Genomic DNA, 56,938 nt, shown 5'->3' on the forward strand with positions numbered 1-56,938 from the left:
TGAGATCGACATTCACTTCGTTCGTGATCAAGTCCTCAGTGGTTAGCTTAATGTTCTTTATGTACCATCCTCTAACCAAATCACTAACTGCTTCACCAAGACCTTAACACACTCACAGTTCTTCCACCTTCGATCCAAACTCGGTGTAGTAGAACTACCCTCTCATTTGAGGGGGGATGTTAAGGATGTCAATACAGCCAGCCACGTCACCAAAGGAAAATCCACTCAGTAGCTCCATCAGTAGTGCAAGACTTCATAAATTACAGTCTTACCTCTTTACCAAAAGAATAGGATGGTTACAATAAGTGTCTAACCATTTTTTGTTGTTGAATTATTCTTGCATTCCCAAATTAGGGATTCCATGTTGTATAAATATAACACCTATGTACATTTTAAAACACAAGGAAATATAAAGGAAAGGTTGGTGTGCCACTATTATGTACTTTTAGTATTATCATCTACCTGGTTAAAATTGTCGTTTACCTTTTTTGATACTATCGTCTACCTCTTAACGTTATCGTCTATACGCTATCGTCTATCTCTTGACGCTATCGCCTACCTCCTTTAAACGTTATCGTTTACCTCCTCTAAATGCTATCGTCTATCTCTTGATGTTATCGTCTACCTCCTTTAAATGCTACCGTCTGCCTCTTGACACTATCGTCTACTTTTTCAGTACTATCATTTACCATCCCATCGTATACCTCTTCAAACGACAACGCGCGCTTCGACTTCCCGCATGAGTCTGCTGTCTCCTTCAACTTCACACTTTAACTTGGCCTGGATGACATCTGTTTGGAGTTTCTGAGCCATTGTTGTAGCCAAAGAGTGGTCTTTCTTTTAAATGGATGTCAAGAATGCTTCCTTAATGGAGCTTTATCTGGGGAAGTCTATATGCAACCACCCCCAGGTATTTCTCCGCCATCTCAGAAGGTGTGCCTTCTTCGTCGAGCGTTGTATGGGTTGAAACAAGTCCCACGGGCCTGATTTGCAACTTTCAGTTCCACCATGATTAGGGATGGAGAAGAATTTACTATTTAAAAATAAGGTATATCGACGTTGAACATATGAAAAAAAAAATGCAAGCATCAATTCATCCCACTACCAATATTCGTTTTCTTGTCGAACATAGTTTAGTAGATAAGACACCTATTAACATTTTAAAGAACTATGATTCGATTCTTTAACTCCACAGTTATTAAACTACATATATATATATATATATATATATTCCCTTTGAAATCATGTGCTAAAGGCATAAGTAAAAGCCAAAACTACTATGCAGGGAATCTTTAAATATGAGGCTGGAAGGGAAGTTTAGTGACAAAAAAAAAAAAAAACAAACTGGATAAATAAAAATTAGTTCATAAAACTAAAGTCTCATTTGATAATAATTTTGTTTATTTATTTTAAAAATTTAAATTCATGCTTGTTACCTCTCAATTTTTCAATTGTGGTTTTTACATTTCTTTAAGAAACACTTTAAATCTAGCTAAATACTAAAAACAAAAACAAGTTTTCAAAAACTGTTTTTTTATTGCCCTGTTTGATAATCATTTAATTTTTAAAAATTATGTTTGTTTCCCTCAAATTTTTTACCATGATTTTATGTTTCTAAAGTAATCAAATTCCAAATTTCAAAAATAGCATTAAAATTTTTTTTTTTTTAATAGTTTTCAAAACTTGTTTAGTTTTTTAAAACATGAGTAGAGAAACTAGAAAAGTATATAACAAAAGAAAGAAACCTAGAAGTGGAAGGAATTTTTGTGTTTAGTTTTTAAAACTGGAATTGAATTTTGAAAATATTAATAAAAAAAAAAAAAAAAAAAAAACTTATGGATTGAACTAGTATTTATAAGTTTCAACTTTTAAAAGCAATTGGTTATGGTCCCATTCAACAAATGACTTCAAGTAGTAAAAATATAGCCATCTCGTTAGTGTTGCATGTATTTTTTTACTCTCTAACTTTTTTATTCTCCAAATAGTGAATGTTTCTTTTTAGTTCTCTGGTGTGCCTGACAGTTCTGTGCCTTTCTTTCCAATTCATCAATGGGGACAAATATCTGGGAAATCCCATGATTTTTGTTTTCTTTCTCTTCTTATTATATTGTTACTAATTACATCGATCCGTTTTATCTTTATCATACCAATAATACCACTCTTATTTTTGTCTTTGACTTCCTCACTGAGACAAATTATATCTCTTGGAGTCGACCGATGATCATTACCATAACTGTCAAGAACAAAATTGGGTTCGTTGATGGTTCAATTTCGAAGCCCTCAGTTGTTATTGCTTGGATCTTGAACTCCATCTCCAAAGACATCTATACTAGCATTTTTTATTTTGATAATGCTCGTGATATCTGAAAAAAGTTACAAGAACGTCATTAGAGGAAGAATTGACCTTGAATTTTTCAGTTGGATCGTGATCTCTAAAATTTGTCACAAGAACAACAATCCATTACCACTTATTTCACTTGTCTAAAGTATCAGTTTGCTCCTCAAAATAAATAAACGGTGAGATCACACTATTTGCACATTTGGCAACATTCAATTAGCAATTAGCAATGAGCAATGCCAGTCTTTTGGCACTTTTGCAGATTCATCTCAACAAGCCTAAATCATCAAAGTTACCTTCTTCTCCTCGTGAGGCACGTATTGGTCAAATTGTCTTTGATTGTGACTTTATTTCTGATAAGTGGATTCTTTATTTCGGTGCTTTGATCAACTAAATGTATGAGCGGTAAGAATATAGGTAGATGAGGTCCATGTACAAGTATACATTATCGGTAGAATAATAATCTTGGAGTATTCCAAGTACTGAATCCCATAAGAATAGATTGACTCTTAATTAATTATGAATATGGATCAATGAGACCAAGGTAACCAATGAAAAGTTTATATTAAAGTAGATGAGAAACTAACTTAAAAACAGTAAGCAATGGTGGATGAACAGGGTCAAACAATGATTCATTCTTTCCGATGCTATATATGCCTTAAGTGATGTGGCCACATCATATCAGAGTAGTGAGTTACGTGTGAACAAAAAACTACCTCTATTTGGTCTTGTGTCAAGTTCCTTTAGGAGGTCTAAGTAGCTAATGCCTAATGTTTCCATGGTTAGCCAGATCGTATATTAATTTAAGTTCAGTTTCTTTATCTTTTGATGCCCTTTATTTCTAAGTGACTTGATAGTCCTATTTCTAAGCTCGTAGTCCCATATCCCTTTGTGATATCTATTTACACCCTAACCTTCTCAGCATTAGAGCTCCACTAGATTGTTAAATTAGATGACCAATTTAACTTACCAATTCTATCTTTAAAATCAACATAGAGAATGCATAAAATAAGTGATATGAAGTGCAACATTGCTTAAGCCATAACAACCCTAGGACATCCACATGATTGAACCCTTAGGAGGATTTAGCTAATGACTAATGATGAAATAATGAATTTTATTGCATCATAAATCATAACTACAATATAGTGTACGATGATGAAAAGAGATAAAAAGAAACTACAAAAATAAATGAAAGAATAATGCTAGAAATAAAACTCTAAGATGCCTTGAAGTAAGTCCTCAAATCCCTAGTCTTTTTAGGCCGATTCTCCTTTTCCAAGGATGAGCTTTTCCTCACCACACGCTTTTACAAGATGAGATGACCTAGAGTGATCACACCTTAGAGAAACTTTCGTTCTTGAGGCTGATGATTTTAGAAGTTGAGAAAACGCACAAGGAGACTGACTAGAATGGCATAAACTATTGAGAAGATCATGATGGAGTCATGGATGGAGAGTTGTTCATCAAAATGAAGAGCCTCTCCTCCTTTTATAGGCCCCAAATCGGTTAAGGAGGTCTAAAGTCCAAGCTCCGAGGGTTTACCATGTGAAATCAGGGCTGAAGACCTACTTGGAACGAGAAAATAGCAACCACCATTGACAGAGTTGAATTTTGGAAAAGTATGGCTCAGTGATACGAAAATAGTGAACTCTAATGATGCGAGTGTAGTGAACAAAAATCTCCAATCTGGTCAAAATCATATACCAAAATTCACAAAATCACCTCAAAATAAACAAATAACATCTTTTTAAGATAACTAAGAACCTCATAAGCTCATTTTAACTAATTAATACTAAATTTAGGGGACAAACACATGTACATGTCCATTTTTCTAAGTAAAAGTATGAAAATAAAAGCTTAAAAACATGCATTTCATGACATGTGTCATACTTTCTTCCGTATATATGTCATTTTCGGGATTATTTTGGTGATTTGCACTCTGTTTCGAGTGTGTCTATTTCCTAGCTGAATTCTTCTTGTATTAATGTGGAGTTTGTTGGAGATATTTTTATGACTGAGCACGTCACTTTGCATAAATTGCTATACATTCCAACCTTTTCTTTCAATCTCATATCCATTAATGCTTTAAACCAGTCATTTGCCCATTTTTATTCACTTTGATGATCATTTCTATGATTTCAATACAAGTCCTCTTCGAGAATAATTGGCAAGGCTAGCATGTGACATGGTTTATATGTTTTAAATGATGTTCCTTCTCTGGAAGCTGCTTCTACCTCTCTTAAACATATTTCTTGTATTATTGTTTCTGTTGATACTTGGCATATTCGACTTGGTCATCCTTTTATTAAATATTTTCTTGCAATCAATGACATTCATTTAAGTTCTAAAAAGATAGATTATTCATTTAAGCTCTTTTTTCTTTGTTAAAATACAAACAGTACAACTAGATGTATAATCTGTAAAAGAAAAAAAATTATGGTGCTGCTTATATTTTTTATCTAATACATTGTGACATTTGGGGGTCATATCAGTTTCCATCACATATGTTGGCTGATGGCTGAGATTTGTCGAGTGTCTCAACAGCCAAATAAATTTATAACTCCAAGTCTTTCCAATGTCATAGTGTTAGTAGGACGTGTCAATCCATAGGGAGTCCTCTTTGATTTCCTCTAATTAAGTTTCAAATTTCTTAGGTAACTAGGGGTTTGTTTTGAGATTTGCAATGGTGAACATAAAATGCCCAAAATATAAATTGTATGTAACGTAAAGATACGAGAAGTGAAATGGAGGTTAACAAGTCTTAAAAGCATGTCCTGGTAGTACAAATCTACCTAATTGATGATTCGTTGGATATTAAAAGCCACTAGCCATTCATACTAGTGTTTAGCCAATTTGTCCGAAAATGCTGAGACAAGCACCCTAATTAATTACGAAATTTAATCAAATAAACTAAGTGCTTGATGGATTGGGTACTATAGCGCTCCATAAATATCTCACACTTGCATTACTATTAAGGAAAAAGCTAAGAGGATTACCTACTAAGAAATGTGATTATATATACTAACTGATTTCATTCTTGAAATAATTCGTTCATGCTTGATTGTAAACTAAACCACTAATTCGCTTAGGGATGCTTTCAATTTGTTCTACATAATGATTAACATAAACTAATTGTCACCGATTGTGAGATAATCTCTAGCAAAGAAATGAAAATATGCAAGGATGATTAATTCAAACCTAAACTTAGAACATAAAAGTCAAATATAATAAAAAAAAAATTACAAGCAATCAAGAGTAAAACCAGAAATCACAATTCTTCACTAATACTATGATTTTGGTAAGACTCACAATTATACATTCATTTGGTTGTTGAGATCCTCGACAACTCTCAACCATCTAATTGGTGTCGTTGTTGGGGAGCCAATTGTTTTTCCTCTAGTTTATTTCAAATTTCTCTTAAATAACGTAAAATAAATAAATTATATATTGTTTCTTATTTTTTGTATGACTTGTTTCTCTTAGGAGTATTTTCGCTCACCAAGATGAATTGGGTTGAGTTGGTAAAAATTACCAACTCAATGTTTGGTCGGCCGACTTTAAATATTGATGGAGTTTGAAATATAGGTAATCGACCAAACAAGATAACTATGTCACACATGATGTATCAACACTTGCAAGAACAACAGATAGAAAAGAGATAACCAAACATAACCAAACATAAAATTTGGTAACCTAGTTCGATGAAATACCACCTATGTATGGGGAGTAGTGTACTCGTGGAAAGATACTTTTAATAATAAGTAATTATGTAATTACAATGTTGTACTTATTCGTAGATATACTAATAATTACAGTGACATACAAATAACTTAACTCAATGACGAATACTTAAGCTCCCCTACATGTGAGCTCTTCTTTCAAGGAAACTTAGTCTCCCCAAAAGTATGAGAATATTAGTAAATAATCACTTAGGCTCCCTCTAAGCGTAAGACGTCCTCTCTATCGTAATCTTTTCACCTTCTTGTGAAAAAATCTTTCACTTGATTAATTTAGGCCCCCTTAGTTAGATAATCTCTTATCCGATAATGATGAAATCTTAGGCTCTTTCTAAGACCAAAGTAACCTTCTCGCAAAGCTCACTCCAACAATGGTCACAAGAGTAACTTCAAGATTAACAATGATCTTGTAACACAATTTTGACAATCGGCCCTCACGGAAACAAGATTCTTCACGAAACAATGATCAAGAGCGGAAACCATAGCAAGACCACACCTTGCACTTAAAAAGGCACAATAGAAAAGAAAATTAGACCCATTCAATCAGCAAAGCATGATAAGGAAATAATCCCTTGGCAAATAAGATGGGAAAAAAAAAAACAGATAAGGAAAGTAAATATCTGCAGACTCAGCAATGCATGAGATATTCTGTAAGATATTTTCTAACACAACCAACAACCCAACAAGCAATAATAATCTTTAACAAATGTAGTCAATTCTAAGCGCTAATAGAGCTGAGTTGGTTAATGTTACCGACTCACCCCAACTCTTTCTCCCTCCCTCCAATATTTTCAATGCCTTCACCTGTCTAACTAGCTTGACTACCTTAATGAATAATATTTTTTTTATGCATGAATAATATATTTTTTATGGCAACCCTATCTTTTCTGCATATTCAACTCATACGATTCATGATTGTTAAAGTATGTTGTAGGGTTGTTGATAACAATAATAGTATTTCGTCTGCATTAAATGCAATAGTTACTATAACATTCCAAGTTCCGGATAAATTGGGGTTAATTATCTTAAATTGTTGGGATTTAATTTCCTTCAACTTTTGGATTTTGGAACCAACTTAAAACAATTGAGAAGATAATTAATTTTATGTGATTTTAAATTGATTTAAATATTTGAAAGAATTTAATTTGTATCAAATTGATGATTTTATGCCCTTTGATTTTGGTTTTTGGAGTGTAAATTAAGGTAATTTGAGAAGCTAATTGATTTATTAATTTCCTAGAATCTTTGAAGATCTTGGAGATATTGTGATAAAATATTGGATTTGTCTTTTCAAAATTTGAAGAAAATGAAATAATTGGGATATTTGAAATTAAAGGAGAGTGAAAAGAGGCAGAAAATTGGAGAGAAAGACAGCAGTTTGGTTTTTTAACAACACCGTCTACAAAAAATTTTATTGGTGGAGTTTAACCATTGGATTGTGCTAAAATTTAGTCAGTCTGTTTGGGAAATATAGGATCTTGTTTTGAACAGTTGGATTGTTGTTTGGAGCTTTGGTTTGTCCGTAATCATTGCTGAATAGAATCTGTAAAACTGAAAAACCCCTCTTCTTTCTCTTACCCTCCTCATGCAAGACTCTCACTACCAACTACCATCCTATAAAATTTTCCCGTCTGACAGCAACGTTCACCACACGTATATGGTTGCCACTGCCACCAAAATTGATATTTTGGGTAAGTTATTTGGTATTTTATAGGTTTTCTTGAAAGATCGAATACCCATCAAATTTTGGTTTGAGTTTTGGCTTACTCATACTGTTTTGATGTTGAAATTGGGTTTTATAGATGCTCAAGGTGCTTTCCGACAAGATTAAAATTGTTCGGCATCATTTTTTGTAAGGTTTAGGGTCTTTATTGAGAATTTTTGGATATCCCTTAAGTGTTGGCTTAACTTTTGTTTAAATCATGATTTTTAGAAGTTGGATTAGAAGGTCTGAAACTACTGTCCATTAGAGTTAAAGATTGGTTTTGGTGATATAGTTGTTAGAACATATTGATTTTGAAACTTTGAAGTGATTTTGGATCAAACAACGAGTTAGGTAAGTAATTTAGAGACGTTCGAGTCAAGTTGTGATTGAAATTATGCCCTAAATGTTGGATTTAATTTTGGTTTATATTTTTGGATTTATTCAGGATTCAAGGTTTTGCGAAGTTAAATTGCTAGCTATTTGGACTTAATTCCATGGTAAGTGGTTTATTACTAGTTTGTCTTCGAATAAGGTACCCTAACTAAGTTGATGTTAATATTGTGTATACACGTGAATACATGATATTATTGTGATGGAATAATTTGCTATGATTTGCCAATGGATGGACTATTGAAGGTGTTCCGAAAACCTATGAATTATGCTACTAAGATCATGATAACATATTTATGGTTTGATACGAAATTTGAATGTTGTATATTGCATGTTGGACTGATGGTGACTGTTAGCACTCCTATCGGACAATGTACATCCGAATAATTTGCTATGATTTGCCTCGGGTTCACCATTTATGACTGATTTGGTGTCCCTAAGGGATCACCATTATTGCTATGATTTGTATTCCTTCGCGTTTACTAGACTGTGCGTTCCTTCGCATTCACTAGGTTGCCATGATATGTGTTCTTTTGAGTTCACTAGATTGTCATGATATGTGTTCCTTCGAGTTCACTAGACTGTCGTGATTTGTGTTCCTACAGGATCACTAGACTGTCATGATTTGTGTTCCTTCGGGACCACTAGACTGCCATAATTTGTGTTCCTATGGGATCACCATGACTGTCATGTTATAACATGTATACCGATGCCCAGATAGGAAGGCTAACAAATTCACTAGTGGGCCTAGTAGTGGGTCACCTACTGAGTATTCCATAGTCACCCTTTCTTATGATATGTTTTTTAGGTAAGGGCAAGGATGGACTGGTGAATGACAAGAAAAATATGTAACCGTGCCCTTGGGACTAGACAGAAGTTTCCGCTCATGTTTTCATATTTTTTATGTTTGAAACGAGTCTTGGTATTTGAAATTCTAGAACTTTTTATGTTAAAATTTTAAGTTCTTCAATGTTTTCTAGTTTTAAATTTATGTTTTTCGGAGACCTCAAACAAATGTTTTGAATTGTCTTAGTGGAATTTTTTTAATTTTATTTGACATATGAGATCATTTTATTTTTATTTGAGCAAATGGCTAAAATTTTTACCTAAGGTCTGCACGTATGTGGTAATGCTCTGTTAGTAAATGTTGAAAAGTCGGGTCGTTACAGTTACATGTAGAAAATCGTAAAATATATTTATTTATTGAGTTCACATCTCAAATAAGCATTAAGATTTTAGGAAAGTATATGTGTAGTTGAATGGTAGAACAAAAAGTTAAACAGAAAAACAATAACAAAAAAAAAAGCATAAAAATGCATGTTTTTTAGGTTTTAAAAAACTGTATCAAATATCCATAATTTAACCATGCACCACAAGCATAGACTTCCTACACCAACTCAACTCAACTTTGCACCCCAAACACACGAACAATTATTATCAACTCAACTCATCCCAACTCTACGCCAAATACACCCTCAGAGGTTGTGGCCTACAGTTTTTTCTTTTTGTTTGTTTGTTTTTTTCTTTAGATACTAACCTTGAGGAACATTGACTTAGAAGGGAGGCTCGAGAAGCAGAAGGCCAAGCTAATCTAGTTAATATCCAAGCCCTTAAAGAGATGATGACAACTGAAAGAACATTGAGAGAGCTTGCAAAGCTCGACATGGCTCAATAGCCCATTTGCATCACTTACGTCGAGATTACAAGTAGCCTTGAATTAAAGCTTGGGCTTATACATTTATTGCTTTTTTGTGGAAGTGCAGGTGAAGATCCCCATGAACACTTAAACGAGTTCCATATTGTATGTGACGAGATGAAGCCTCACGGAGTGACACAGGAGCAGTTGAACATGAGGGTATTGCCCTAGAGAAATTCTTACACTTTGGCTCAATCATGTCATAGAATGATCTCAAGAAAAAGTTCCTAGAGAAATTCTTCCCCATTTCAAGGGTGATGGGCATAAGGAAAGATATTTACGGGATAATTCAGATAGCTAGCGAGACTTTGAGTGAATATTGGGAGCATTTCAAGCGCATTTGTGCCAGTTTTCTGCACCAGTAAATCTCATATGAGCTTCTTATTCAATATTTCTAAGGACGAATACCAAATGGTAGAAGCATGATAGATGCGACAAATAGAGGAGTTTTGATAAATAAGACCCATGCAGAGGCAAAATAACTTATCTCCATGATGGCCAGAACTCACAGTAGTTTGGGAGACGAGCTTGACGTCTTCACAAAAGGTAAGTGAGCTTCACTCTTAATTATCTAACTTCACTGGATAAGATTTTTCTCCAACTTTTGTTTTGGTTATAACTTCTTCATTGAGCTATGATTTAAATTATTGAAATTACATTGGAATCTTTATTCCAAACCCTACGCAATAGATCCTTCAAAATATTCAATTTATTAGTAAATTAATTCAGAATTATTATCATCAAAATAGTAATTAATTAATTTAAGATTAAGAGCGAAAAAGCCAATAAAGGTGAGGACCTAGACTGTTAACTCACTGAGGTAGCTTGTTTGGTTGGTCATATGGTTGTAGGAAGACCGCAGCAAGCAAACGTGTCCAACAATTGCTCGTTTGTGGGGTATTATATGCCAGCATCCTCGAGATTGTAGTGGGGTCCAGATACAAGTGGTTACAGCAAAGAGGGGTATTCTAGTCATTTAGATTTTGAGTCGTATTATCTTTGATCAAAGGAGTCCTTTGACTGTGAATACCAAGGGTGGTAGAAAGGCTCATACGCTCAAGACTACACTACATCTGAGAGTCGATGCAAGATCAACCTTCTGAATCGAGTAAGTCATTAGAAGAGTTGGTTAGAGAGGTTACTGATAGTGCTTTTGAATTTCAATAGGAAAACCTGCAAATGTGGTAAAAATCCAATTGACGGTCAAGATCGATTTGCTCACAATGTCTCTATTGTACTCATCCTAATTTATACTAGGCAGACCAAAGAATTTGTTAATAGTGGAGGAATTAAATGACAATTGACCGACCACGAACAAAGAATGTCATAGAACCGTCCATAATATTTATATAAAATTTCCTTACGAGGGGTGCCACGACGATAACCAAATGATGGACGAAATCACCCCCGACATTTATGCTCGATCTCGACAAGGAGGTGAGGAAAGAATTCTGCGTCTGGAGCCCTATCCCTTTCAGAAACTACTGTATTGACCACCATGGATCATGATAATAGAGTCGTCCTTGTCCTGAAAACTACTAGCATTGACACCTTACCCCTTTTTGGTCTTTTGGTATTCATGGTATAAATCTTGGTTAAGCTCACTGTTGGGTTTTATGTCCTAAAACTCGCAGTTTGTAAAATGATAAACATTTTCTATAATCAATATACTTATTATCGATTTCATAAATTATATGAAAGTCTAAATCCAATAAACTAAGACTCATGACTATTGTATGAGTACTTGAACTTTATGTAGAGACATAAAAGTGGATCAGGTTTGAGTAAATAGTCAAAATGATCTATGGTACATGAATAAGGTTGGGTACCTTATTCTCGTAACACCATTGGATGCAGCCTACTCTGTAGTTATTACAAAAAGTTGTAAAGTGCTACATGAGGAGTGGGGGTGTCCTATGCAATGAGTTTGCATAAGATCAGGACCAAGAAATAAGTCATTCTTACTTTATAACGTTGTTTACTGTATAAGACTGATTATTTCACCTAGATGACCTAGGTAACTCGATCTTAATTCTGAGCTAACTATGAACTTCTGTTTATTCGGGATTGCCTTTAGATTTGCATAGGTGAGGGTTGGCTTAACAGTGCCAACTCAATAAGACTCCCAGTTTAGGAGTAAGACCGGATAGATAGTTGGGGACATAGGGTGCAAGATGGAGTTCACACCTACCCAATTTAGGGATAGGAGAAAGGTTGTTGTCTCAAGCATTGAATCTAGGTCTTGAACAAGGGGTCCCACCCTCTCACTAGGCTGAGAGAATTTGGTTTAGTAATTGGATCACAAACCAGTTGTTCATTAGAGGATCAGTAGGAACTTGAGAAATAAGACGTAATCTTAGGGGTAAAACAGATATTTAACCCAGTCGTTATTACGAACAGCCGATTATGGTTAAATCATGTGGATATAATATATCTACAGTGAGGGGAGTGAAACTATGGGCTTTAGTGGAGTGACCCATTAGTTAATGAATGGGTATTAATCTGGTCTAATGAGTTTAGTCAATTAATGTGGGATCGTTGGAGCCCATGATCTTTAGTTCCGTGAGGTCCCCCTACTAGCACGTAATAGACTAGCTCTAGAATAGTGTGATAAGTTAATTTGAATTGTTCAAATTAAAATTAAGGGAATTAGTAATTATACGAGATATAAATACATGTTTAATTTGAAAATTAAACGGAATAGGAGAATTTATATATTTAAGTGTGATTTAAATATATAAAGTTGGATATGTGTTAAAATTAATTTAATATTTGATATTAAATTAATTAAGTTTTATTAAATTAATTATTTTTTTTAGTTTAAAATCAAAATAGATTTTATAAAATCATTGTTGATTTTATGATAAAATTGGAAATTTAGAAAAGCAAAACACAAAATGGAAAATGTAGATTTTCCATTATCCATCTTTCAAGTAGCTCACACAAATAGCATCTTCTTGGCCTTGGCTTCTCCAAGCATGAGTTGCAACTCATGCAACTCTCTTCTTTGCAGTTGATCTGCAATATAATGAAAAGATTGGAGTGAAAATCAGGCATGCAATCTATAGAGAATTTTAGAAAAAATTCGAGTTAAAGAAAGGGTTCTTCACCAAGATTGCTGTTGTGAGCTTTTCTTCTTCATCCCTTGATTCAAGCTTTTTTTGAGTCAACTCAATTTAGAGTACCAAGAAAATAGTGGAGAAGATCTTGAGGTGGTCTGCAATCAGATTCGGAGAAGATAGCAGCTGGTAGGGGTGTACATAGTCCGGGTTAGACCGGATTGGGAGAATTTTGTGGACCAACCCAAAAATTCGGGTTGGCTAATAATGAACCTTATTAATTCATTTTTGAAGGGTCACCCAACCCAAAATTTCTGGGTTGGGCCGAGTTGGGTCACCGATTCTTTTACACGATCGCTTACCAATTGAAAAATGTTACACGATCGCCTACCAATGTTATACGATCGTCTACTAAATGCTGTACGATCGCTTACCAATTGGAAAATGTTGCACGATCACCTACCAATGCTATACAATCGTCCACTAAATGCTATACAAATCGCTTACCAAATGCTATACGATTATTGAGCTCAGCTATACGATCACTGAGCTCTGCTACACGATCGCTGAGTAACAAAATGTTATATGATCGCCTACCCAATGCTATATGATCACCTACTCAATGCTATACGATCGCTTACCAAATGCAACACGATCATTTACCAAATGTTACATGATCGCTGAGTAACAAAATTCTATATGATCACCTACCTAATGCTATACGATCACTTACCAAATGTTATACGATCACTTATCAAATGTTACACGATCTCCTATCCAATGCTATACGATCGCCTACCCAATACTATATAATCGTTTACCAAATGCTTCACATCGTTGAGTAATGCTATACGATCTGCCAGTTTTATGTTTGGGTCTGGTCTACCCGACCATGAAATGGGGTAACCCGAGACCCAATCCGAATTTAATATTTTTAAAAAATTTTAACCCAAACCAGACACCCCTAGCAGTTGGAGAAAGAGCTTTGAAGAAGTTCTACAAGAGGTATGTCTTGAAACTCACTTGTTTTTTACAAGAGCATGCTTTATATTTTGCCAAACTTAGTGAATTAAAGTGCTTAGATGATCCTTATGCTTCCGCTGTTGCTGATACAATCCTACACCCACAACTCCAAACGAAAAGAAACCTAGAACAAAAATGACACTTCTAGGCCAAAAAAAAACCCACGATTTTAGGTCTTTTTCACCCCAAATTAGTGATAAACCCACAAAAAAGTGACATGGTATGTTGAATTGACAAATTTTAAATGAAGTGGCATGTTGAGTTGAATTTTCTTTTAATTAGATGACCATTTTTACTAATTTTTTTATTATTTTTCTGTATTGAGTGAATGGCTAAAGCCCTATTGGGATTTGTACCCTAAAGCATCATAATTAATTAATTAATTTAGTTATTAAATATGCAATATTAATTTATCCATTAACTAGAAAAATTCAAGGTTATTACATGTAGTCTTGGACAATATATAGTTGATATACAGGTGGATTATGTTCAAGAAATAACTTAAAGGTCTATAGTATATGGACAAGGTTGGGTGTCTTATCCTGGTGACACTATGGATACGACCCACTTTGTAATTATTACAAATAGTTTGATCCAAACCGTTCATGTGGAGACATGTAGGTGGGTGTATCTTATACAAAGGGTTGGTATAAGATTGGACCACGAAATATTTAATCTCTCTTTGTAAATCTGTAAATTGATTAGATTGATATTTCATAGGATCACCTTCTCGATGGACTTTTGACGATTAGATATCATGACCAATTCTGAAATTTCACTGATCGCAGCTTTCAAGTATGCCATAGACCAAGTCCAAGATGAATCATTCTCACCATCGACAATGTCAAACACAATAAGGCATATATTGTTATTACCATCAATGCACCTCGGTATTAACAACATACCCTTATACTTCTTATGAAGGTGAATGTCATCTACAACAACCACAAGACAGATACAGATACACGGCCCGAATTGCTGGTGGTTTATGTCCTAAATCTTGTTGTTTGTAATGTATAAACAAAATTCATTTATTTAATATAATAAGGAGTTGTTTTATTTTACAATTAGACCTGCGTAAGTCAATTAAATGAACTAAGATATAAAGTTATTTAATATAACATGAATAGTTGTGGTTGACATACGGATAGATCATATTCAAGTAATAACCTAAAAGGTCTATAGTGTACGGATAAGGTTGGGTGCCTTATCATAGTGAGACTGTGGATATGACCCACTTTGTAAACATTACAAACGATTTGATCCAATTCGTTCATGTATAGACGTGTAGTGAGGGTATCATATACAAAGAGTTTGTATAAGACTGGACCACAAATAATTAATCTTTCTTTGTAACATCGTTGACTGAAGTGATTAATATTTCATAGGATGATCATGTGTAACTCGATCTTCATTTTGAGTGAGTTATGGACTCCTGTCTATGAGGGTTTGTTCTTTGATTTGTATTAATGAGAGTGACCCGAGTCGCTGATTCAATAAGTCTATCATTTTGGGAACAAGACTGAGTGGGAAGTTAGGAACATAGCTACACTAGATGAAATTCACTCCTTTCTGACTTGAGAATAAGTAGATAAATTTTTCCCTTAAGTGCTGACTCCAGATTTTAAACAATGGGGCCCTCTCTCTCATTGGCCCGAGAAGGATTCTGTTTATAGTTGAACTATAAACAAGTTGTTTATTAAAGGATCAATGGGACTTATGGAGCAAAAGGTAATTATAGGGGTAAAACGATAATTTGACCCAATTGTAATTATGAACAAATTGTGAAAAATTCACTACTTGTAATGGTTATATCCATAGACAGAAAAATATTCTATAGTGCGAAAAGTGCAACTATGGGTTTTTAGAAGCACAACCTATAATTAATGAATGCTAATTAATTTAATTAAAGAGTTTAATTAATTAATCTTGAATCATTGGAACTTCTAATTTAGAGGTTCATTAGGTCCCCTGCTAACTCACTAAGGGTAAACCAATGATTATTTAGTTTTGGAAGAGTTTGAATTATTCAATTATAAGGGAATATATTTTAATTGTATGTGATACAATTAATATAATGTATATACATTATATTATAAAGTTAATTTTGAATAAGATTCAAATTTAATCTATATAAATTTGAGAGAATAATGTATTTAAATAAGATTCAAATATTAAATAATATAAATGAGATTCATATTAAAACTATCGGTTAAATTTAATGTGAATGAGATACACATTAAAACTATAGGTTATGAGATAAAAATACATTTGAATATGATTCAAATTCAATATTTAATTCAATATATTATATTTAATTAAAATTAATGAATTAGACTAATTAATAAATTATTTAATTTGATCTCATTTGATTTTTTTATTAAATTAAATAATAACTCTAGTGCAGTTACAAAGGAGTTGAAGATAATGGTGAAGGGATTTAACTCCCCTCTCTCATTATGCAGGGAGTTCTCTGCATTTGGAGAAAGAAGTTTCTCTATACAACTCTCTATAAAGTTTCAAAGAACACAGAGAAAAAGATTTCTTTGCAAAAAAATAAATAAATAAATCTTCCCAACAGCTTCAAAGAATTTGGTTCCCGCAAACCCAAATCCTTGCCGAAGAATAGCAGAGAAGACTTGTAGCAGTGTCTTGTTCGAGATCCAAGAAGAGTTGTTTAGATCATGTTATTTGAAGAATTGGAGAATATTGAATATTTAGTCTTTAAAGGTAATATATTTTTCCTCGAGATTCTTCACAGTAAAAGCATGTTTAGTTTAAATGTTTAATCTTCTCTGAATTTTCTGTTTTTCGAAACAATAACTAAAAGTATAGGCGATCAATCGCTTCCACACAGGATTCGATCCCTTCATGAATGTCATGAAGACATACTTAAAATATTATTCGTCTTCAATTTCAACCTAAAACACAATATATGGATTTGCAAACTTAAATGCTTCACCATATGCAATAACAATGGTGTAAGATCCTTTTGGCAACCTCATGCGTATACTAATGCCTACTCTCTCACACGATAGGCCCATTCATAGCTTATAATAATTACTCCATAGTCTTGCCGAATGTCCCTTGGATGGTATGACCGATCGACTTGTTCATACTTGGACTTAATTAAGTGTCCAATAACCCAACTCTTAACTTGTCGATTATCGAAGTTCCTAACTTCAAGTGCACATGTATGTTCGCTTAGGTACTTCGTCACCTTGAAACAATCACTTCCTTCCAATCTCTTTGCACGAGTTCTCCAATTATGTCTCTTATCTACACGTTGGATAGTTAACAAGGTATTCTTTGACTTCTTTACCTAGTAATCAAAATTCTTTCTTATTGCAAGCATTGACAATTTAACCAACAAATCATATTTGCAAAAGAAAATTTAACCGACCTGTAAGTCAATGTCATTCAAACAATAATGACGTACTTTGATAATGTCATCATAAGTCAGTCCATCATGGTCTAGGTACATCAACAAATTGTTGGGTTGGAACATTCGAATGTGTTGGAGCAGAGAGCATTGCCACTGATGAGATGAGAGCAGGTGGGGTTGGAACATGGACAGATGGTGTTGGGACTGCCTGTGGTGTACATCTCGATTGAACAAATGATGTTGGGACAGGTTATGGTGCACATCTCGATCGGATATTGAACTTAACATCATTGTATCCACCTCATGGATCATTTCTGTGATCGCCAAATTACACAACTCGATGTTCTCATCGAGTGCATACATGTTTGGAATATCATGTGTCGGATGTGGTTGGAAAATAAAAGTTCTAATTCGTTGGAATGGTTGGAATAGTAGGATTGTCATGTGAATCCGTATTATCAATGTCGACTCCATGATTATCATTCGGTATCACAGATACAAACAACAACATCTAGGATGCATCACTTCCTTCCCAAAAAACAAAAACAAAACAAAAACAAAAAAATCTAAGGTAGACATCCGTTATATCAATTGAAGGAGCTGGGACCAATAGATTGTAACATATCCTTATTGATATTAAGTCGTTGATGCAGAAGACCCAAGTTCACTACAAGTTATATCACTTCTAATCTTTAATCGTTCCATGGAACCTCCAACATAATTACTATCGGTCTAGTTCTACTCCCCACCATAATGCACAAATGTGCGAAGTAACATCATTGTCCCTTTAAAGGCCAAGTATAGACAATCAAGTTTGAATTGCACTTGAATCTAAAATAAAATCTAACCAATTACTAAGAAAATAGTACGCAATTGCTGAGCTCAGGTATGTTATGACGGAGTATTGGATCAACGATCGCTTACGTTTGGATACACGATTGCTTACCATTTGATTATGATTGCTTACTTTTTAATAAACGATTGCGTACTATTCCATCAGCGATCATTTACATTTGGATAAACGATCATTTACCTCCACAAAATGATCGCTACTCACTAGTATGCGATCGATCACCTATCATTAGCAATCGCTATGAAAATCCTAAATTGAATTATTGATACACCCTGGATATGATGAATGATCCTCTTCTACTAGTATATGTTTTTTGCTTACTCTAGACCCACAAAAAAAATGAAAGAAGTTGAAAGCGGTCGACCGTGTGGAAGTGGTTGCTCGTAAAGCAACCACAACATTGATAATCGTTCCTTGTCTTGGTGTCAATTTAACTTTTAAAACCATTTCTTTTAGTAATTACACTGCCTTGTCTGTCCATCTAACAGCTGTTACTGCACTAATTAAGGTGCCATAACTCTCCAAGTCAGGAAAACACCCTGCCCCTCCTATACTTTTCAATACTTGAAAAGCCTCTGCTAATTCATCAGTGGCACAAAGAAAGGATATAATATAATTACATATGTTACTGTCAGGCTTGTACCCAATTGACCGCATATCCATCAAGATATTAGCAACAGATTTAGACTGGCTACGTTGTTTTAGCCAGGCAGAAGAGATGAGAAGATGGGTCTGCGGGGCAAGGACATAACCAGAGTGGAGAATCCTCTAGAGGACTGGAAGAGAGAGGGGAAAGGGTGAAGAGCTTTAAAGAGTGTAGAAAAAAAAAGAAACATGGACAAATTGGGATCTTGAGCGAGGTTTAATAGATATTAAAGATTGCAATATCTCATCCACAATTTGTGTTCTTACGTTAACAGGAAAAGTAGAGAGAAACAAGAAAAGATTGGGGTTATGGAAAGCTTCTCGCAAAGAAGGAAACAAATCTGGAAGTTTCTTATATGACTTTGATTCAACTGCAGCTTTAATGCTCTCTTGAAGGGCTTGTGATGGAGATATTGAGTGGATCGAAGAATATTGTCGCAAAAATTGATGGAAACCGAGTAGAAATGCAGAAGTCTTTGTTCTTCCCATATTCATGCTAGAATGAAAAGGAGAATTCTTATGTTGTAGCACATAATTGTTTATCAAAACATTCTGCAAATGGTTCACAGGAAACCCATAGATCATGAAACAGATTTAACATTATGTACGATCCTAATTAAGAGACGATAAAACACTCATCACAAAAAATGGTAGCATATAAATCAAGGAACAACCCCTGTTTCAAATCCCAGAAGGTTGATTCCAAAGCAATGGCAAATAAAAATAAAAATTAAAACCTTGAGAACCTGAAAAATGAGCGATGGCAGCACGATCTCACCAACGGCAGGGGTTAGGGGCTGAATCACAGAGTCTATGAGGAAAAATGTTCAAAGACAAGTAACTCTGATTGTTCGTGGAGGTGAGGTGTGATAGAGAGGGAGCGGCGGTCACTGCAGCGTGCATCGGCTGCCACTTTTTATTTCTTATATTTCTCATTTCTCATTTTTTGTTTACTTATTTTCGAGAAAAAAATGATTATTCATTTCTCACCTTTTTTGAAATGAGATTTTATAACTTTACCTAAAAGAACACTTGCATTATTATGTAGTACACCCAAACCATTTTCTACGATGGAAGTGCAGCACCAATTGATCTATTTTCTTCTTGTGGCCATCTATCTAAAGCAGAACTATATGTTTCCCCTTTTCTTGTCGTGCTGGAAAGATGAAACAACAGACCAGCCCTTAATGAAACTTCAAGGTGTGAAATACATGAATCCAAGAATTTCTCATGCATCAAAACTTCATCCGCTTGCAGTTAAGAATGGATCAATATATAACTAGACGTCAATGTGGAGAACGGAAACAGACTTTTGATTCGCAATTAAAAAAAAAAGAGCCATGGAAGCATATAGAATGATTTGGAATGTGGGTTTGATGTCTCTAATTCTCTGGGTTATCTGGACACCCACAATGGAATTTATGGCAATGGACAACCCCCCAGGATCTAGTTCTGGTGACTTACAAGGCAGGTACCAGAAATGGATGAGTAAATACGGTCGACAATACAAGAGTAGAGAAGAGTGGGAGCGGAGATTCACAATTTATCAGTTGAATGTTCAGTACATTGACAACTTCAATTCTCTGGATCATTCATATACTCTAGCTGAAAATAACTTAGTAGATCTCACAAATGATGAGTTTAAGGAGACTTACTTGGGGTACAAAACTGATTGGCTTCCTGATACATGCTTTAGATATGGAAATATGGTAAATTTGCCTACTAATGTTAACTGGAGAAAGGAAGGTGCAGTTACTCCAATAAAAAATCAAGGCCAATGTGGTACGAACTCATAATACACTCGTTCATCTAACTAATCAGTAATCAGTATGAAAATGTTCTCTTTTCGTCTGATTTTGAGTTTTTTTTCCCTAACTACCCTACCCTCCTCTATCCATTGTAAGTCATCCCTTCGTATTCGAACAAACTCACCAGTTATGAATTTTTAACACAGGGAACTGTTGGGCATTCTCTGCAGTAGCAGCAGTGGAAGGCATCAACAAAATAAAAACAGGAAAATTGATGTCTCTATCAGAACAAGAGCTTGTGGACTGCGATGTGGCCTCGGGGAACCAGGGATGCAATGGTGGTTTCATGGACAAAGCATTTCAATTCATCAAGAAAACTAGACTCACTACAGAAACAGAATATCCATACAGGGGAATTGAATCTACATGTAATAAACAAAAAGTGAGAAACCACACCGTGGAAATAAGTGGATATGAAAAAGTGCCTGCCAATGATGAGAAAAGCTTAAAAGCAGTCGTTGCTAACCAGCCAGTCTCTATAGCAATTGATGCAGGGGGATATGATTTTCAGTTCTATTCTGGTGGTGTCTTCTCAGGCAATTGTGGAAAACAACTCAATCATGGAGTGGCAATAGTTGGGTATAGGCAAGCTAGCAACAAATTGTTAAACCCCCGGTCTGCCCTGCTCCTTTTCAACTCACTTTCGATTAACAAGAAATTAAAATAACAAGATTAAAGGAGATTGAACAATGCACTCTAGCCTTTTATTTATAAACCTTGACAGTAGTCAAATAACAGCAATGGAATACAGAGGAAGAAGAAATGACGAATAGAAAATGAACAACAAACTTAGGAAAATTAGAAAGAAAAACAAAATGTCCCATCCTGGATTTCGAGAGATACTGGTGTCCTCTCCTCAAGGTCGAATCACCTTTCAGCCAAAATCTTCTCTGCTTTCTTTCTCTTTCTCTTCCAATTTATTTAATCCCCCTGTGGTCCCACCCCCAATGGATCCTCAATAGAATTGCCCTTTTTCCCCAGATTCTCATACTCCACTATCTCTCTAACTAACTCTTGTGGTGTTTTTAACTTTTTGTCCCTCCTTAGAAATGCACCTTGTCCTCAAGGTGGAAGGATAGAAATTGTTGCTTGATGTTCGTTACCGACTCCCATGTGGCCTCATTATCTGGAAGACCCTTCCATCTAATAAGCCATTCTTGTGTGTTTAGTTCTCCATTCCACCTTACTCCAAGCACCACTTCAGGGACAACCTGTAGCTCAAATTCTTCAGTTAACATAGGGGGTAATGGCTGTATGTATTGTGACTTACCCACTTTTTTCTTAAGTTGAGACAAATGAAATACATCATGTATCACTACCTCTGGTGGTAGATTCAGTCGATACGCCACTTCTCCTATCTTTTCAGTTATTTGATACGAACCATAGAACCTTGGAGATAACTTCTCGCTTTTCCTTTATGCTAGTGATCTTTGTCTGTAAGGTCTTAGTTTGAGAAAACTTTCATCTCCTACCTCAAATGTCAGCTCACGTCTATGCTGGTCGGCCTGCTTTTTCATTCTATTCTATGCAATTTCTAGATTCTCCTTAAGTGCATTCAAAGCCAAGTCCCGTTCCTTTAATAGGTTGTCAACACTGTCATTGCTGGATTTTGTTTCCCCATAATGTATTGACGATGGGGGAGTCCTCCCATAGATCGCTTGGAATGGGGTAGTCCTTATTGATGCATGGAAGGTGATGTTATACCAATACTCTGCCCAAGCCAGCCATTTATTCCACTTATTAGGTTGCTCATTGCAAAAACATCTTAAATAAGTCTCCAAACACCGAATTACACGTTCAGTTTGTCCATCTGTTTGAGGATGGAAAGCTGTACTTCTTCTTAATTTGGTTCCTAGGGCTGCAAAAACTTCTTTCCAGAAATTACTCAAAAAGATTTTATCCCTATCAGTAGTAATCGACTTAGGAATGCCATGAAGCTTGATGATCTCTTGTATGAAGATTTTTTGCTACTTGCTTTGCTGAAAATGGATGCTTGAGGGGGATAAAATGTCCATATTTGCTCAATCTATCAACCACTACTAAGATGGAATCAAAGCCCCCTGCTCTAGGAAGTCCTTCAACAAAGTCCATGGTCCACTCTTCCAAGGTTAGCTCGGGAATAGGTAACGATTGTAGCAGTCCTGCAAGGGTTAGAGATTCTGTTTTGTTTCTTTGACAAATATCACATCCAGCCACATAATTTTTTATATCACTCTTCATTCCCGGCCAATATAACTCCCCACTCATGCGTTTGTAGGTCCTTAGGAAACTCGAATGCCCTCCAAGTATGGAATCATGGTAAGTATGCAATAAAGAGGGAATCAAAGTTGATTGTTTAAGGATGACTAACCTTCCTTTATAGAGTAGTCTTCCATTTTTCCATTTGTAGTTTGGTTTACCATCTGGATTGTCTTTCAATAAGGCAATGATTTGTTGTAATTCCTCATCTTCCCCCATCTCCTTTAATATGAGTTCCACATCTAACACTGCTGAGGAGTATAAGCTAACAAGTTCAGACGATAGGTTGACTCTAGACAGGGCATCTGCTGCCTTGTTCATCAAATCGGGCTGGTAAAGTATCTCAAAATCATAGCTAAGAAGCTTGGTTAACCACCTCTGAAATTGGGATTGTACTTCCCTCTGTTCCACCAAGAATTTCAAGGTTTTTTGGTCTGAAATCACAGTGAATTTTCCTCCTAATAAGTAATGACGCTACCTTTGGACAGCTAATATGACTGCCATTAATTCCCTTTCATAGATGGATTTGTTTTGAGCACGTTGTGAGAGCTTTTGGCTGAAAAAGGCTATTGGTTTGTCTCCTTGAGTCAAAACAACCCCACCCCTATTCCCGAGGCATCTGTTTCTATAATGAAAGGTTGGTTGAAGTCTAGCAATGCTAGAACCGGACAGGACACCATCTGCTGCTTCAAGTCTTTAAATGCTCGAGTGGCAGCCTCATCCCAAACTATTTTTCTTGATCAAATGTGTTAGTGGGGCTGCCTTAATGCTGTAACCTTGAACAAAATGCGGATAATAACCGGTCAACCCCAAGAAACCCCTCAATTCAGTCACATTCGTGGGACGCGGCTAGTTGACCATAGCTTGGATCTTCTCCCCATCAGCTTCAACCCCTTAGTGTGAAATCCAATGCCCCAAATATTGTATCCTATCTCGGAAAAATACACATTTCTTTTGGTTAGCAAAGAGTTTATTGTCTCTTAAAATGTTGAACACCACTCCTAGGTGAGTCTCATGAGTAGAAACATCTGGACTATACACCAAAATATCATTAAAAAACACAAGTATAAAGCAACGTAGAAAGGGTTTAAAAACTTGATTCATCAGTGATTGGAAAGTTGCAGGTGCATTCATGAGCCCAAAAGGCATAACCAAGAACTCGTAGTGCCCTTCGTGAGTTATAAATGTTGTCTTCTCGATGTCTTCCTCTCTCATGCGGATTTGGTGGTAACCTGACTTTAAATCAAGCTTTGAGAATACTACAGCCCCGTGTAACTCGTCAAGTAACTTCTCAATGACTAGAATAGGGAATTTTTCAGCTATTGTAGCTTGATTCAACCTCCTATAGTCAACACAAAATCTCCAACCCCCATCCTTCTTCTTTACCAGTAAATTGAGTAGGGACTTCAGCTAGGTCTAATGAATCCAGCTTGCAACATTTCATGAACTAGTTTCTCTATCTCCTCCTTCTGTGCATATCCATACTTGTAGGGCCTGACATTGATTGGATTGGTTCCATCTTTAATGGTTATTTGGTGGTCACTGCCCTTCTAGGGGGAAATGAAGTTGGTAAGCTGAATACATCTTGGTTCTACTCTAATAGTGCTTGAATCATGACAGGTAATACAGGTTGGTCTTCTTTCTTCCTCCCTTCCTCCGTCCCATCAAGGTCTTCAAACTCAAGATGCTGGAAATCTACCAAGAAGTCCATATCTTCCTCATTCCACTGTTTACTTAGCATTTTAAAGGAAACTTCAGCCTTAGTGGGGGAGGGATCCCCTTTTAACACGATAAGTGCTCCATTCGACCAAAAGGCCATTGTTAATGAAGGCCAGTGGATTCCCATGAACTCAGTGGTACATAGCCAGAGCATTCCAAGAACTACGTTCATCCTTCCTAACTCCATAGCCAAGAAATCAGCCTTTACCATCAAATTTGGGAGTGTGAGCTCCACCCCCTTGCAAATACCCTTTCCCTCGATTTCACTTCCATTTCCTATCACCACCCTAAACCTCTTTTGTTGTTCCAATGGTAACTCCAGCTCCCTAACCGTTTCTTGATGGATAAAGTTGTGAGTAGCTCCCAAATCAATGAGGACTACCACTTCCTTGTCCCTGATTTTTCCCTTGAGTTTCATTGTTCCCTTTGCTGAAAATCCAAGTAGAGAGTTCAACAATAGTTCCACCTTTTCTTGTACTTCACCATACTTCAATTCCACCAGTTCTTCTCCTTCGATTAACTCCTTTTCCTCCATTTTCTCCTCTTCATTGGCTATAAATAGCATGAGTTTTCTATTTTCTTTGAATTTACAACGGTGTCCCGGGGCATACTTTTCATTACAATAGAAACAAAGTCCCTTGTCAAGTCGTTCTCTGAATTCGCGGTCACTTAGTCTCTTCATTGGGGCCTCCTTCTTGATGGGAAGATTCTGTTTTGCAGGAATGGGAACTAACGGCTTCACGGGTAATGCGATTTGTTTCATGGTTGGTTTGTCCATAGGCTTTCCCTGACTTTTATCACTAGATTCCCCTCTGTTCATTTGGCCCATTTTCTGGTTCAGCCTATTGCGGCCCAACTCTTTCAAGGCCAGCCTGAGTGCAATGTTCCGATCATTCACCAATTTGGCTTCCTTCATACACTCGTCAAGAGTTTTGGGATTCCGGCTAACCACTTCAGCTTGCAGCTCTGGTTCTAACCCGTTCAAGAATGCATCCTTCAGTACTTCCTCTAATAAGTCCGGCAATGGAGCAAAATAGTTGACGAATTTTTTTACATATTCTTGGTATGAACCCTCTTGTCGAATTTTCAATAACCTAGCGCATAAGCTTCCTTCTCCAACCCTCCGGTAGTGTTCAAACAACCTACATTTTAGCTCTTCCCATGTAGTAATGGCCCTCCGGTTGTTACTCCACCGGAACCAATCAACTTCATCAAGGGCGAAGCTAATCACAGCCACCTTCACCTTCTCAGCATCAGAGAGCTCATGAATTTCAAAATGCTCTACTTGATAGACCCACGATTCTGGGTTGTCACCTGCAAACAAGGGCATTTCTAAACATTTATACTTACCTTTGTCCAAGCTGCTTCCGCTGGGAATATGAGAAGATTCGACTTCCTCTGTCTTCCCTTTCGACTTGAGATTGCTTCCTTCAGTTAGCATTGATTCTTCTTTCCTTCGAGCCATGTTATTCTCTCTAACCTCCTCGGTCAGCTTTTCCAAGTTCTTGCACAGGCTAACAAAGTGCTCCTTCAGCCCTAACATTTCCTTCTCCGTAGCCTCCATCCTCTCTTCCAATTGTTTTTGGGCCATGGTGTGCATTTTCCTCGGGGTTGCGGCTCTGATACCAAATGTTAAACCCCCGGTCTTCCCTGCTCCTTTTCAACTCACTTTCGATTAACAAGAAATTAAGATAACAAGATTAAAAAAGATTGAACAATGCACTCCATCCTTTTATTTATAAACCTTGACAGTAGTCAAATAACAGCAATGGAATACAGAGGAAGAAGAAATGACGAATAGAAAATGAACAACAAACTCAGGGAAATTAGAAAGAAAAAAAAATGTCCCAGCCTGGATTTCGAGATGTTGGTGTCCTCTCCTCAAGGTCGAATCACCTTTCAGCCAAAATCTTCTCTTCCTTCTTTCTCTTTCTCTTCCAAATTATTTAATCCCCCTGTGCTCCCACCTCCAACGGATCCTCAACAAAATTGCCCTTTTCCCCCAGATTCTCATACTCCACTATCTCTCTAACTAACTCTTGTGGTGTTTTTACCTTTTTGTCCCTCATTTTGTATGTGAATATAATGGGAAGCTTTACACAAATCTTATTGGCTTGTCAAGAATTCATGGGGCACTAACTGGGGTGAATCTGGTTACATAAGAATGAAAAGTGATTCAACTGACAAGCGAGGTACTTGTGGCATAGCTATGATGGCTAGCTACCCCATCAAAGACTGAACATATTTCCTGGTGTTAATTGATCTTGTCTACCTTCAGAAGTGAAGAAATTAAATTTACCAATTATAAATTATAGCACATTTTAAAGTCCACTAAATTATATTATCCAGTGATGCAATAAGATAGTAAAAGGTTATTATGTACGAGCAACAAAAGTTGAAAGAAAAGGAAGGATTCAAGCATAACAATATATATATTTGAGAATAAAGATATAAACGAATTTATAACACCTAAGACTTCAACCCTACAAATTAAACAGACTCAATAATAATGTTGGGGTAAGGTCGAGAGTTCAAAGTTCGACGTACAAAAAATATGAAAGAGGAAGGTCGAGGGTCGACTTATTTAAAAAAAATAAAAATCAACAATATTCTTACAAATAGTTTGAAAACAACAATATTTTCCTAAATAGTTTCTAAAAATAAAATATCCTTTTAATTTTCCCCACTTTTTCATCAATCAATTAGTTAGGATTAATTTATTGGAATTGAAAAAATAATTAGGTTAATTCAACACTAATAATCTCTATATAAACTTGCTCAAAAATAATAATAATAATAAAATAATTTTTAACTCATCTTGATGGTTATAAATATCGATATTAATAATATAATTAATTTTAATAGAATGAATAAATATATCCAAAATAAATATGAATATCAACAAAAATAAGAGAGAAAAGAATACCTATGCTTTTGTAAGTGTCACAATACCTATGTTCATCTTTGCCAAAAAAAACAATGGGAACAACTCATATTATCACGTCAATCCTTCAAAGGGATATATTTTTAAAAAGTAATTAATGGACAAAAAAGATTAGAGATGCATCGAAACATCTTAACTAGGTCGACATATTCCTCACTCTCATAAAATTCTTTTAAACCCCACGACTAGAACCAAAGTGGTGTAGATTTACATCTGCACTTGCCACAATGAACAAGATTCCTTCACCTATGCATTCTACAAACAGCTTCCTACCAAACCCTTCTCTAACTCTGCCTGCCAAAGGATAGTAGAAAACCAATGCTTGCTTTATATTCATAGAGTTGTGGTGTGACTTACCCATGACTATTAGATGTTATGTTTGTGTTTTGGAGGGGTTTAAGACTGATGTGCAGTGGGTTTATGGACATTTGGGTGACATTTCTGTAAGTGTTAAGGTCGTTTGGTCACTTAAAGTCTAGTGTGGTTGCTTGAATTTTGGTTTCTTAACCTTTAATTACACGTTTTTGTTTAGATTTCTGTAAATGTATCTCTTATTTTGGTTGAAGATTTAAAAGATTGGTATATATATATAATTTTGATGGTCTTCCAGCAAAAGTATGCGCGTGTATACGCGTGTGTTCTTGTGCATGTGTTTGTGATGGGAATAGAGCTGCAGATCAAAAAAGAAACTTGTGGCTGCAATTTTTTTAAGAAAAGTGTGACGATACGTGACCTTTTCGGCATAAAGGAATTCTTCAATTTGAAGAATTACTCTTTGTTTTATTCAGTTGGTGCAGCAATGAGAACAAGAATACAGAGGATACTTTTCTTTAATGTTTCTCTTTTTTATTATTAATTCCAATTATGATATAGGAAATCAAATAGTTCATGTTGGCCTATTTGGTGGAATTTATAGCACTAATTTTGAAATCTTTTATAATGTTCATCATAGTCGAACTAGTTGTAGAAGAGTCAACGTACTCCCGAGTTTGAGAACGAACCAGTATATTTTCAGTGTCGTTCTTTTTTTTTTCCTCTTAGTTATTTTCTATTTTATGAATCCTAATTTTTTTGGGATGAAGTGGATATGTAAGATATAAATTAGTTTTTGCTTTTTATTTATATCTAGGTATAAATTTCCTACAAGTGGTATCAGACATTTTGTTCAGAAGACATGGGATTATGACAGCCAAGAAGTTTCGAGCGGATCATAAAATTGGATGGAAAAAATTTTGGATATTGGAAGATGCAAGTTAAGATTTTTTAACTTACAAGAAATTGCATAATGCATTGAAGGAGAGACCGAAAGGGTTTTCATAACCTAAATGAAGAAGCAGTTTGCAATCATCTGGATTTATTTGTCAATGAAAATTTCTAGTTTTGTAGCCGATGTGACTAATGCAGTGAAGTTGATGGAAGTGTCTATCAGTGTTTTTTTTTTTTTAAGCTTTTACCTTTCTTTCTTAAAAATTTGTTTTACCAAAGGATGTGTTCTTTAAAATTTTCTATGAGGTAATATAGAAATATTTGAATGTTTGATTTTTTATATTCTTGGGGTGATGGTTGAGAATTTTTTAGAGCCCAAAATTTGAACCAAATATAAAATGAATTTAACTGAAATAATATCTTTTAAAAAAGCTTTTATTAAAAGGCTATCTTATGATGTGAGAAATTTGTAATATTTTCTCACATTTTCGAGGTGAAATTTTTTTAAATTCTTATACGGCCTAATTGTAGAATTTTCTTCCACTTATTTTTTGGGATCTTATTTCCAAATAATAGAGAAATGAGGGATAAAATAAGACAATATTTAAAATATTTTTTTAAAGAATATTTTCAAATAATTTAAAGTTGGCCACCTATTTAATAGGTGTTGTGAGGTGCCAACACCTTTCCCGTATACAAATGCCTCGCAAATTCAACTCTATTTTTCACATACCATTTTTATTACTTTCTATTAAAATATTGTTAACTTTATTTTGGTGCTCAATATAATCACACTGTCAAAAGGATTGGTGGAAACTCCTTTTTCCTTTTAAAATTAATATTATTTTTGAGGACGTCGGTCGCTCCGCATCGTCTCGGGCAGGTGGCGACAAAGACAAGAACAGGATAAAGTGGAGTTGGTTTTAAATATGCCTATGTGCCATCTAATCATTGATCCTAATCCTAACTTGTTTGGAATTAGGAAAAACTCATATCCTAAGTCTAAGACGTTGTAAACTAGATCAATTCTCTTATAAATACATCAATAAAGTTCTATATGAGGTAACTTAAACATCAAACTTCTTCTCTATTATAGAGTTCTCATTCTAACGTTGATAGAACCCGCAACATTCTTCTGTTATGGGCGCTTAGGTGGGAGTGTATTCCTTAGCATTGAAACATACTTGGATCTCCCTTCTCTCATTAGTTTTACAATTCAAATTTTTGTTTCACTATATGTCACGCCCTGCGCCGAGCCCATGCTCTTGAGCTCGCGGTGAGGTGTGATATAATATGTTACTACTTTAGCTCAGCTACTAGTTTCGTACTTTTGCAGCAGAAAAACATTACATGCTTTTTAATAGAAACTAGTTTACAAGTCCAAATTATAAAATACACGTGGAAACCCTATCCCGATAACCAGTCTTATTTACAGTTATTTTTCAGCTTGTGGCAGACCTTAACCAATCCCGCAACCTGGACTCGTCAGCTACCTGCAAGATAAACATAGAAACAAACCATGAGCTTTTACAAAGCTCAGTGAGTGGTAACACAAATATAAATCTTCCACAACAAACATGAGGTTTCCAAGTGGACCTCCAACAAAGCATGAAGCTTTCACGAATCCACCTACACACACGGTAGATGTTTAACATGCAATATCACAACAATAATACCAGCCTATGTGCACATAACTCCTCCTATCATGGGCTCAGAAACTAGGCCCATCGACCCTCTGACCATCCCAATTCAAGGATTCTCTATCCCACAGGCTCAGGCACTAGACTCCTCAGTCCCCTGACCATCCTGTAAGGATTTACTCTGGGCTTAGGTTCTAGGTCCTTAGACCCTCTGACCATCCCAATCATCACACAAAACCTACAGCATATTAATTTACAATATGCTCAAAATAACAAGGGAAGAATTAACCACTCACAGTGAAGTTATGGAGTTCACACAGTTCACCTGATTTCCCTGATTCTACCGTTGGATCCTATTCAGCTTTGAAGCTTAGATTACTACCACTTCCAGGCCTTATCTATCATCACACAAAACCTACAGCATATTAATTTACAATATGCTCAAAATAACAAGGGAAGAATTAACCACTCACAGTGAAGTTATGGAGTTCACACAGTTCACCTGATTTCCCTGATTCTACCGTTGGATCCTATTCAGCTTTGAAGCTTAGATTACTACCACTTCCAGGCCTTATCTCAAGACAATTCCTTCTTAAAAAATGTGAGAAAATGTCTTAACTACAATAGCTTAAAGTTTCGTCCCTAAATTCCTTGGTGAAAGCTTGTGGATCAATTTTACTCTTCCTGGCCCGACTGTCTTTTTCCTGGTGAGCACCTCGCGATTTTCCATAATTTTGACCACGCATTTTGCCGAGGCAGCCCATACACATAAACTAGACTTAATTTAGAAACTTTTAGTCCAAAAATCACCTGATTCGCACGAGTGGTTTGGAAGAACTAGTGGTTTGAAGTTGGCCTTTCGCTATTGTCCAGACAGTTTGGCTCCTCCGCGTCCTTGCTAGAAACTCCGACCCACACTTAAATTTCTCTCTTCTTATTTTTCGTCTCTTTATGCTCTTTGAGAGACTTGGTGTGGAGGTTGGAGTGGGGCGTCCCTCCTTTTATAGGCGTCCAAAAGCCTTCCAAGCTTGTCACCTACTTCTCCATGTGTTGTTCTTAAGGTTTGCCAACCTACAGCCCCTTCCACCTCTTGCTTGAGTTGTCTACCAACGCAAGTTTGAACCATGCAAGTGCTGGATGTCTCTCTTCTATCATGCCAACGCATGAGACTAAATTTGCATGTCTCCTCAAGCCTCCACCTCAATTTCTTAAGTCAGGAGGTTTATTCTCAATCAGCCACATGTTAGGATGACATTTTCCTTATGATCTCAGCATTCCTATGCGTTCATTCCCTTCAATATGCGTTCACTAGGGTGATTCTCAAGGCATACAACTAGCCTAAGGTATCAACGCATAGCATACTTAGAACGCATAGTTGATCCTCAACACCTAATATGATCCCAACGCATGGAAATTCTTAGTTTCCCTTAATTTCCAACATAGCACCATCGCAACCCTTAACCATCGCAAGCCAACACCATGCGATATTTAATTTACATTTTTTTATTTTTATGAGATATTATTTTTTTAATTTATTCTTTTTATATATTATGAATAGTAATTATTTTGATATAGAAGCTTTTAAATGTCACTGACATAAATAATAACATTTAAGGTAAAAAAAAAACTTCAATATTCAAATTTACATATTTTAGATAATAATTTGGGGACATAATAAATCAAATCAACACTCAAAACCTTCACATGCAAGTCTATAAATAAGACTAATTGATATAAAGAACAGAAACTTTAATCACAGTAGTGAGGTAGTTTAAAAGATTTTACAATAATGATCTTGGATTCCTTTTGTACATTTGGTACCAAGATTTTGATGGAGTTTTTTTTTTTTTTTAATTATAAATAATAATAAAATATTTTTAGAAATTGTTTTATAAAATGGAAAATTTAAAAAAAAAAAAAAAAAAAAAAAAAAAAAAAGAGAGAGAAGAAGTAAGAAACAAAGGAAGAAAGAAAGAACAAGGTGGAATGGGGAATGGGGAATTAAATAAAGAAAAAAAAGGGAAATTTGTACAGATATCTCACTCTCGCTAACATCTCGCTCTCGCTCTCTCAAGCTCTCGCTCTCGCTCTCTCAAATCTCGCTCTCTCAAGCTCTCGCTCTCTCAAATCTCGCTCAAAATCTCGCTCTCTCAAATCTCGCTCTCAGGATGTCGCTCTCGCTCGCTCAAAATCTCGCTCTCAGGATCTCGCTCTCGCTCTCGCTCTCAGGATTTCGCTCTCGCTCTTCCCTCTTTCGTTCTCTCCCAATACAAAATTATTTATAACACATCAAATAATTATGAAAAAAATCAGACCAAAAAAGAAAAAAACTGGAAACTCCCAAGTTAAGAAACTTCGTGCCAGATATGCACCAATGAATGGGTTAGAAAGAATCAAAGCTGGAAACTCCCAAGTTGAAAAGAAAAAAACTGGAAACTCTCGCTCTCTCTCAAAATCTCGCTCTCTCTCAATATATCGCTCTATCAGATCTCGCTCTCTCTCAATATCTCGCTCTCTCAGATATGCACAAGTAACTCTGATTGTTCGTGGAGGTGAGGGTGTGATAGGGAGGGAGCGGCGGTCACTGCAGCGTGCGTCGGCTGCCACTTTTTATTTCTTATATTTCTCATTTCTCATTTTTTGTTTACTTATTTACGAGAAAAAAATGATTATTCATTTCTCACCTTTTTTTAAATGAGATTTTATAATTTTACCTAAAAGAACACTTGCATTATTAGTACACCCAAACCATTTTCTACGACAAGTGCAGCACCAATTGATCTATTTTCTTCTTGTGGGCATCTATCTGAAGCAGAACTGTATGTTTCCACCTTTTCTTGCCGTGCTGGAAAGATGAAACAACAGACCAGCCCTTAATGAAACTTCAAGGTGTGAAATACATGAATCCAAGAATTTCTCATGTATCAAAACTTCATCCGCTTGCAGTTAAGAATGGATCAATATATAACTAGACGTCAATGTGGAGAACGAAAACAGACTTTTGATTCGCAATTAAAAAAAAGAAAAAAAAGAGCCATGGAAGCATATAGAATGATTTGGAATGTGGGTTTGATGTCTCTAATTCTCTGGGTTATCTGGACACCCACAATGGTATTTATGGCAATGGACTACCCCCCAGGATCTAGTTCTGGTGACTTACAAGGCAGGTACCAGAAATGGATGAGTAAATACGGTCGACAATACAAGAGCAGAGAAGAGTGGGAGCGGAGATTCACAATTTATCAGTTGAATGTTCAGTACATTGACAACTTCAATTCTCTGGATCATTCATATACTCTAGCTGAAAATAACTTTGCAGATCTCACAAATGATGAGTTTAAGGAGACTTACTTGGGGTACAAAACTGATTGGCTTCCTGATACATGCTTTAGATATGGAAATATGGTAGATTTGCCTACTAATGTTAACTGGAGAAAGGAAGGTGCAGTTACTCCAATAAAGAATCAAGGCCAATGTGGTACGAACTCATAATACACTCGTTCATCTAACTAATCAGTAATCAGTATGAAAATGTTCTCTTTTCGTCTGATTTTGAGTTTTTTTCCTAACTACCCTACCCTCCTCTATCCATTGTAAGTCATCCCTTCGTATTCGAACAAACTCAACAGTTATGAATTTTTGACACAGGGAGCTGCTGGGCATTCTCTGCAGTAGCAGCAGTGGAAGGCATCAACAAAATAAAAACAGGAAAATTGATGTCTCTATCAGAACAAGAGCTTGTGGACTGCGATGTGGCCTCGGGGAACCAGGGATGCAATGGTGGTTTCATGGACAAAGCATTTCAATTCATCAAGAAAACTGGACTCACTACAGAAACAGAATATCCATACAGGGGAATTGAATCTACATGCAATAAACAAAAAGTGAGAAACCACACCGTGGAAATAAGTGGATATGAAAAAGTGCCTGCCAATGATGAGAAAAGCTTAAAAGCAGCCGTTGCTAACCAGCCAGTCTCTGTAGCAATTGATGCAGGGGGATATGATTTTCAGTTCTATTCTGGTGGAGTCTTCTCAGGCAATTGTGGAAAACAACTCAATCATGGAGTGGCAATAGTTGGGTATGGGCAAGCTAGCAACAAATCTTATTGGCTTGTCAAGAATTCATGGGGCACTGACTGGGGTGAATCTGGTTACATAAGAATGAAACGTGATTCAACTGACAAGCGAGGTACTTGTGGCATAGCTATGATGGCTAGCTACCCCATCAAAGACTGAACATATTTCCTGGTGTTAATTGATCTTGTCTACCTTCAGAAGTGAAGAAATTAAATTTACCAATTATAAATTATAACACATTTTAAAGTCCACTAAATTATATTATCCAGTGATGCAATGAGAATTAGTAAAAGGTTATTATGTACGAGCAACAAAAGTTGAAAGAAAAGGAAGGATTCAAGCATAACAATATATATATTTGAGAATAAAGATATAAACGAATTTATAGTACCTAAGACTTCAACCCTACAAATTTGCGTCTTACAGCAGAAGCAAATTCTGCTTCTCCAATGCCAGCCAGCCCCTCAACAACCTTTTGCCTGACCTTGATATATGGTATAAACCCTCTCTCTGTCATCCCCATGGTCACCTTTCCTGCCAAAATATACTCGCGACACTCCAAACAACCTTCAACAAGAAGCTCGTAGCTCTCAAATCCAACATTGTGACTCTCCTTCTCCAACAGCTCAATGATCTCAACTGCTCTCCTTACCTCTCGGTTTGCTCGTAAAGCAGCCACAACATTGATAATCGTTCCTTGTCTTGGTGTCAATTTAACTTTTAAAACCATTTCTTTCAGCAATTCCACTGCCTTGTCTGTCTGTCTAACAGCTGTTACTGCACTAATTAAGGTGCCATAACTCTCCAAGTCAGGAAAACACCCTGCCCCTCCCATTCCTTTCAATACTTGAAAAGCCTCTGCTAATTCATCAGTGGCACAAAGAGAGGATATAATATAATTACATATGTTACTGTCAGGCTTGTACCCAATTGACCGCATATCCATCAAGATATTAGCAACAGATTTAGACTGGCTACGTTGTTTTAGCCAGGCAGAAGAGAGGAGAAGATGGGTCTGCGGGGCAGGGACATAACCAGAGTGGAGAATCCTCTGGAGGACTGGAAGAGAGAGGGGAAAGGGTGAAGAGATTTGAAGAGTGTAGAAAAGCAGAGAAACATGGACAAATTGGGATCTTGAGCGAGGTCTAATAGATATTAAAGATTGCAATATCTCATCCACAATTTGTGTTCTTACGTTAACAGGAAAAGTAGAGAGAAACAAGAAAAGATTGGGGTTATGGCAAGCTTCTCGCAAAGAAGGAAACAAATCTGGAAGTTTCTTATACGACTTTGATTCAACTGCAGCTTTAATGCTCTCTTGAAGGGCTTGTGATGGAGATATTGAGTGGATCGAAGAATATTGCCGCAAAAATTTATGGAAACCGAGTAGAAATGCAGAAGTCTTTGTTCTTCCAATATTCATGCTAGAACGAAAAGGAGAATTCTTATGTTGTAGCACATAACTGTTTATCAAAACATTCTGCAAATGGTTCACAGGAAACCCATAGATCATGGAACAGATTTAACATTATGTATGATCCTAATTAAGAGACGATAAAACACTCATCACAAAAAATGGTAGCATATAAATCAAGGAACAACCCCTGTTTAAAACCCCGGAAGGCTGATTCCAGCAACGGCAAAATCAAAATAAAAATCAAAACCTTGAGAACCTAAAAAAATGAGCGGTGGCAGCGCGATCTCACCAACGGCAGGGGTTAGGGCAAATCACAGTGTCTCTGAGGAAAAATATTCAAAGACAAGTAACTCTGATTGTTCGAGGGTGTGATAGGGAGGGAGCGGCGGTCACTGCAGCGCGCGTCGGCTGCCACTTAAAAAACTCTTTTGAAAAAATGAGTTCCCTAATGGAAAAATTAAAAGGATATTGTCCTTTTAGAAACTATTTAAGAAAATATTGTTGTTTTCAAATTATTTGTAAAAATATTGTTGTTTTTCTTTTAAATAAGTCGAGGGTTGAAAATTCGATCTAGATAGGTCGAATTTTGAACCCTCGACCTTCCTTTCATTTGTACGTTGAACTTTGAATCCTCGACCTTATCCTTCTTAACATTATTATTGAGTTTGTTTAATTATCATTCCGGAGACCTTCCTCTATCAAAATATAGTATTTCTAAATTTTCATAAGGTCTCCCTGGAATTCCTTCCATAGCTTGTTGAATAATTTTTACGGATTCTGTCATCTCAGCAACTCTGACTAAATAACGAGCTAATGAATATCCTTCTTTTTTGCACTAAACTTCCCAATCAAATTCGAGAGCGAGATTTTGAGAGAGCGAGAGTTTGAGAGAGCGAGAGCGAGAGCGAGATTTTGATAGAGAGCGAGAATACCGTACAAATTTCCCTTTTATTTCCTTTTTAATTATTACACATTCCACCTCCTTCTTTCTAATCCTTTCTTTTTTTTTTCTTTTTTTTTTTAAGTTTCCATTTTATAAAAATAATTTCTAAAAATATTTTCTTATTTTATTTAAACTCTAAAAAGAATAAATTAAAAAAATAATAACTCATAAAAATAAAAAAAAATGTAAATTAAAATATCTCATAATGTAAATTAAATATCTCATTTATATAAAAATAATTACAAAAATCAATGTGTCCCACAAGGCGGACGTTGTCGATTTCAAGCTGGTTGTCGTCGTCAACTTCGAACTTGAGGTTGCTCGGGTTCTTCTTAATGTTGCTCTTGTACCTCTGCAAGCGCTTCATAATATAAATATTCATTATGCTCTCCACGACCCCGACCATGTCCATGCACGTATGAAGACGAAGGACCAACCTCTGAGTCATAATATCTGAATCCTTCATCATGTGCTTGAGTCCATTGCTCTAAATTAATGTTGTCAAAAAAAACTTAGACAGCTCCGATTTATTCCTTTGATATCTTTAATTGCTTTGTTGAACTTTTGAATTTGAAACTGACACCCGACACGATAAACATAATTTTTCAATGAACTAAATTTATATTTTTTATTGAAGTTGCTGACGATATGTCGTAAGCAGAAACGATGGTGACATTTCGGTCCCGTCCAACCATTTGTTGGGTTGTTCGCTGCTGCAATTATACCAGCATGTCGATTTGAAATTAAACACACCTCTTCGTGTGTTACAATTTCTCTCAGGTGTTTCATACTTAGTGATCTCGAACAAGCCATCATACCAAGCGGTACTATTCATGTAACAAGTGGCAAGCATTCGGCATTCCATGCTCGCATTTTATGGCCGTTTGCTCACATTTTAACATGAACTACGAAGATTTTATTGAGGACTACTACAAATTGTCAATGTATGCTGAATGTTACTCTCCTCAATTTCAACCTATACCGCATGAAGATTACTGGATCACGCACCTTAATATGCCCATCTTACATTCTGATCCATCATTGTTGAGAAGACCTGGTAGACCGAAAAGTTCACGTTATCACAATGAGATGGATTGGACAGAACCAGCCACTCGACAGCGATGTGGATTTTGTAACCAGACATAATCGAAGGAAGTGTCCTTCATTACTAAGAGGGGCTCCAGATAGTTAGGGATTGAATAATAAATAATTTTTTTTATTATATATTCATTTTATTGTATATTCAATTTTTTTTATTATAATTTATTGTATATTCAATTTTTTTATAATAATCTACTGTATATTCAATTATTTTTTTTTTGTAATCAATAAAGTTTTACATTATAATAATCTAATATATTCAATTTATAGTATAATAATCTAATATATTCAATTTATTGTCTAATGATTATTCAATTATAGTATAATAATCTAATATATTCAATTTGTTATCTAATGATTATTCGATTATAGTATAATAATCTAATATATTCAATTTATTGTCTAATGATTATTCAATTATAGTATAATAATCTAATATATTCAATTATAGTCTAATGATTATTCAATTATAGTATGATTATTAGCTTTTTTTTCTCTTTTTTTATATATATTTCTATGGAAAGTTCAAATAAAGTGAAGACTCTCGCTCTCTCCTAAGATCTCGCTCTCTTAGTCTCGCTCTTTCCTAAGATCTCGCTCTCTCTGTTATTGTTGTTATTTTTCCATTAATGATTGTGCTTTCATTTCTTCTGGAACAATCACAAACACTTTTTTTATTATGGATCTACTACTAGAAATTCAATGCGTAATCTTAGCATTCAATGTGTATTCCTGAATAATCTCATTTTTCAATTATTCAACCATTTCATTTTACCAAGTTCAATGTTAGTCAGATTAGTCAATTTAAACTAAATGTCGCTCTCTCCAACATTCTCGATTTGAATCTCGCTCTCTCTTAAAATCTCGTTCAACATCTCGCTCTCTTCTACTATCTCGCTTTGAATCTCACTCTCTCCTTAATCTGCTTCAGCCCACTTATCTCCTTAATCGCTTTGAAGTTTCGACATGTGTGTAACCTTCGACAACCTAATATACAAAATTTTGTTCGTAGACAAAGCTAATTCGGAATTGTCTTTCATTCCAAGGCATAACTTATATCCATGCGCTTCATATTCGCCTGGAGATCGCTCCCAGAAATATATCCATCCCCACCCCCTCACGTCAATCCCACAAGCCTCTGTCTAATTCGAAATGATAAAAAATGAATAGGTTGTTAGAAACAGCTCAAGTACACAGATACATATAGTATACCATCTCATTACTTTATTTCCTCTATGAGGGAAAAAGAAAAGTAATAAACCTGCAATCTTGAGGGTAGATGTGTGTCGAAACTTCAACCTTCGACAACCTAAGCGAGATTCGCGAGATTTTCCTTGTCGAGGGTTGAAGTTTCAGCCTATGTATTGTTTCCAAGTTTTTCTTTGTTCGTCAAGTTCTCAACGTTTGACCTCCATATTAGTCGAGTTCTCAACGTTCGACCTCTAGCCTCGAACTCCCAAAACAAAAATATTTCTCTAATAAGTTTTGAAAACAACAATATTAATATTAAAGTTCCAGATTTTAGATGGGTGTTTATTTGGGAGGACCTTTAATATTAATATTGTTGTTTTCAAAACTTATTAGAGAAATATTGTTGTTTTGAAACTTATTAGAGAAATATTGTTGTTTTGGGATTTCAAGGCTAGAAGTCGAGGGTTGAGGATTCGACTAATGTAGAGGTCGAACGTTGAGAACTCGACAAACAAAGAAAAATTTGGAAACAATACATAAATTAGGGTTGTCGATGGTTGAAGTTTCGACATACATAAGTCGAAACTTCAACCCTCGACAAGGAAAAGGAAATCTCGCTAATTTTGTATATTAGGTTTTCGAAGGTTGAAGTTCTGGCATACATAAGTCGAAACTTCAACCCTCGACAAGGAAGATAAGTGGGTGAAATAGATTGTAGGAGAGAGCGAGACTGAAAGCGAGATTATAAGAGAGAGCGAGATGGAAAGCGAGATTGTAGGAGAGAGCGAGATTGAGAGGGCGAGATTGAAAGCGAGATTGTAGGAGAGAGTGAGATTGAGAGAGCAAGAGCGAGATTGAGTCTGCCACATGGATTAAACTGTCAACCAGTCAGCTGACGTGGTCTGCCACATGGAAATCGTCTTCACTTTATTTACTTTCCATAAGTCTGAAAAAGTGCATATATATCACCATGCTGCCCCTGCTCTGATTCCCCTGCAGATTCCCTACATGCACTAACGTTATCCGATTCCCCTGCTCTAATTCCATGAATTCATTGACGCATTCATGCCCCTCTGCCATAGCCTTAATGCTTTTTCAACCACCCTAAACCCGTGGGTCGAGTGTTCAACACTCGACCTACATCCTTTTAAACCAGCATCATCTTCATTTTTCCTCAATCACTCCCTCGATAATTTTTTAAGACTCACTACCCTTGATTTTGCTCACTCTTCTCCCCTTGATTTGCTCACTACCCCTTCATAGCTCACTGCCCCCCCAATGTCTTCGAAAATAAGCTTTCGAAATCGTCTTCCTCTCCTCCCATTTCCATTTCTCTTCTTGTATTTCGTTTAATACAAATTATTCTTACACAACTATACTGGATCGTTACTCTACTAAATTATTGTGATAGTTAACAAGTTTAGTATAGTTTCAAAAGTTTAATATAGTTTGAAAATTTTAGTTTATTCACATGAAAATTATTGTTATTATGTTTATTGTGATAAGTTGATATTTTCTAGTATTAACTTTGAAAATATAGTTTAAAATAGTTTGAAAAAGTTTAATTTAATTTAATTTTTTATTTTGTATTAAATTTGAAAAAATAATTTTAAAAAGTTTACCTCATTTTAATTTCAAAAGTTTAATTTTTTTGTTATTTTTAAAAATAGTTATAAAAAGTTTAATTTATTGCTATGTTTAAAAATAGTTATAAAAAGTTTAATTTATTGTTATGTTTAAAAAGTTGATGTTCATAAAACTTAAAAAGTTTATGTTTATAAACTAAAAAATTTAATATTTTTTAATATACTTCTTATAAAAAGTATAATACAAAAAATTGATGTTCGTCTTTCTTTCTTTCTTTTTTTTTTTTTTATAGAAAATGGCAGACAAATGCTTGGGATTTTTGTTGTTTACAAATGGTAATATGATTGATGGTATTGATGGAGTTGAGTATGACCAACCACCAAGTGGGAGTTTTACCATAAATGTGAAGAGTGGAATTGTATTTAAACAATTCATTCAAATGATTGGGATGTTACTTAGTGTAGATATGGGAGCAAATCAGATAGAAATAATATATAGACATCCCAATCTAGAACCATCAGGATCAATAAGATATATGTCATTCCCTATTTCGAATGCACAAGCTATGAACTTGATGTTCTCAATGGCAATGCCAGTGCCAAATGTAGTGCATTTGTATGTAAATGTAAATATGATAGAGTTAGATCTTGATACATCATTTAACCAGTTTGAAGATCCAACTCAATGTATCGATCCTGATCCGGAGTCAGTTGTATCGCCATGTGATAATGAAGATATGGCGGCTAACAACCTGTACAAAGACTTGAGAATAGAAACGGATGACGAATTTGAAGAGTTGGATTTCGATGTGAACATGAAATGCTTTCAGATACATTCAATGATTTGGATATGAATGTATTGGATAGCGTTCGGGAACATGACCCAATTATAGCTCCTGTGGACGTTGACAATATGCAATTATATAAAGGAATGATTTGTCAAGACAAGGAAATGCTACAACACGCGGTCAAATGTTTTGCAATAAAATGTCATGCACCATACGATGTTGTTGAATCTACACCGATGATTTGGACAATTCGGTATAAGAAGTGGGAGGAAGGTTGCAAGTGGAGACTTCGTGCAATAAAGAAAAAATCACATGGCTTGTTCGAGATCACTAAGTATGATGAGCAGCATACATGTTTTTATTTAGAACTAAGTCAAAGTCACGAGCAATTGGATTCATCAATGATTGCACTGGAGTTTTGTGACACCATAAGAGAAAAACCATCTATCAGTATGGCACAACTGCAGTCTGACATCAAATCAAAGTTTGGATATCATGTTTCTTACCATAGGGTATGGGAGGGAAAAAAAAAGCGTTGGCTAAAGTGTTCAGTGATTTGGTTGAGTCTTACAAATTGTTGCCCAAGTGGTTATATATGGTTAAGTAGACCAATCCTGGAACACAAGTAGAGTGGAGAGTTAAATAAACGCTTACTGAAGGCCATGTTATCCTAACTTCTGTATTTTGGGCATTTGGTCCTTGTATAGAAGCTTTTAAAAAATGTCGGCCGATCATTCAAATAGATAGTATACACTTGTACGACAAATATAGAGGAAAACTGTTGATTACTACATCAATTGACTTAACGGTCATCTACTTCCACTTGCGTTTGCCGTTGCGGATGAAGAGTTCGCAGACTCATGGGATAATTGCAATAGTGAACAACCCAGCAAATGGTTGGACGGGACCGAAATGTCACCATCATTTTTGCTTACGACATATCGTCAGCAGCTTCAATAAAAAGTATAAATTTAATTCATTGAAAAATTATGTTTATCGTGTCGGGTGTCAGTTTCAAATTCGAAAGTTCAACAAAGCAATTGAAGATATCAAAGGAATAAATCGGAGCTGTCTGAGTTTTTTTTACAACATTAGTTTAGAGCAATGGACTCAAGCACATGATGGAGGATCCAGATATGGGTCGATGAAGACAAATCTATCAGAGTGCATAAATGGAGTCCTCAAACGAGCTCGAATGTTGCCTATAAATTCTCTTGCTTAGATAACATTCTTCAAATGCGTGAACTATTTCAAGAAAAGAAGAAAAGAAATAAGGGATGCATTGTAATCAATAAAGTTTTACATTATTCTTTACCCTCACACTTTTCTCTACTATTCAATTATAGTCAATTTTAATATATATATATATATATATATTTTTTCAGATCATGGCTTTAAACCTAGAACCTGTTGATCCTGATGTTTTGTACGACCAGTCCATTCATCGATCATATGTTGTATGGCGAGATCGTACTACTGGAGAAATATCTTGCAGACGTCGAGAGGTAGTTCTCCAGCGCACTATCTCGCTCCACTCTCGAATACTATCGCTACTGCGCACATCTGGATTCTATGGGGTTGCCAGATTAGGATTTATTCAGTTGAACTGGCATCTGATCACAGTCTTAGTCGAGAGATGGAGGCCCGAGATGCATACATTCCATATGTCTATTGGAGAGTGCACTATCACTCTACTAGACATAGAAGTGTTGTTAGGGTTACCTATTGATGGTGAGCCGGTCACCAGAGTGATGTAATGACTGGTTAGAAGTTTGTCAACTGTACCTCGGTGTGACCCCACTTGCCGACAAGATTAAAGGATCGAGGTTAAGTTTAATATGGTTAGGAACGCAATTTCGTAAGCTCACAGATGATGCAGACGAGGAAACCGTCATAAGATATGCACGAGCATATATACTACAAATGATGGGTGGAAGTCTGTTTTCAAATAAATCAAGTCATTTTGTTCACTTGATGTTCCTGCCACTATTAGCTAACCTCCATGATGCGGGGCGGTATTCGTGGGGTGGAGCATGCTTGGCATGGTTGTATAGACAACTATACAAAGCAACAAGACCTGAGGTTCAAGAGATAGTTGGGCCTCTCATACTTTTGCAACTATGGGCTTGGGAGCGATTTCCAACAATGGCTCCACAGCTACATCATGTTAATGACGCTCAGTTAGTTGGACGAGCCTACGGCTCTCGGTATGTTGTTTTAATTCAATTTAATTTTTATATCACTAATCTAGTTAATTTAAATTCTAAATTATCAATTTAAAAATTTAGGTGGAGAGACGAATTTTGTGTGACTAGGACAACCACACATGTAGTCAACCAGTATAGATACATGTTTGATCTGCTTCAATCTGAACAGGTACATTACACTAAACCTAATTGATTATTTTATTCACATTTTTATTATATTTGTCTTTAATATTCTCTAATATAATATTTTATATTTCAGGTTATTTGGGAGCCGAACAAAATTATTGTACATACTTTGCCTAATTTTTATACGAATGGTCAAAACATATGGCAGACGATGAGTCCTCTCATATGTTTTCACATTGATGAATGACATCTTCCTCACAGGGTGATAAGACAATTCAGTTTTCAGTAGGATGTCCCATCGCCTTGTAATACTGAACCCGTACTGCATGATATTGACCTAAGGACTGGAGATTGATCTGAAAAAGTTGCACATTTGGTCATGCGATGGCACTATCGTGTAAGGTTTATTGCAGTGGGGGTTTCTCTTGAATAGTTTGACACATATGTCACTCCAGAATATATTCATTGGTATAATAATATCACACGACGTTATATCACCCGTTCGGGAGCAGCTATGGGTCATCTGGTAAATGAATGAATATTATCTAATTATTTTTAATTTAAATTTATTTTAAATATTGTCTAATTATTTTATAATTCACAGAGATCGAACGACAGTAGACTCCGTGAGGTTGCGAATGATCCGAACCAGGTTCTTGCTATATGTAGTGACAACCAAAGCTATATGGAGAAAATTCATTATATGTACGATATACCTATTGTTCCTCCACCAGCTCCTAGACGTAGAGAACCTGTTCGGGAAAAGGATGAGTTTGATGAGGTTGCACATAATGTGGAAGAGTTACCCCCTATGATGCAGACACAGAGTCAAACTCATTATGTTAGTCCGATGATGATGATGTCAGCATTTGGTTTAAGACATTATGACTCAGAGGCTGGTCCTTCGTCTTCATACATGCATGGACATGGTCAGGGTCGTGGAGAGCATAATGAATATTTATATTATGAAGCGCCTGCAGAGGTACCAGAGCAACATCAAGAAAAACCCGAGCAACCTCAAGTTCGAAGTCGACGACGACAACCAGCTTGAAATCGACGACGTCCGCCTTGTGGGACACATTGATTTTTGTAATTATTTTTATATAAATGAGATATTTAATTTACATTTTTTTTATTTTTATGAGTTATTATTTTTTTTAATTTATTATTTTTAGAGTTTAAATAAAATAATAAATTATTTTTAGAAATTATTTTTATAAAATGGAAAATTAAAAAAAAAAAAAAGAAAGAAAGAAAGAAAGAAGGAGGTGGAATGTGTAATAATTAAAAAAGAAAAAAAAAGGAAAATTTGTACGGTATTCTCGCTCTCGCTCTCACTTTCGCTCAAAATCTCGCTCTCTCAAACTCTCGCTCTTTCAAAATCTCGCTCTCTCTCATAATCTCGCTCTCGAATTTGATTGGGAAGTACAGTGGCAAAAAAAAGGAGATTCATTAGCTCATTATTTAGTCAAACTTGCTGAGATGACAAAATCCGTAAAAATTATTCAACAAGCTTTGGAAGGAATTCCAGGGAGACCTTATGAAAATTTAGAAATACGATTTTTTGATAGAGGAAGGTCTCCGGAATGATAATTAAACAGACTCAATAATAATGTTAGGAAGGGCAAGGTCGAGGGGTTCAAAGTTCGACGTACAAATGAAAGGAAGGTCGAGGGTTCAAAATTCGACCTATCTAGGTCGAATTTTCAACCTTCGACTTATTTTTTAAAAAAAAACAACAATATTTTTACAAATAGTTTGAAAACAACAATATTTTCCTAAATAGTTTCTAAAAGGACAATATCCTTCTAAAAGGACAACACATCAACTCTTCACACCAATTCCACAATTCTTTTGATGTCGAATGCCACAATCTATGCAATACTCATCAAAAGGTCCACATATTCATCTTCATTATCGATCCAAATACACTTCAACCTTTTACCAATCTCTCTCTCAATAAATGCATGAAATTGTTTAAATACTTGTAACACCTTATCTTTAGTGGTATAAACCTACATTTTTCTTGAATGATCATCTATACACATCATAGAATATGACGCACCTCTAAGTGTTTTTGTTTTAATATGACCACACACATCAAAATGTACCAAGTTTAAGATATTTGGTTTCTTCAAATGTTGAGACGACTTAAAAGTAACTTCTTTGCTTTCCTGTCAACCAATGAGGACAATGTTCAGGGATGCATTTTTTATATCAGGAAGATGATTTTTCTTGGCTTGTATCTTCAAACCTATCTTACTAATGTGAATAAGTCTCTTATGCCAAAGCTCAATACTCTCTTCATCATCCACTATTTTTACATCACAATCAACGATCGTAGCCTGCATATAATACAACGATGAATATTTCTCTCATTTAGTTACCACTATAGAGTCTTTAGTAAGCTTCCATTTCCCACCATATAAGGTATTGCAAAAGTCTTCATCATCGAGCTTACCTGCGAAAATTAAATTTATGTGAATACCAAGAATATGTTTCACATTCTTCCAAATCAGCTTAGAACCCTTCTTGTTCTCCAAGTACATGTCTCTGATGCCAACTGCTTTTTTTGATCCTTCATTGCCATCCTAACACTATTGAAATCACTAGATGTAGAGAATATAAAGAAATCCCTCTTGAATGTAGTATGAGCTGAGGTTCCACTCAACTACTATGTTTTGTAACTGTTGGGATTTGTGCCCTAGAGCCTCATAATTAATTAGTTTGTCAATTTAACCAGTCATTATGAAATATTAATTTATCTATTAACTAGAAAAATTCAAGGTTATTATATGTAGTTTTAAACAGTATGTAGTTGACATACAGGTAGAAAATGTTCGAGAAATAACCTAAAGGTCTATAGTGAAGGACCTCATATCTAAGAGTTCCATAAGCGTGTTCGGATCGCTCCGATCTCACTGTGATCGAAATACATATAATACATTCAAACATAAAGTTATGCAATCAAAACTTAATTAACGGCGTGCTATGAACAAGAAAATAACAAGGGAAAGAGTTCCATACCAGTTGAAGACGTTCTTCACACTTCGGAACTCCAACGCAGCGGAACCCTCCAAGCGATCTACCAATGCCCAGCAGCAGTGTCGACAACAACAACACGAACAACGGCGAACTCACGACCGTAACGAGGATGACACCACCACTAAAGAGCCCAGGGTATTCTCGGAGTGAAAACCCAAAGGGTGGTCTTTGGTGAATTTGGTAGAGGAAGGAGGAAACACGAACCGTGTAGACGATAAGCAAGTGGGAGGGAAAATGCTGCTATCACATAGCAAAAATGCTTATCGTTTAGGAAGAGCTACACGATCGTGTAGGATTTACTGAATGATTGTTTAGGAAAAGGTACACGATCATTTAGTAAAAATGGCACACTATATGGTCTTTTAGAGAAGCTATCCAATCGTGTAGGCGACAGTGTGCGATCATTTAGCACGAGGTGGACGATCGTTTAGGCGAAGAAGAGCTATTATATAGTCTCTCGATTTTCTTAAGCGATCGCTTAGAATGTTCACCAATGCGCGCTCTCGAAATCTTTTGGACGATTGACGGACCACGCAAAAATGAAAACTCTTTTCATTTTTATTTCATCGATTACAATAACCAACTCATTCCCACTAACCCACATCCAAACGTGAAAATTGGCTTAATTATCATATAATTAACCAATTAATAAATTAATAAATATAATCATATTATATTTTTATCCTATAGTTTGATATCATATATCTACTATAGTATTTTCTCCTCTAATTGATATAAATCATATTTATATCTAATTTCCTCCAAAATAATGTATCTCATACATTTAGCTAATTATATCATATATAATTAACCAGTCCAATTATATCATATATAATCGAAATTCCTCTTGTCAATTTGAACATTTCAAATTAACTCAAACATTGATTCTCAAATTTATTCAAGCTACCCAGGGGACCTAATGGACCTGTGGTTCGAAGCTCCAACGGTATGTGAATAGCTGACTAAACTCTTTAGCCACGAGATCCATCATCCGTTAACTGTGAGACATTCCACTAAAGACCAACAGTTGAACTCTTCTTACCACAGATATATTTTTGTGTCCATCGGATATAACCAATCATGAGTACGATGACCCTTCACAGATGCTCGTAAGTATAGCTGGGCCAAATTACCGTTATGCCCCTGTAGTTACATCTCACTCCTTAAGTACCACTGATTCCTCTAATGAACAATACAACATAATCCAATTATATGTGAACACCTCTCAGTCTAAGAGAAGGTGTGTGGCGCCATATCGTTCAAGTCCCGGAATCAGCCCTTAAGGGAGCTATCTATCTACTTACTCCTGCCTCGGGGAAGGAGTGAATTCCATCTTGTGTAGTTGAGTTCCCAGCTCCCAAATCAGACGAATCCCCAAAATGGTAGGTTTGAATCGACGACTTGGCCACTCGCGCTCATACAAATCAAAGGACCGCCCTCAATGGCAGGAGTTCCCAACTCACTCAAGATTGAGGTCATGTTACCTATAGTCATCCTAGTGAAGTGAAGTCTCTGTCATTAACAGTGTTATATAACGAAACGTTAACACTTCGTGGTCAGGTCTTATACAAACTCTTTGTATAGGACGCCTCCGCTCGCATGTGCCCAACACGAATGATCAGGATCAGACCATCTGTGACAAGTCACAACACTTGTGACCGTTCCACAAAGCGGGCCGCATTCATAGCGTTACCAGGATAAGGTTTTCCTACTATATCCATATACTATAGACCATTTTGGTTATCACTCAAGACATGATCCACTTGTATGTCACCACATACATGCTTGAGTCACATACAGATAACCAGGAATTTTATGTTTATCGGTTTGTGGTAAAGCAAATAAAACAAGTAACTGAGCAAAATACAAGATGTGAAGTAAATATCATATATTAACAACACAAGCGTTCATACAAACTGTTTACAAACTACATGACACGAGACTTTAGGGCATCAACCCCAACAATCTCCCACTTGTCCTAAAGCGAAGTGGGGTGTACAATAAACTAGTACAAAACAATAAACTAGGGCATAAAAGCCCAGTATAAGAAAATCTCCCACTTGCCCTAGTCCAACCGCGGGCGATCCTATAGACCCATGCACCGTAAGTGACCCTCAAACACTGTAGCCGTGAGAGCCTTTATAAACGAGTCAGCAACATTAAAATGGCCTGGGTTAGACTGATCCGTCTCATCTCCTCAACTCTTTGAGGCGTCTTAGGACACATTTTCTTAGACAAAGTGACTCCTGGCAGTAAGCCTCTCCTGGAGTCCTGCATCGAGTACTTGAGCAACATCTTATCAATGTACGATGCTTGAGACAATGCTAGCACTTTGTTCTTACAATCCCGAAAGATCTGTATACCAAACTGAGCCTCTCCTAAATCTATCATTTGGAATTGGGTTGTTAGCCAGTTCTTAATTGCAGTCGGTAGACCTGCATCATTCCCCATGAGTAGGATATTGTCTACGCACAACATTAAGAGGACTACTGAAGCATTGATGATCTGCTTGTAAACACAAGATTCATCAACGTCGTCATTCTGGTCAACATCCTCCATTGCCTTCTTATAAGACAACGGATCCTCAACGTCGCCATCTGCTAACATAGCAAGGATTTTCCTGAAACCCAGATAGCGAATAGGTGGGTTTGAAACCCTCCCACAAGGTCGAGGTTCCCTCAACTCTTGAGGTGGAACCGACCTACTGGATGAACTCCCATCAACAACTCTTGTTGATGTAGTAGGCTCTTCAACAACTATTGTTGAAGTTTTAATAGTTTCATTGGAAAGCTCATGCAACACAACTTTGCTTCGTGGACTATGCTCCTTTATATGATCCTCCTCTAGGAAAGTAGCGTTTTTTGAAATAAACACCCTATTTTCCGTCGGATCATAAAAAAAAAACCCTTATGTACCTTTGGGGTAGCCTACAAAGAGGCATAACCTCGACCGTGGTTCCAACTTCTTGGGATTAGCCTCAAGCACATGTGCAGGGCAACCCCAAATGTGGAAGTGACGTAAACTAGCTTTACGCCCGTTCCAAAACTCCAGAGGTGTTCTGGCAACACTCTTGGAGGGAACACAGTTGAGTATATATCCTGCAGTCTCCACTGCAAACCCCAAAACGAGTCTAGTAAGGAAGCGTAACTCATCATCGAGCGAACCATGTCTAACAAGGTCCTATTTCTCCTTTCCGCTACACCAATCTACTGAGGTGTACCCAACACTGAGAGTTGGGAAACGATTCCATGTTCTATCAAATAGTCCTGGAATGCCGAGTCCAAAAACTCTCCACCTCGATCCGTTCGAAGTGTTTTAATCTTCCTTTCTAATTCGTTTTCAACTTCAGCCTTGAACTCTTTGAACTTTTCAAAGGATTCAGACGTCTATTGCATAAGATAAGCATACCCGTACCTGGAGTAATCATCAATAAAACTGATAAAATACTCATAGCCACCTCGGGCTCGTATATTCATAGGACCACAAATGTCAAAATGTACTAACTCAAGAGGCTCTTTGGCTCTATAACCTTTTCCAGTAAAAGGTCGTTTAGTCATCTTACCCTCAAGGCAAGATTCGCACACTGGCAAAGAATTTTCTTCTAACTCACTTAGAAGTCCATTTTTCACCAATCTCTCAATTCTATTGAGATTGATATACCCTAAACGAAGATGCAAAAGTTGGGCATTTTCTTTTGGAGAAATTCGTTGATGTTTTGATTGAGTTATGGCAGTTCTGAACAATTCAGTATTATGGAGGGAATTAATGGCTAACGGCCTTAGCACATATAAATTCGATTCCAGATTTGTTGTGCAAATAACAACACCATCTTGATGAATAAATGCTTTATCCACATTAAAAGAGATAGTATATTTACATTGCAATAAACACTTTATAGAAATGAGGTTCCTCTTTAGTTCAGGAACAATATATACATTATGTAAAACAAGAAACCTATTCTATAAAGCTAACTGGAGTCCTCCCACTACAACAGCTGAGACAACGTGCCCGGTGCCTACTTACATTGTCATCTCACCAACCTTTAGCTGTCGCCAAGTTCTAATCCCCTGAAAAGAAGAACAAACATGGTTAGTGGTGCCTGAATCAAATATCCAGGCAGAATCATCATTCTCCACTAAACAAGTTTCAAGCACAAGTAAATCACATTTACCTTTATGTGCCTTGGCCTTAGCCTTGGCTGCTTTCTTCTCTTTTAGATACTGAGGATAGTTCCTCTTCCAGTGTCCATCTTGGTTGCAGTGAAAACACTTTCCCTTAGCAACCTGTGGATGCCTACTTGGAGTGACGGACGGTGGGTTAACAAGTGCCTTCCCTTTTCCCTTACCACTCTTCTTCTTCTTCCTCTTTGAAGAGTTAGAAGCAGAAGGTGCAGACTTTGTTCCTAGGTCGAACCTCTATGGAATTTCCTGGAGGATGAAGTAATATTTGCCTTATCCTTCTGCCTCTCCTTACTTTTCAGTAAAGATTGGTATGTCTGCAACTCGTTGAGGAGAGTTGTAAGGTTATATTTCACTTTGTTAAGAATCACATTGCTAATAAAGTGCAAGAAGCTCTCCGACAAAGAATGCAGGATTATGCTAACCTAGCTGCCCTTATCGAAGGTAGACCCATTCAACTCCGCCACATAGTTAATGAATGAAGGTCAATTTAACTAAAGAGTTTAATTAAATAATCTTGGACCATTGGAGCTTATAATTTATAGGTCTATAAGATCCCCTTGCTAGCTCACCACATACCAACAAGGATCAAATATGTTGGAAGAAAATTTGAAATGTTCAAATTTATGAGGGAGAATATTAATTGTATTGGATACAATTAATCACATGATCTATTATAAAGTTTATTTGAATCAAATTCAACTTATACTGTATACGGAGAATTAATTTATTTGAATATGATTCAAATAATTATTTATTTATTTGGATGAGATCCATATAAATAAATAAATTATTTAGTTTGAATAAGATTCAAATTAAATAGATAATGGGAGAATTAATTTATTTGAATATGATTCAAATAATTAATTATTTAATTTGAATGAGATTCTTAAGGGTGTTCAAAAAACTCAGTAACCTGAACAACCCGAACTATCGGATTGGGTTAGATTTTATTTTGGATTAGATTGGGTTAAAAAATCTTTAAAATTTTCATTTTTGGGTCGAGTCAACTTGACCCCGCCCAAATAATATATATGTATGTGTGCACACATGTGCGCATGTATATTTACTTTAACCTAAGTCCAACTTCAACAATGCCTCCCACAATCTCGGTTGACTTCTCACGCTCTCGATCTGTCATAATCTCGATCTCTACTCCTCCATTGATTTTTCAGTTCTCACAGTCTCGATCTCTCACGCTCCGATCTCCTCCTTTGGCTCCAATTTCTACTCCATCAATTTCTTACAGTCTCAATCTATCATGCTCCGATCTCCTCCGACTTTGATCTCTTTTAGCCCCGATCTCTATTCCATCAATTTCTCACAGACTCGATCTTTCTTATAGTTTTCACGACAGACATGGCAGAATCACCACTTCATTATGAGTTAACTATTTTAATTTCTATTGTATACATAGGTTGTTTATATGTGGTTGATCTTTATTCATGGCTGTTTATGTGCAATTACTCTTTATATATGGGTTGTTTGATTTTTCTTTTTTTCTTTTTAATTTTATACATGGGTTGTTTATATGTGATTACTCTTTACATATGGATTGTTTGATTTTTTTTTTTAATTTTATAGGTAAGTGTAAGTTTGTTGTTGTTTATTAGTTTCATTGATTTATAGATGAATAACAACAGTGAAAATGCAAGTGGTATCCGTAATATTAAAATATCGTTTCTTCCTCCTCCTCTTCCTAATGTTAGCCAAATTCCTCAAGATATTCCAACCCTACCTCCTAAGTCCAATTGAAAGAGACCTAATAAACCAACTTTTTTATGGGATCATTTCACAAAAATGGATGTGAGCCCTAATGATGGAGCTAGGTGCAAGTGCAACTATTGTGGTAAAGATTATGCATGTAACATTAACACTTGTGGAACTAGTACTTTATGGAAACACTTAAAAAATCACCCATATAGAGAAGAAGAAAAATGACAACCCACCCTAACTCTTGTACCTTCAAATGATGGAAAATGAGTCAACAATAGTAATTTTGTGACTACATTGTTTAGCCAACAAACATGTAGACTAGCATGTGCTAAGATGATAATTATGAATAATTATAACGAAATTAATTTTACTCAATCCATTTGTCTTCAACTTCCATTTGGGACACATTTCAACTCTTAATTGATCCCAAACTTGATGATTTTTGGAATTTCGTCATTAACTTAGTAAATGACGTGGTGATTTGTGATTGGTCCGAATTTTCTCCTTCAACATACTCAATTACTCAATAAATAATCCAATGCTAACATAATCTATGCACAAATTTTTTTAAAAAATCAAGAGAATAGAATATGAAATCGAAAGAGGTAGGTGACTACCCGTACGAACAAACAGAGGACGAAAACATAAACACTTGTTTTAATTAAACATGCAATTACACAGGAATTGAAGAGGAAGAAGGGATCAATAGATCTTATACCCTTGAAGACGAACATTCTTCACGTTCCTCTCGAAATCACAAACACTTCGAGCTCCCTTCGAACTCACGAAACACCCAAAAACACAACACCCAAGCTCGGACACAATCATCCAGAAACCTCGTTATTCTCGTGTGGGAGAGAATCTTTGAGAGTTTTATGGGCTTCAAGATTAATTTGGAAGGGATGATGAAGATATATATCGAATTTGAGAGAGCATTCCAGACACCGAATAATTTCTATTTTGTGTTATATGAGAGTGCAAGATGATGAAAAAATATCTGCCCTTCCTACTTCTCCACACGTTAATCAATGAGAAAATAATTGGTAGGGAGTTATCAAATAACTCCCTCCCTAGTGACCAAATTATTTAATTAAAAAAACTAATTTTTTTAAATTAATTAATTAATTAATTATATATATATATATATATATATGTAATAACTAATTTAATATATACACATATCATATATTAAAACCATATGTTATATCAATATAACATATAACCTATAGTTTCTTCATAAGTTCAATAAAAAAATATATATAATGATTGAACTTCTAATCTTAAGAGTTTTTCTTCCTAACTTATTTATAAAATAGAAATAGAAATTCTATCTCATCTTTAAAAAAACTAAAAAAAGAAAAAATAAGTAAATTTATGGTCTAAATTTACACTCGTCAATTATATATAATATTACTAGACTAGAATTTGTTAATATGTTTAGTATATATATATAGAAGACGGAATCATTAACAAAGGCCAAAGAATAAAAATGCCACTAGTCGTATGAGAACTAAAATTTTGCTTGAATAGAAACTCCAATAAGAATAAGGCAAATAAATCTAATGTATTGGACAAACTACTAAGATGGGAAACAAGATTTCTAAGCAGGAAAAAAAAAGAAAAGAAAAAGGGAAATATCTATCATGACTTATAAAGAATGAAAAATCATGAGCAGTGATACAAACATTTGGATCCCTCATTTCTTCCAAATAATTGGATATAGGAGCGTACAAACAAGAGATTTGATATTACATTTCTCTGCCATTATTAAACAATACTACCTTGAGGTTCTTCACACTACTGCTTTCCAGTTTCCACACCTGCAAGACCAAGTCAAGGTTCAAAATCAAATTTTGAAATAGAAATTGAACAGTTCAAGATGACATATACATGCTACAGGCAGATGAAATACCAAAAGCTTCAAGACCTTCGGTCCACAACGTTATCAATGTTTGAAAGTCGAGGAACGACAACAGGTCCTCCACGGACCTTGTCAAGGGCAAAGCTTATCCTCAACGGTCGCCCTAATAATGCCTGCAAGTGACATGATGACTTTCACTTTGAGTAATTTATGATCGACAGATTAACCGTATCACACAACTTCTTACTAATTAATGACTTGCCTTTCCGTCCATTGCATCTTTTGCACATTGTGCATCATTTTCATTTGTGAAGTTCACAAATCCGAAGCCTCTGGATCTACCTGAGTCTTTATCATACATTATCCTGACTGTCAAGAGAACACATAAGCCATTCAAATCTTAACATCAGAATTCAACTCAAAGCAATTTGCTGATGAAGTTTCAGAGTGATCACCACTGGATGTCAAAGTTTGTTTAGGATCACTGAACTTTCAGTGGTCATTGAATTTTACCCTAACAATATATCAAATGAAATCCACAGGATATTTGCTGGTGAAGTTTCAAAGTAATCACCACTAAAGTTTCACAGCAGCCACTCGATTTCATCTCAATGATATCAAATGAACTCCATCTGCATAAGCTATTTTGCTTGTGAAGTTTCAGAGTGATAAGTGATCACTGATCACCAATGGACATCAAAGTTCACTGATCACCAATTTCATCTTAAATATAGCAAATGAACTCCATGCCCATAAGCTATTTTGTGGTTGAAGTTCCAGAGTGATTACCAATGGACATCAAATTTTTTCACAATTCTTCATGCAGAATTTTCAATCTCTATATTTCTCATTGTTTTGCAGTCTCAATATTTCAAGGAAGTCACAGAAGCACAGTAAAATGCTACAAAGCAACATGCTCCTGATCCTACTCATCCGAAACTCATTTGGTCTCCTAGTTTCAACCAGGCACTAAGTCTCTCGTTACAAAACTCATAAAACAGGAAACTCTAATGAAGCAAATTTTGTTTAAAAAGAAAATCCTTGGAATTATGAATGTCAACGAAGCAAAATGTTTTAACCCAGAAACACACGTGATGAACTGAGGTCTGAAGTAGACTAGACATTTCGTCGAACATGTAGACTACAACTCACACATCAAAAGCTTAAACTCAACATTCACGATTACCTTCAGTAACCTCCCCAAAGGAAGAAAACGCATCTTTCAATGATCTCTCGTCCATCGACCAAGACAACCCTGGAAGGCACAGGTACAAACAAGATAAAATTCAATGTAAAGACCATTTGAATCATGTGGGTGCCGCAACTGTGCGACTGGATTGAGGAAGAGACACAAACCTGCAACAAAGAGCCTACTGTTTGGTGCAGAAGGAGAAGAAGAGGGAGCCGAGGAGGAGGAGGCGGCTTGAGAACGGAAGTAACGAAAGCTCAGAATTTGAGTTTGGGTATTGGTGAGTGCTTTTCTTCCAAGCAGTATCAAGCTGTTCGTGTTGCTCATCATTTGTTATTGCTTGTGATCGAGTTCGGCGATGGGAATTAAAGTGTTGGTGTTACAAAGCTCGTCAATTGATGTGATTTTAGAATGTACGTTTAAAGGCCGATTAATTGACTAACTTTCGAGAAACCTGTGCCCGATCTAGAATTGTATGAGATTAGAAGTTAACCATGGTTATTGAACTTTAAAACCTATATATTTAAGGGCTAGTTGCATAAATAGAAAACTCATGTCTAACCATCATTTTGTTCGTTTATTCCCAATTTTCTCAAATTAAAAGTTATTACTTATAGCTTCTATCAATTGCTATCGATGATAGTTACTATCAACGATAGCTTTCAATTTGAGAAAAATTAATACAATATTGAAATATTAACTTTTTAATTTGCTATCAATTATCAGTAGCTATCATTGATTCATTTTCATCCATTGAAATCAACCTTGAAATATCAATACTTAAGCTATAAGTGGCTATCAGTGGCTACCAATGATAGATTTATAAATATGATCAACTTTGATTACCTTAGTAGCTATCATTGATAATATTTTATTATGGCTATTATTGATAGCAGCTATCAGTCACTATCACTGATAGACTTTCATCAATTAGAATCAACCTAGAAATATTAATACTTAAAACTATCAATGATAGACTTTATCATCTTTTAAAGAAACTCGATATATAGATATTACCTAAGTTCTATCACCGGTATCACTAACATCACTCATATTGTGGTTATCAATAATAGATTCTTTCACTGATAATATCATTGATAAGATATTATCAATGATCTCATT

The 56,938-nt window shown here is 35.8% G+C and overlaps 4 protein-coding genes and 1 pseudogene across 10 annotated transcripts; 2 read left to right on the forward strand and 3 right to left on the reverse strand.

Moving 5' to 3' along the window:
* Positions 1–18,438: 18,438 nt before the first annotated feature.
* LOC120089031 (pentatricopeptide repeat-containing protein At1g06270 pseudogene) lies at positions 18,439–19,752 on the reverse strand (annotated as a pseudogene).
* Positions 19,753–20,174: 422 nt separating this feature from the next.
* Positions 20,175–26,838, forward strand: LOC120089293 (senescence-specific cysteine protease SAG39-like). Its single transcript, XM_090306030.1, has 3 exons — positions 20,175–20,616; positions 20,789–21,238; positions 26,699–26,838. The coding sequence occupies exons 1-3, from the start codon at positions 20,175–20,177 to the stop codon at positions 26,836–26,838; spliced, it is 1,032 nt and encodes a 343-aa protein (XP_090162156.1).
* Positions 26,839–30,087: 3,249 nt separating this feature from the next.
* LOC120089512 (pentatricopeptide repeat-containing protein At1g06270) lies at positions 30,088–36,292 on the reverse strand. 6 transcript variants are annotated; one of them, XR_016524163.1, is made up of 3 exons: positions 34,860–36,292; positions 34,288–34,660; positions 30,088–30,242 (listed from the first exon to the last, which is right to left on the reverse strand). XR_016524163.1 is itself a non-coding variant. In XM_039047009.2 (2 exons), exon 1 carries the CDS (start codon positions 35,979–35,981, stop codon positions 34,860–34,862), a length of 1,122 nt encoding a protein of 373 aa, XP_038902937.1. In that variant the 5' UTR covers positions 35,982–36,292; the 3' UTR covers positions 30,088–30,242. The 6 variants fall into 6 exon arrangements, 3 of the variants coding, with proteins under 3 accessions (XP_038902937.1, XP_090162593.1, XP_038902935.1); XR_016524165.1 differs by lacking the exon at positions 30,088–30,242 and adding an exon at positions 34,174–34,253 and having other exon boundaries at positions 34,358–34,538; XR_016524164.1 differs by lacking the exon at positions 30,088–30,242 and adding an exon at positions 34,174–34,253 and having other exon boundaries at positions 34,358–34,660.
* On the forward strand, positions 32,384–34,627 carry LOC120089513 (senescence-specific cysteine protease SAG39). The gene is made up of 2 exons (XM_039047011.2): positions 32,384–33,867; positions 34,038–34,627. Exons 1-2 carry the CDS (start codon positions 33,309–33,311, stop codon positions 34,625–34,627), a joined length of 1,149 nt encoding a protein of 382 aa, XP_038902939.2. The 5' UTR covers positions 32,384–33,308.
* An 18,101-nt stretch (positions 36,293–54,393) lies between the features above and the next one.
* On the reverse strand, positions 54,394–56,341 carry LOC120088804 (glycine-rich RNA-binding protein 4, mitochondrial-like). 2 transcript variants are annotated; one of them, XM_039046243.2, is made up of 5 exons: positions 55,984–56,341; positions 55,814–55,882; positions 54,890–54,996; positions 54,679–54,800; positions 54,394–54,586 (listed from the first exon to the last, which is right to left on the reverse strand). In XM_039046243.2, exons 1-4 carry the CDS (start codon positions 56,144–56,146, stop codon positions 54,687–54,689), a joined length of 453 nt encoding a protein of 150 aa, XP_038902171.1. In that variant the 5' UTR covers positions 56,147–56,341; the 3' UTR covers positions 54,394–54,586; positions 54,679–54,686. The 2 variants fall into 2 exon arrangements, with proteins under 2 accessions (XP_038902171.1, XP_090161757.1); XM_090305631.1 differs by having other exon boundaries at positions 54,657–54,800; positions 55,984–56,312.
* Positions 56,342–56,938: the final 597 nt, after the last annotated feature.

The sequence above is a fragment of the Benincasa hispida genome, chromosome 10 (genome assembly GCF_027475165.1).
Source record: "Benincasa hispida cultivar pf3 chromosome 10, pf3_genome.v1.1, whole genome shotgun sequence".
In the NCBI taxonomy this organism is placed as follows: Eukaryota; Viridiplantae; Streptophyta; class Magnoliopsida; order Cucurbitales; family Cucurbitaceae; genus Benincasa; species Benincasa hispida.

What these genes read in the sequence shown, in the direction of transcription:
- LOC120088804 (XM_039046243.2), bottom strand. Translation starts at nt 56,146, where the DNA reads ATGATGAGCAACACGAACAGCTTGATACTGCTTGGAAGAAAAGCACTC. An exon ending in CAGTAGGCTCTTTGTTGCAG is followed by an intron (nt 55,883 to 55,983) that starts GTTTGTGTCTCT and finishes TGTGCCTTCCAG; the next exon opens with GGTTGTCTTGGTCGATGGAC. An exon ending in CTTTGGGGAGGTTACTGAAG is followed by an intron (nt 54,997 to 55,813) that starts GTAATCGTGAAT and finishes TTCTCTTGACAG; the next exon opens with TCAGGATAATGTATGATAAA.
- LOC120089513 (XM_039047011.2), top strand. Translation starts at nt 33,309, where the DNA reads ATGTATCAAAACTTCATCCGCTTGCAGTTAAGAATGGATCAATATATA. An exon ending in AAAGAATCAAGGCCAATGTG is followed by an intron (nt 33,868 to 34,037) that starts GTACGAACTCAT and finishes TTTTTGACACAG; the next exon opens with GGAGCTGCTGGGCATTCTCT.
- LOC120089293 (XM_090306030.1), top strand. Translation starts at nt 20,175, where the DNA reads ATGGAAGCATATAGAATGATTTGGAATGTGGGTTTGATGTCTCTAATT. An exon ending in AAAAAATCAAGGCCAATGTG is followed by an intron (nt 20,617 to 20,788) that starts GTACGAACTCAT and finishes TTTTTAACACAG; the next exon opens with GGAACTGTTGGGCATTCTCT. An exon ending in TGGGTATAGGCAAGCTAGCA is followed by an intron (nt 21,239 to 26,698) that starts ACAAATTGTTAA and finishes GGGAAGCTTTAC; the next exon opens with ACAAATCTTATTGGCTTGTC.
- LOC120089512 (XM_039047009.2), bottom strand. Translation starts at nt 35,981, where the DNA reads ATGATCTATGGGTTTCCTGTGAACCATTTGCAGAATGTTTTGATAAAC.